At 30.5% G+C, this 72,089-nt stretch overlaps 6 protein-coding genes across 7 annotated transcripts in view; 5 read left to right on the forward strand and 1 right to left on the reverse strand.

The window, feature by feature from the left end:
• The first annotated feature begins 6,415 nt into the window (after positions 1 to 6,415).
• On the forward strand, positions 6,416 to 8,592 carry LOC133285911 (probable WRKY transcription factor 70). The gene is made up of 3 exons (XM_061483229.1): positions 6,416 to 6,901; positions 7,370 to 7,474; positions 7,938 to 8,592. The coding sequence occupies exons 1-3, from the start codon at positions 6,549 to 6,551 to the stop codon at positions 8,152 to 8,154; spliced, it is 675 nt and encodes a 224-aa protein (XP_061339213.1). The 5' UTR covers positions 6,416 to 6,548; the 3' UTR covers positions 8,155 to 8,592.
• Positions 8,593 to 18,708: 10,116 nt separating this feature from the next.
• On the forward strand, positions 18,709 to 22,552 carry LOC133285903 (probable WRKY transcription factor 70). 2 transcript variants are annotated; one of them, XR_009748062.1, is made up of 4 exons: positions 18,709 to 19,237; positions 19,717 to 19,818; positions 20,537 to 21,512; positions 22,156 to 22,552. XR_009748062.1 is itself a non-coding variant. In XM_061483222.1 (3 exons), exons 1-3 carry the CDS (start codon positions 18,885 to 18,887, stop codon positions 21,021 to 21,023), a joined length of 942 nt encoding a protein of 313 aa, XP_061339206.1. In that variant the 5' UTR covers positions 18,709 to 18,884; the 3' UTR covers positions 21,024 to 22,034. The 2 variants fall into 2 exon arrangements, 1 of the variants encoding a protein (XP_061339206.1); XM_061483222.1 differs by lacking the exon at positions 22,156 to 22,552 and having other exon boundaries at positions 20,537 to 22,034.
• Positions 22,553 to 30,465: 7,913 nt separating this feature from the next.
• Positions 30,466 to 32,458, forward strand: LOC133285912 (probable WRKY transcription factor 70). Its single transcript, XM_061483230.1, has 3 exons — positions 30,466 to 30,983; positions 31,241 to 31,342; positions 31,830 to 32,458. The coding sequence occupies exons 1-3, from the start codon at positions 30,631 to 30,633 to the stop codon at positions 32,212 to 32,214; spliced, it is 840 nt and encodes a 279-aa protein (XP_061339214.1). The 5' UTR covers positions 30,466 to 30,630; the 3' UTR covers positions 32,215 to 32,458.
• Positions 32,459 to 46,705: 14,247 nt separating this feature from the next.
• LOC133285907 (WRKY DNA-binding transcription factor 70-like) lies at positions 46,706 to 49,079 on the forward strand. Its single transcript, XM_061483226.1, has 3 exons — positions 46,706 to 47,173; positions 47,639 to 47,740; positions 48,211 to 49,079. Exons 1-3 carry the CDS (start codon positions 46,821 to 46,823, stop codon positions 48,707 to 48,709), a joined length of 954 nt encoding a protein of 317 aa, XP_061339210.1. The 5' UTR covers positions 46,706 to 46,820; the 3' UTR covers positions 48,710 to 49,079.
• A 5,761-nt stretch (positions 49,080 to 54,840) lies between these two features.
• LOC133285873 (probable WRKY transcription factor 70) lies at positions 54,841 to 63,773 on the forward strand (the record flags this gene model as incomplete). The annotated part of the gene is made up of 3 exons (XM_061483173.1): positions 54,841 to 54,974; positions 55,489 to 55,590; positions 63,050 to 63,773. Coding segments are annotated over 3 exons (372 nt in total), but the record flags the coding sequence as incomplete, so codon positions are not given.
• A 6,957-nt stretch (positions 63,774 to 70,730) lies between these two features.
• Positions 70,731 to 72,089, reverse strand: part of LOC133285895 (WRKY transcription factor 55) — a 3,956-nt gene continuing 2,597 nt past the window's right edge. The window contains exons 2-3 of the mRNA XM_061483209.1: positions 72,034 to 72,089; positions 70,731 to 71,349 (exon numbers count right to left, since the gene is read on the reverse strand). The exon at positions 72,034 to 72,089 is cut by the window's right edge and continues 82 nt beyond it. Of these exons, the coding sequence (XP_061339193.1) occupies positions 70,887 to 71,349; positions 72,034 to 72,089 (519 nt within the window). The 3' untranslated portion in view covers positions 70,731 to 70,886. The remainder of the gene's footprint in view (positions 71,350 to 72,033) is intronic.

Here is a 72,089-nt window from a genome sequence, read left to right on the forward strand (position 1 = left end):
CTTGGCCTTCTTCACCTTTGTTTAACCTCCCTTGTAGCCTTTCTTCCCTTTTTTCTCCACTAAAACACCTTGGGTGAGTGGGAATCATCTTTGTGAGTGAAAGGTGAGCACCTTTTCTGAGTTGTGGTGGCTGTGGGAGCTGAGTTGTTTTCTGGTTTGGTGGCATTCTTGTTGAGGAGTGTTGTTCTTAGCTTGTGAGGCTCCAAGGAGCAACCTTTGTGAAGAAATGACCCTCCTTTGTGTGTATTTTCGTGTTCTGTGAGAGACAGAACCTTGGAGTTGTTGTGTGAGCTCCAAGAGCACCCTTTTTCTGAGTTTGAGCTTTGGTAAGCCTTATCACCTTTGATCATGAGTTTAATGCTTAAAAATGAAAGCTTGATGCATGTTAAGGCTTAAAGATGATAACTTGTGGTTGGGTAGTGTTGAACACACCTAGAAATGCATGTTTAGGTGCTTTAAATCGTTAAAAACCCAACCTTGGAAGGATATCTTCATGAAATGCATTTTCTGCATTCTGTCGTGAAATATCTGGATATGTGCCCGATGAATATCCGGATATGTGATATCCGGATATGGGTTTTGAGTATCCGGATAATAGATATCCGGATATGGGATTCTGGATATCCGGATATTGCATATCCGGATACGTCCAGTGAGATATCCAGATATTGCATATCCGGATATGGTCCCGAGGAATATCCGGATATTCTGGGATTTCGTAGAACAGTAGCTGTGTTGTGTGTACAGTTGACTATTGGGGGTTTGTGGACCCTAGATTGATGAAGTTGAACTTCTGTTTTAATTAAACTAAGTCAGAATCGAGTGATTAAGGACTTATGGCTTGGTATGGAGCCTTAAGACGTTAAACGTAAGGAAATGCGTTGTCTTTAAGTTTTATGCTTGTGTTGCTTTTTATTGATAAAGTATTGGTCCATAACAGATTGTGAATCTGCTGTGTTTGGACTTTGAGCTGTGGACTCTTGGCTTTTGGAGTTAGCTTGCAAGGTAAGCTTTCGTGTCCTCGGTTTAGCCATGTTGTGGTTCCAACATGTCCCATGGGGGTATGGTTTATGCATGTTGTGTACATGCTTTTGGATATTTGATATGTTGATTGAACTTTACATGTAATGGCTTTTAATATGCATGTGTTGTTTCATCTTGACGGGAAGCCTGAGTATGTAGCGCCATACAAGACGGTGTACCGGGGTGAATGCAAGTGGTACTTGCACGGTGTGTAGGTGATAGACGTATACCTGCACTGTCTCTGGCCAGTAGATTAGTATTGACACACATGACATGATTATCTGCTGCATTGCATTGTTTTAGAAATGATAAATGATAAACTGTTTTTGAACTTATATTGCACATGTAAGTGAGCTTGGGGTGGAAGATCCTTGAGGACTCACTGACTTACTGAGATTTCTAGATTAGAGATCTTACCCCAAGTTTGGGAAATGCTTATTTCAGGATCAGGTAGTATGGGTACTGATGCCTCAGGCGGCAGGAGGCCGGAGCTTAGCTGATTATGTTTTACTGCTTATGTTAGCATGACTGGATTTGGATGCTGTTTATGTTTTCCGCTATTTATGATATGTTGTTGTTGAGACTGATGTTGGGCATGTTGCCTTATTTGAGTGAGCATGAGGATTGTCCATGACACTTTCTGTTAGTACTTGTAGTTTGGAGTTGTATAAACTGTTAGATGGTCCGGTCTACGTTGTTGTAGTTCCGTGACTAGAGCCACACTTATATTATCTATGTTATGAGGTATTTCAGTTAGCTGTTTTATTGCAATTACATACAGACGATGTTTTATTAATTGATTATTAAGCAAGTTGGTAATGTTAATGGCATCATAATTGAAAAGAAAAAGTAATTCCGCATTTTAATTAAGCGCATCTTAATACGATATTATGATAACATTACCGGATATATACGGGGTGTTACAAACATAATCGATCTAACGGTGAGATTGATTGGTAGTCACTTGGTAGTAACACAACTTGATTGTCACAATATATTTCCCGGTATATATATATATATATATTAATTTATTATGTTTTGAACCTAATGATAATATTTAATATCTTTGGATGTAATAGTAAAATTTGTATATTCTTAGTTTGTAATACTTACTCTAATATTTTTGTTTATTGAGTTGCATGTTTTTGCTTAAACTATTTAAGTACAAAATTTGTTTGGGGATGTTATTATTTGAATTTATAACAAACAAAGACCGGCGTGAGGGCTACATGAACAATAAGAGCTTGTTTGTATGGACTTATGAAAAAAGTCATTTTTATGACTTCCTTATTTTAAAAGCACTTTTTATAAAAGTTATCGCTACCTAGATTTAAAAAAAAAAAATTGATTTTAAAAAAATATATTTAACTTTTGACTTCTGCTTGCTTTTTTGAGAAGCTAAAATTTTTAGTTTCTGAAAAAAGTAAATTTTTGACTTTTTTTACGATTTTTGCTTTTTTTGAAAGCAGACATCTAAATAAACTTTTTTCGAGAAGTGCTTTTTTTCTTAAAAAAAAGTAACTTTTGAAGAAAAAAAAGCCCATGTAAATATTGACATGCGAGAAGGTACTCGTTATCAATATCCTATAATAAGCAGTATACACTACGGACAGCCGCCGAAGTTTCAATATATCTTGACATTCTGACTTCACAGATTACTAAGTTCGGGAATTTTTATTCTGGACCAACCTTATGACCCAAAGATATGGGCTGACTCTTAGAGGGCTCATTAAGGGGTCACTTCCCTTCCATGCATCCTTAAAGTGAGGCTACATGACTCTCAACGTAGAGAATCTCCTACTCTCCAATACAGCTCACTATTGTGCACATTAGTTATGCATTACCTCACCACATGCAACATAGAGGTCTTTGACTAAAACAATTATGACTCATATTCTCTCTTGTCATTAGAGAATATTTTTCACCTATATATACCTCCACAGTGATATATTTCATTCGTCAAGAGATAAAGACCTAGCTCTTCAATACTAGCTGTTCAACAAGTATTTTATTTATAAGATAAATATTTATTACAAGTTCAAATCAACTAATTTCATTTTGAAAATTCTTTAATCAAAATATTACAAAAAAAGGATTTTATTATTTTTTAATGTAAAATAAATTATTATAAACATATCTACATAATCTTATAAAGTATAATATAGAGGCACATTTTTAAATTTAATAACAACTTTTTTTTTTTGTGAAGGAATTTAATAACAACTTAACTTCATTTTATCTTGTTTGTTTGTAACCATATTTTTTTACATATTTTAATATTATATACACAAATTAATGGAAAATAATATTATAATTTTTACGTATATATTTTACAAAATTATTTTATAATTGGATATTAATATATTTTTGATACTTTTCTTTAAAGTTCAAAACAAAATTATTTATGTATAAAGTAAATAGTTAATATTATCATTAATTACTTCTCACTCAAGATAATTTTATAATTTATTTGAGGCATAATTAATAATTAATATTGTTATTAGATATTAAGCAAAGAAACACTTAAAATTTATTAATTATATACCTCAATCTTATTTTATTTGACTTAACCAATATTTAAATACATTTTTTAAGTATGAGAAAGAAAAATAACTACGGCTTTAAATGTATTTTGACATAATAAGTATATACTTTTTTATAAATTTCAAAATATTACTCTTTATTTTCTATTTTACAAAATGGTTTTTTGACTCGATCCTAATAATGTTATGACAAATTTTTTATTTAAGTCATAAATAAAAACATATATTAACTAATTGATAACAAAATATATAAATTATATTTACTATTAATTTGTCAATTATTAAGTCAATTATAAAAATATTTTCAATGAAAAGTAATTAATGACGGTATTAGTTATTTTGACATATTTGTTATTGTTAGTTTTTATAATTGATTTAATAATTGAGAAATTAATAGTATTATTAAATATTTTTAATGCATTTTTTCATATAGATATTGAATTTACGTCTCAAAAAAAAATATGGTTATAAATTTAGACAAAGTCATATATATTTTTTTCCACAATCCATTTGTCTCATTCATGTTTCTAGTCAAAATTATTTGAACAACTACTTATTTTTTAATGAACAACTGTTTTCAAACTGTGACGATTGAGCAAATTCAAACATATATGTTTATTAGTTTAATTATTTTCTGACACACAAAACTTAATTAGATGTTTTCATCAAAAAAAAATTTGGTGAGCGGTCTTTTCATTATTATTATTAGAAGACTTATCATTTAATCTAATAAAATAATTCAGGATGTATTAGTAAAATAAAATTCAAATAAAAATATGCCTCTCTTTTTTTTGGTAAAAAGAGAGGGTCATAGACCCAAAACAAAAATATACCTCTTTATATAAGAAGTAAGCTCTCTATTTAGAATATTATTTAAATACATTTATAAAATTATTAACGTATTTTATGCTATTATTATTAACATAAAATAAATAAAAAATATATTATAAAGGGAATATATAAAATAATAAAATTGTACCATTTTATTTATAATTTGCAGAAATAATACTAAAAGATAATGTAATTTATAAATAATTAACAAAATAATACTTAAAGGATATTTTATTGTATATATATTTTTATTTATTCTATTTAATATTAATATATGAAAAGTATATATTTTTAATTTATTAAAAATTAGTACACTGACTGTTTAAGAAAATTTAAAAACAAATAAGTTTTTAAAAAATTAAAATATTATAAAGATAAAATTTTAAGAATGGTATAATGAAAAATCATAAAAAATAAAAAATTTAATTTAAAAATAAACTATAGATAAATGAGCATTTTTTATAGTAAAAATCAAACCGGACACTAGTAAATTATTATACCTAATCCATTTTGTACCTATAACTAAGGGAAATCATACTCTCGTAGAATAGGAGAATAAAAAGTTTTTCTACACAAATTTATTTTTCGTGCCAATTAATTTTTCTTTTTTTATAATATAAAATATGGGACTCACATTTAATTTGTCTCTATTTTTGTTCTCTCATGTTTTCATGAAACATAAGAAAACATCAACCCAAAAAGAGTAATATTACTTTCATGTAACATGAGAGATTACAGAGAGAATTTAAGTAGGACCCGCTATTTAAAAGCAAAAAAGAAAAGAAAAAAAAAGAGGCACAATTTTCGAAATGAGAGAAAAGGAAATAACTACCTCATGTATGTAAAATGAGAATAGCATTTCCCATAAAAAAAATTAAAATTAGTTGTTTTAAGTTCGACAAATTCGATTTTTTTTCAAAAATAAAGTACTGAACGTCATAATCAAACGTCATCCTTCACTCTGGAAGGCAACTGAAGCAATTATCTGCTATAAATGTATTCAATTTGAATGTATTAAATTATAAATTAACGATATGAAAAAATATTAATAAACATATTTCGTGAATAAAAAAAATATATCATATAACATAGTAAATATTAACGATATTAAAAAATATTTTTTGCACACTACTTTTTTTTATGTTACATGTTTTAACGTAATATAAGGGCCTGTTTGGTGTGACGTGTAAGACATGATAGTATAAGTTTATACTATACATTATGACATTTTTAGTTGTTTGGTGTGACCACCGTATAGTATAAGCTTATACAGCATAATCCCTTAATACATCAAAATGATGTATAACTTAATCCGGCCTAAGGGTGAGGGATAAGACCTGATAAAAGATTGATGTATTAACATCGTTAACCAATGTAATTCTCAAAAATTAATATATTATTTTAATATTAATCTATTAAAATAAAAATTTATTTTTCAATATATTAATTTTTAAAATATTGAATATTTTTATTTTTATAAAAAATAATTTATATTTTGGACACACTGATCAATAAATTTTTATAAAAATTAATATCATATGACATTTTTTGAAGAATTATATAAATTCTTTATTAAAGTATATTTTTATTAAAAATATTTATTTTTATCATATATAGTATTATACAGTGCATTACCAAATACTAGATGATATTATCTTATACAATATATTATTTTATACAATACCGTGCCAAACACTTGATAGTATTAAAATTCAATCAGGTCTTATACAATCAGGTCTTATACTATCTGGCTTTATCCTATAGTATACATCAAACATTTTGTATAAAAATATCTGGAGAAGTTCATATTTTTAATATAAAGAAGTCATCTCATTTTATATTCTTAAATATGAAACATATCAATGATAAAAAAAAAGATATAGTTAAAATAAAAATTAATAAAAACTCATTTAGCAAATATCTCACATATAATAATGCAAAGTTAGAGCTTATCGGTTTCTCTTTTATCTGTTGAAGCATTTTGTTTGTAAGGAATATTCTCTGGTTTCGCATCTCACAACAATATCTCTTTTCTACTCTTTCACCCACTTGCTACTTTTTCATTGGCAAATCTGAAGCAAAGGGACAGAGAAAATAAAATTTTCAAGAAAAAACCAAACAGATTCTGAGTGAAGAAGACAGTTACAGAAAATGAATATCCTTTGTCCTGAAAGTGTCTCAGCCAAGGAGAAAAGAGTGATCATGAAAGAGCTTCTTCAGGGTCAGAAATCTGCTACACAGCTCAAGGTTTTGCTTGAGAAACCCTTTAGGAATGATGGGTCTCTCTCCTCTGAAGAACTCGTGGCCACTGTACTGAGATCTTTCACAGAGGCTCTTTCCATAATAACTTCTTCCTCAGAACCCGGTGGTGATGGTGAGGTAGCTCATCAGAATCTGCTGAATTCCGGCGAAAATGGGTCTCCATTAACGTCTGCAGATTCCGGTGAGAGTAGGAAGAGATCCTCGCCGGCCAGAAAGGTTGGGAGAGGTTGCTACCAAAGAAGGTTATCTTTTATTTATTGTCTTTCTGATGAGTCTATTATTTTACTTCAGTTACATATTTTTAGTTCACTTCCTCACCAAAATAAAGCCTTGTTTTGTCGGCGATTAGGGTTAGTGAGATGATTTTGATAAATTGGGATATGTACGGAAGTACGGACATATAGTAGCATTGTTATAGTGGGTGAAAATCACTTTTTTTTTTATGAAAAAAAAAAAAGTTTAAGCTTTGAGATTAACTTGGACTAGCTTGATGATATATATATATATATATATATCAAGAATTAATGGAGTGAATCGTATATGTTGAATTTGATTAGTTTAAGAGATTATCAAGTGTTGAGATCCAACTGTGGTTTTTTTTTTCATGCTTGCTGTGAAATATTTGACAGATTCTAAATGTTATTGTATGTAGTATAGTAAATGAAACGATGACATGCATGCGACATATTGAATTGTTGTTGTGCGCGCAGGAAGGGTGCACAGACAAGAATCACACTCTCCCACATCACCGATGATAATCATTCATCATGGAGGAAGTACGGACAAAAGGATATCCAGAATTCTAAGTTCCCTAGGTATGGTAATCATTATTTCTATTTTTATTTATCTTTTAATTTTCATTAGAAAGATATTCTGACATGGTATATACCTACATATGATTTATACATAATATTTCTCTATCTCCGAATAAAAAATGCTGATCGACAGAGTGATCTGCTGTAGATAGAAATTTCATATTAGAAAAAATGACTGTAATAAGGTTAGAAGTGAAGAGTCTCTCACTCATATCAAAAGTAGGTATTGAACTCAAACAGATGCAATTAGAGGGCTAATATAGCAGCAACCAACTTAGAAACTTGCTGAAAGGTGAAATACTGTTTAGAACTTAATTTTGACACTTGAAAAGGACATTCTAATTATTTAGTATTGATCAGTACTGTTTAGTGGGTACTATGAGAGTGTGAGTTCTGTAATTTTTTGTGATTTTTGTTTTAAAAGATTAGCCATGTAACTCACATTGTTATTAATAATTTGCAGGAGTTACTTCAGGTGCAGTCGCAGGTACGATCAAGGTTGCAAAGCAACCAAACAGGTGCAGCTGACACAAGAGAATCCTGATATGTACCAAACTATGTACATTGGCATTCACACATGTAAAGCCATTCCCAAGGCTACACATTTGGTCACAGATTCAAGTACTTGGGAATCCTCTCTTCTGAATTCTGATCCTGACTCAAAGATACCAAATGAATAGGATCACCATATTAGCTCACCAAGCCTGACTATAAAACAAAAATATCCCAAAAACACAATTCGAGTGATGTTACGGATCGCAAGTTGGATCCTAGCCTGTTGTCGGATTTGAAGGATTTTGAACCCTCCATGCCTGTCATTATGCCTTTAAAAATGGAATCTGTTAATGCAGATTCATGTATAGTTTCTCAACATTTGGACATAGATTTCGAGGTGGAGTCTGTTCTACTTGCCACTAACTTCCACTTTGATGAGAGTCAGTTGCTCTGATGCTTCCATTAGATTCCTAAGATTAATTGTTTAGATTAGGATTTTGATCATCTCATTTTTCTTAATAACATGATTGTACTGTGTTTTGAGAGAGAAAAATGTTAGAATTTTTTATAATTATTGTGAGCTTCAATCAATTGTAGTTTTTCTTGTTTTCATCAAAACAGGCTAAGCCATGATTCATATGAGATGCAGTATAAAACTTATTTAATTAAGTGATCTTTTGATTTGAGCTTGGATGTCTGTAATACATTTGTGTTAGGTAATAGTGTAAACCTAACCCACACGCCTATGTTCGAAAGGGAACTAGGGTTAATAAGTTTGGCTAGGTCCCTCTGCATTTATAGTATGTTGGAAAAATAGTCGTTCACAACTTGTCCCAACAACAATTGTGATCAGGGAGAGTGTGGTGTGAACTGTAGAGGAAGATCCTAATCCTTCAACTTTTGCAAGAATATCGGAGCAACCATGACATGACAACCTCGATATCAAGAATCATGTCTTCAACAAGTAAGCCTAAACCTTTTGGTATTCTAATTTCATATAATCCCTATTATGTGATTTTTTATAAAAAAAAGAATTACAGTTCCTATGTGTAGGGACTAAAGTTATCCGTGCAAGGTTTCGTCCTGCATGCACAAAAGTGTTTATTTTTTCTCTCTCACAACTATAACACTTCATGTTTTTATGAAAAATGAAAGGATACAAATCCTATAAATTTAGATATTGGCTTTTCGTTTTTCTCAGTTTCCTCTTCTATGAGAGAGTGTCACTCTGACCATTCTCAGTTGGCTGAATAATTAATCAATCTGGTGGGAAATATCAAATATGTGTGTATGTGCTCCGAAAAAAAGTGTGAAAAATAACACAGACTAAGCCAGCTTTTTATGGGTATTGTCTGTTGTGCATGCATAGCTCTATATACCCTTTATGAGTATATAGAGCCAACCACGTCCTTAAAATTTGATGGAAAGGAGTGTGAGAGTGGAGTAAGAGTGTCTAGCCAAAAAATTGAGTACAAGGATATATCCGTATTAGAGAGGGTAATTGTCTATAATTGATGGGTGGAAGATATATAATAGGTACATGCGTTCTAGCAAATGAACAAAAGAGGTCATTTTCGTTTACCAAAAAAGAAAAAAAGAAAAAAAAGAGAGGTCATTTTCAGAATCACCTTGGAAGTAAAGAGTTAAAAAACTAAATAAATCTTTGCGATATAACCCTTAATAACTTTGATAAAGTTAAGATTTAGATTTGTAATAATACATACTTGTCAGTTGTCACTATATACTAGATCTGTCAATCCTAAAATTTTAAATGGCTATTAAAACTGGAATCGGCTTGTTTTTCCACTTGATAGCAACAACTTATTTGTGTTTTATTCAATCCAATAGTGCATAAAATTAAATATCACTATAATCTTGGCAATCTTTAACATACTCTATTTTTTTTGCCTCCTTATCTTCTTCAGAAGGAATGTTTACCGCCTTGTCATATGCCTCTTGACTCCTTCTCTTTAGCATCATGTTTTCCTTGGATGCAATTGTTCTGTATAAAAAAATAAGATACAAAGCATGTATTTGAAGTAATAAAAAAAATAAAAAATAGAATCTCAATTTTTTTTGTACAAAAATAATTAGAATATGTAACAACAACACAATAAAACAATACCTGGTAGGCAAGGCAGTAACCTCCGCAAGTATGATTTACATCACGTTGTTTAAATCAGAACCTGTAAATAATCTCAAATTCATCGACCCGGGGCTGAAAGGTATTGCCCCTACTCACATGTCCACTACCCTGCTGTGGTGCTATACAAGGGACATTTGAGAATCTTTATTTCCCCCCCTCATTATTTGTGTTTATATGAGTGTGTGTGTAACCCTGTGTTTTATATGTCCTAACCAAAGCATGTATTGAAGTCATAAATATCAATATTCCCTATCAAATTCTAAGGAGTAAGGATCTGAAAATTTATTATTTTGTTTTAAGGATTATATTTATCTTATGTTATAAGAAAATGGTTATTTCATGTTATAGAAATAAAATTATAAGTGGGACCTACATGTAAGAGGAGAGAGAAAAAGTAGATATGGGACCCACATCTACTTTGTGTGTGTAGGAAACTTGTTTATCTTATGCAACATAAGATAAATATAACCCTTGTTTTAAATAGTATATATTTTGGGTTCGCTTTTTCTGCAGTTAGTGCAGATAAGTTACCTGTAGTAAGCCCAATATAACGTCGTTCTGGGGTGAAAATCATGGTGTTCTTGTAATTTTAATTTATTTCAGGGTTATTATAGTCTTTATAATTATAATTTTCTAATCTTTCAATCCTAAAACGACGTCGTTTTGGAAGTAAATGCAGATAACTTATCTGCATTAACTGCAGAAATATTTTTTTGATATATTTTATGGGAAAAATATTTCTCCAGTGAGATAAAATTATCTCTAGTGAGCTCAAAATGACGTGATTTTAGAATTATAAGATTAAAAAATTATAATGTTAAGACTAATATAATCCTGCAATATATTAGAATTACAAAGACACCTTGATTTTCGCTCCAAAATGACGTAGTTTTGGACTCACCGAAGATAACTTATCTTCGTTACGGAAGAAATTCTTTACCCATATTTTATCCTATTAAACATCGAAGATATCATGTGCGACATATAAAAAAGTTTTGTATTCTTGACATAAGTAAATGTGTCAAATCTTTGAAGTTTTTATGGCGAAATCTAATACTTCACACAAATTAATAAAATTTTAGATCCTTACCTCTTAGAATTTGATATGGAGTAATTGATATTTATGGCTTCAGCAAAATCTTAAAATTAAAATACTCACCATATATTTCCTTTGGTCTTGAGTATAAATACACCGATTTATATGCATTTGCATTCATAAGGATACGCATAAGCATTTGTATATCTAAACAAAAATAATGAATGGGGTGACATAGAGTTTCTCATGTATGTTCCTTGTGTAAGCATCAACGAGAGGAGGTGTAACGGGACTGAGTTTGGCCGATACTTACCTACCCACAAGTTAAACGAATTTGAGAATGCATAAAGTCTCTTTGGTTTAAACAACCTGTTGAGAATTATGCATTTTTTATAATTTGATAATCTATACGAATTGATATCTACAAATAAACATATACAATTATTCATATAAATACCAATAAAAGAAATTTATCAAAATAATCAGATTGCATATGTTAAATAATGAAATTGTTTTAATTAAAAACAAACAAATGAAGTTTACTTAAATAAACAACAATTTATACCTTTTTTTGTTAAAAAGTGAATTCTATACATAAATTCATAAGAATTAATCAAAATGCACAAATTTCATTTCTTTTCAAAAAACTAATAAGTCCAAACTGATTTATCAAACTACATAGAAATATGAATCCACGTTCCAAATACAAGTTCAAATTAATTATAAAATTCTAAATGTGTGATTAAATGTAGTGTTCAAACTATGAAACCAGAGATAAAAATAATTTAGTTTAGGATATAATGATAAATTTCCTAATTAACTATGGAAATCCCAATAAGTTTACAGGTGAAATGTATTTATAAAAGTATATAAATTATTTTGTTATGTTTAGATTTTCAAAACTAGGACAAAAGAACGATCAATTCAATTATTATTTGGTTTATGTTTTTTTTTTTTTTTTTAATTTGATTTGATTTCAAACACCGATACAAATAACAGTCACAAGTTATAAAATTGTGAATGGATCCTCTCATATTTTTTTTCCAATATAATTATATTATATGAAAAATCTTAATAATTCATTCATCAACCAAGGATAAATAACTGAAGTTATAATTTGTACATTCTTAATTTACAAATTTCATTAAAATTATATTTGTGAATGAATGACTAAAATCTTTAAAAAAAAAAATTACTAACCATCATAGTGATTTGAAGAAACCCAAACCTAATCTCGATACAAACATCTTTAACAACCTAAAAATCATTGATTTTCTTGGGAAAAAAAGAACTTAACAAAAGAAATATACATCAAACAAAAGCACTCCGTTGAAGGCAAGATCAAATTCTAACAAAGAAAGTTTCAAGTCGTTGCTATAGTAAGCCCAACGAGAATACATAGAATGGACCTACGATAAATATAAAGGAGAAGATCAAAATTTCAAGCCTGAAGTTAATCCAAGTACTCAAAGTGTATTGCCTCTTTTTTTCTGTGCGTCTCAGGTTTGATCTTTCATCTCTTTTATATTGATCGTGAAATTAACATTTTTTTTATTGTTCTCATTATTTTTTTAAAAAGTTATAGCTCATTTTTGGAGAAATATATTTCCTTTTTTATTTAATAGAGAAAAGGAAAGATTGAAAATATTTCTTTTTAAAGTTTTATGATTTGTTCCTTTTCAAGAGTATACACAATTTTTTGAAAGAATGAAAAAGCCTTTTAATTTTTTCTAAAAAGTCGTAAATACACTTTTTAACAGTATATACACAATTTAATGGGAAAAAGCTATTACATTTATTTTGACACATTAAGTGAATTTTTTAAGAACATGGAAAAAATTTATGATTGTTAAAATATACACTTTACAAAAGTATTTTATAATTTAACCTTAATTGTATTTTTCTAAATTTTTAAATAAAATTGTTTACTTGTAACATGAATAATTCATTATTTATTTCTCACTCAACGTGATTTTATAATTGATATGGTATATAATTAATAATTATTATTGCTATTATATAATATATAAATTCACATATTTAAAATTTAATAAGTATATCATTCAATTTTATTTTATTAGACTAAGACAATATTTAAATACATTTCTTAATTGCATCATATGAAAAGGAAAAGTCATTTAAGGCCATTATAATTTTGACATGTTGAGTAAATTTCGTCATAAATTTGAAAATATTTTTACTCTTTTACTTTTATATTTAATAAATATCTTCTTAACTCAATCTTAACAATATTGTCATAATTTTATAAAAAAAAATTAAGGAAAACAATTTATGCTTATTATTAATAGTTGATTGTTTTATAGATTTTTCATCGAGAGTAATTTTTCAATTGATTTGAATTAATAGTATTATTAAATATAATCTTTCATAAGGATATTAAAGATAGGTTTCAAACAGTTACTATTATTTTTTTAATCATCCATTTAACTCATTAATATTTCCATGCAACATTATTTGAACAGCCTTTTTCAAAGTCCAATGGTTCAGCAAATTCAAACATTTATAATTGGGTTCATTTTTTCTGCACTTACTGCAGATAAGTTATCTGCAGTAAGTTAATACGACGTCATTTTGGGGCAGAAATTATGGTGTTTTTGTAATTTTAATTTATTTCAGGGTTATAATAGTCTTTATATTTATAATTTTTTTGAGATTTCAATACCAAAACGACGTCGTTTTGAGAATAAATGCAGATAACTTATCTGCATTAACTGCAGAAATATTTTTCCCTTTATAATTCTTAGTTTATGGGTTCGTTTTTTCTGCAGTTACTGCAGATAAGTTATCTGCAGTAAGTCCAATACGACGTCGTTTTGGGCGAAAATCATGGTGTTTTGTAATTTTAATTTATTCAGGGTTATAATAGTCTTTATATTTATACTTATTTAAGATTTCAATACCAAAACGACGTCATTTTGAGAATAAATGCAGATAACTTATTTGCATTAACTGCAGAAACATTTTTCCCTTAGTTTATTTAATTTCTATTTCTCAATTCTCACTCCCTTTTATTAGTGTTATTGGAAGGCTCATTATTTATTCAATAGAATAATTCAGAATGTATTAAAAAAATTAATATTTATATATATAATAAGTAAAATCTCTATTTACTATATTACTTTGATTATTTTTTGGTATCCTATATTACTTTGATTATATTTGTAAAAGTTTTTGCGCATTTTATGCTAATATTATTTATACAAATAAAGTACGAATATATTAAATGGAAGATATAAAAAAAAATATAAAATTATAAACAGTAAAAAAAAATCTTTTCTTTATAACTTACTGGATTGAGATTAAAAGATTATGAAATTTATAAATAAGTAAAAGAGTAATACTTAAAGGTTATTTTACTAGAAACATTTTTATATTTTCCTATTTAAGATTAACATGTATAATAAATTAAATATTTTTATTTATTGAAACTCAAAGCACTTTGTCTGTTTAAAAAATTCCAATAATTAAATAATTAAAAAAAAAAGATTAACAATTTTTTTTTATATATAAATGCGCATTATTTAGACAAAGCATATGTATTTAACTACATATAACAAATCTTATTATGTGTATGTATTATAAAAATGTAATATAATAATAAAATCTTAACTATTCAAGCATATAATCACAGAACTGCACGAAATGTAATGAATAAATTTCTAATAAACTATTAACTAACGTGATATCGAAAAAGTATATTGAAAATTAAATATAAAGAATTTTTCGATTTCACATCTGCATTTTATGTATAATTGATATTCCGAGATCAGAATTAAGCTTCTGGATGTCCTGCCGAAGCTATATATCTTCATGGATTTGTTGGTTTCGCCATTTCCATAAAAACCAGAATCAGAATTATATAACAACATTTTGCATAACCCGCTAGAAAAAGAAACCTTTTCAAGGCAACTTACCATGTGATGATTGATTTTCCTCTGATTTGCCAAACCAAGAGCCAACAACACCCTTAACCTTGTCAACTACACCTTTTCCTGGACTCTTCATACACTTTCTCTGACTTCTCATCAACAATATCTAATTTTTTATGCTCTTTTTTCTCTCGCTCTTCTTCTTTCCGTTTATGTAAAGCTTATGACATTACCTCAGAAAGTGCCTTGTCTTCTTCGCCAGGCCTTAGCTTCTCAGCCAAATAGTCCTTCATATAAACCCCTTTGTCCTCTTATTTAACTCCTCTTCTCATACAGTACGGAGGTACAAAATAATCAAAAAACTGAATCAAACCGTGAATCGAATCGAACTGTACTTAAAATAATCAATTTTTAAAGAACCAGTTCATGAACCGAACCAATTTTTAAAGAATCAACTCATGAACCGAACAAGTTTTTAAAATCAGTTCAATTACCTAACTGTTTGTGAAACGTTTTTATTATTTTATTTCTTTAATTTTTTTTATTTTCAGAATAAAATTGACCCAAACCGTTTTCGAACCAAACTGTGTCCAAACCAAACCAAATCAATTTTGAACCGAATCGAACCAAACCGAATGAACTATTTAAATCAATTTAGTTTGATTTTTTAAAAAATTCGATTCAATTCAAAACATGCACACTTACCAAAAAGTGCCTTGCAAAAGTTTGGCTGTTTGCGAAATCTTTGAGTGGTTTATCCATCCCTAGCCAGTTATCAATCCAGAGTCTCTGATGCTTAGTTGGGAGTTTTATGTATCTTAATTATATGAAAAAGCTTATTCAAGTTTAATTTTGGTGACTATTAGAAAAGTCAATTTCTATCGCTAAATGTTTGCATCCATACACAACCGTTGGTTATTTATAAGACATACTGGATCAACAAAAAATAAAATAAAATATTATATTATACAAATAAACCATTTTTTTAGTGCAATTGTATATTTATAATTTGTTGATTTTATATGCCCTTAATAATAAAGATAATAATTTTGTTATTTGTTGTTAAAGAAATATAAAAATCATTAAAAGACCTTCACTGATATTAAACATTTTAGTTGAATTAGTTCTTTATATGATATTAGAACGACCATAAAGTTACAAATTCAATCTTCACTGCCCTTATTCTATTAATAAATAATTAAAAATTGTGGAGTTTCTTTGACCAAAGTTCTTACATGATAGAACATGTTAGAAAAATATAAAAATCATTAAATAGGCCTTCATTTAATAATTTAAACCTTTAGGTGAAATAATTGCTTTGCATTTATTCTCTAAATTTTTACACCATTGTTATACCAGTAAAAAAAATGTAACTTAATCATCAATTAATAGCGTATATCAAATAATTATCAAGAGATTATTAACTACTTGAAAATAACATGATACATGTTATTACTCAATAATTAACGATGATGTGAAAATTGTACTGTGCAAGACTCTTTTTTCTATAAAAGAAGCTACAATAAAATTTTACCTTCATCTCTAAAGTTGGACATAAAACTTGTGCACCCAAACTTAGGAGGAAACGGGACAAGCAGGAAGATAAACAAAGAGCAGAAGTATAAAATGAGAAGAAAATTCAAACTAGCTACTAGAAGATGGGAAATAATAGCAAGACATTTTTTTTTTCAACATATTTTCATTATTAGATAAATAATTAGAAACTATGTGTTATCAGTAAGGGTTTGGAGGAGAAAGGAATGAACCAAAAAAATATGCTTGTTTTTTGTGATAATTCCAAGTATGTCCTTCTTACACGCTGTGTGATTGTTTATATTATTGCGAAGAGTATGCAGTCATTAAAGAGAGATAAATTGGTTTAATTACGGGAGATACTTGTCTATGTAACTGTTTTTTTGGTAAGCAATTGTCTATGTAACTTAGGTAGAAAGGCATAAATTTGGATCGGATTATTTCCATGCTTTAAAGTTTTTTTTTTATTCTAGTTAATTAAATTTCGTGATATATGATGTCCTGGTGAATGATTTGACCACACACAGAATTCCTCTCTTCGTGGAGAAGATTTTTTATGAGCCGGAACCACGGTGGTCCCTCTCCAAAAAAAAAAAAAAAAGAGGTACGAAGGGCAAAAAAATTAAAAAGAAAATGGTAGAAATGGAAGAAATTTTTTCAATTATAGAAAGGGACCATTGAATAAATGACGGGCCTGGAGCATATTATATTTTTCCCTCTTCGTGGCACTGTGTTTGTCTTTTGTTTATATATATATATATATAAGAAAATTATTTGTCCTTTTAAATGACACAATTTATATCCTTTCACTCTCACAAAGAGGTAAGATCCACACTTTTATATTTTTTTGTCCATTCTCTCTCCTCCTTTATCTATCTCTTTTTCTCACTTAAAATGATACAATTTTATATATATATATATATATATATATATATATATATATATATATATATATATATATATATACACTCCATGCAATATGCATTTTATTTAAGTCTTATTAAATAATCAAAGCTCACTTCCCATTTAATCACTCAAAAATAAAAAAATTATTAAAAAAATATATCAAAGAATTTATTACTTAATATATAACAAATTCATAGTTCTCGTTGAAACCAATTAATCATAACAAGACAAAAACTAAAATACAATTTTATAATATTTTCATCAAAAGTTGAACTCAAATTATTGGTGGATCTCTCAATTATTATTAGATTTGTGAATCATTAAATACAAGTAAATTAATAATCAAAATTTGATGTAAAACTTATATGGGTAGATTCTGGGAAAGTGAACGTCATCCTTAGCGTTATAATCAAACGTCATCCATGGCTCTGGAAGGCAAACTGAACTACTAAAGCAATTATCTGCTTCTTCAACAGATGTATTCAATTTGAATGTATTAAATTATAAATTAACGATACGAAAAAATATTAACAAACATATTACGTGAATAAAAAGTAAATATTATATAGCATAGTAAATATTAACGGTATGAAAAAAATATTTTTTGCACTATTATTATTGTTAAATTTATATAAAAATATCAGAGAAGTTCATATTTTAAATATAAAGAAGACGTCTCATTTTATATTCTTAAATACGTATCATATCGTTTACCAAAAAAAATATATGTATCATATCAATGATAAAAATATATAGTTAAAATAAAAATTAGTGTCTCTTTTATGTGTAAATTTTTTGTGTCTATAGAATATTCTCTCTTCTTTTAAGCGTAAAGTCTATTTTGGGTCCTTAACAGAAAACATGAATCCAACTTTCGTCTCGTATAAAAAAAAAGTCAATTTTTAATCTCTTTATAATTTCAGTTTTTTGAAAATGTAATTTAAAATTTTGATGAATATCCAATTTAATCCTTAAAAAAGATTAATATGAGTATTTTTTTTTGTAAGGGATAAAAGTAAGACCATATTTTTTTTGTTGAAGATACAAAATGGGCTTTACTCTTTTTTTAATTAAATCAACCCTAATTATTTTTTTTAAAGTGAGTTGACTATCTGATATATCCACAAACTTCAATTATTTCTATAAGATTAATCTGAAGGGCATGTGGGATAGAAATAAAGATATATAAATTCAAAACAAAGATAACATAAAAAAATGGAACCGGCTGCCTTGAGCTACCAGTTCTATAGAATAATCTATGGTTTCACATCTCACATCAATAGCTCCTTTCTTCTCTTTCATTCACTTGCTACTTTTTTCTTGGCAAATCTGAACCAAAGGGACAGAGAATTGTTTTTTTCCAAAAAAAACCAAACAGATCCTGAGAGAAGACAGTTAGAGAAAATGAATATCCTTTGCCCTGAAAGTGTTTCAGCCAAGTGGAAAAGAGTGATCATCAGAGAGCTTCTTCAGGGGCAGAAATCTGCTACACAGCTCAAGGTTCTACTTGAGAAACCCTTTGAGGATGATGGGTCTTTCTCCTCTGAAGAACTCGTGACCAACATACTGAGATCTTTCACAGAGGCTCTTTCTATCATAACTTCTTCCTCAGAACCCGGTTGTGGTGGCGAGGTAGCTCATCAGAATCTGCTGAATTCCGGCGAAAATGGGACTCCATTTACGTCTGGAGATTCCGGTGAGAGTAGGAAGAGATCCTCGCCGGCAAGAAAGGTTGGGAGAGGTTGCTACCAAAGAAGGTTATCTTTTATCTATTCTCTTTATGATGAATCTTCTGTTTTACTTCATTGACATATTTTTTAGTTCACTTCCTTACCCAATAAAGCCTTGTTTTGTTGACGATTAGGGTTAGTGGGATGATTTGATGAATTGGGATATGTACGGATGTACGGACAAATATAGAGTAGCTTTGTTATAATGGTTGAAAATCACTTTTTTTATGGAAAAAAGAAAAAAAAAAAGTTGAAGCTTTGAGATTAACTTGGACTATAGCTTGATGATATTGATATATATATATATATCAAGAATTAATGGAGTGAATCGTATAAGTTGAATTTGATTAGTTTAAGAGATTATCAAGTGTTGAGATCCATCTGTGGGTTTTTTTTTTTCATGCTTGCTGTGAAATATTTGACAGATTCGAAATGTTATTGTATGTAGTATAGTAAATGAAACGATGACATGCATGCGACATATTGAATTGTTGTTGTGCGCGCAGGAAGGGTGCACAGACAAGAACCACACTCTCCAACACCACCGATGATAATCATTCATGGAGGAAGTACGGACAAAAGGAAATCCAGAATTCTAAATTCCCTAGGTATGGTAATTATTAAAACGCCCTTACCTAACAGCTTAAGCTTTTGGATTTAATTGGTTCTTTATATAGTATTAAAGCTTTAATGACCACAAAGTCACGAGTTCGATAAAAGCACATCATTGCCCCTTACTTTCTATTGGAATTAAATAAAAGCATAGAAAGGTAAACCAAAAATTGGACCTATACAATATCCATATTTCAAGCCCAAAAGGCTCTTACATAAGGGTGTGTTAGAGATTTACGTTTTTGAGTTGAATTGATTTTTTACGGTAATCATTATTTATATTTTTATTTATCTTTTAATTTTCTTTAGAAAGATATTCTGAGATGGTATATACCTATACATGATTTACACACAATATTTTTGTATCTCCGAAGAAAAAATGCTGATCGACAGAGTGATCTGCTGTAAATAGAAATTTCATATTAGAAAAATGACTGTAATAAGGTTAGAAGTGAAGAGTCTCTCACTCATATCAAAAGTAGATACTGAACTCAAACAGATGCTGTTAGAGGGCTCATATAGCAGCAACCAACTTAAAAACTTGCTGAAAGTTGAGAATACCATTTAGAACTTAACGAAGACACGTGAAAAAGACATTCTAATTTATTAGTATTGATCAGTACTGTGTAATAAGAGTGTAAGTTCTGTAACTTTTTGCGATTTTTGTTTTAAAAGACTAGTCATGTAACTCACATTGTTATTAATAATTTGCAGGAGTTACTTCAGGTGCAGTAGCAAGTATGATCAAGGTTGTAAAGCAACCAAACAGGTGCAGCTGACACAAGAGAATCCTGATATGTACAAAATTATGTACATTGGCATTCACACATGTAAAGCCACCCCCAAGGCTACACATTTGGTCACAGATTCTAGTACTTGGGAATCTTTTATTCTGAATTCTGATCCTGACTCAAACATACCAAATGAACAGGATCACCATATTAGCTCCCCAAGCCTAACTAAAAAACAAGAATATCCCAAAGAAAACAATTCGAGTGATGTTACGGATCACGAGTTGGATCCTAGCCTGTTGTCCGATTTGAAGGATTCAGAACCCTCCAAGCCTGTCATTATGCCTTTGAAAATGGAATCTGTTAATGCAGATTCATGTATAGTTTTTCAACATTTGGACATAGATTTCGAGGTGGAGTCCGTTCATCTTGCCACTGACTTCCACTTTGATGAGAATCAGTTGCTTTGATGCTTCCGTTAGATTCCTAAGATTAATTGTTTAGATTAGGATTTTGATCATCTCATTTTTCTTAATAACATGATTGTGATGTGTTTTGAGAGAAAAAAAAATGTTAGTTTTTTTTTTTTTATTGTGATTGTGGGATTGAATCAATCGTAGTTTTTCTTATTTTAATAAAATTAAGCTAATTTATGATCTATATGAGCTACAGTATAAAGCCTATTTAATCAGGTGTTCTTTTGATTTGGATTTGGATATTTCTAATTCACCATAGGCCCATGATGGGAATGGGATTAGGGTTAACGGTTTGACTAGATCTCCTCTGTATTAATAGTATCTTGGGAAAACAGTTGCTCACAACTTACCCGATGAACATTTGTAATAAGGGGTGTGGTGTGAATGGTAGAGGAAGATTCTTTTTCTTTAATCTTTGCAGGAATATCAAAGAGCAAGCATGACAATATTTGAGATTTCAAGAATCATGTCTTCGACAAGCAAGTAAGCCTAAATTTTTTGGTATTCTAATTTCATATAATCTCTATTATGCGATTTTTTATAAAATAAAAATAAAAAATTTACAGTTTCTCTGCGTAGGGACTAAACTTACCCGTGCAAGGTTTCGTCCTTGATGCACGAAAGTATTGTTTTCTCTCTCTTACAACTATAACACTTTCATGTTTTTATGAAAAATGAAGGATACAAATACTATAAATTTAGATATTGGGTTTTCGTTTTTCTCAGTTTCCTCTTCTGTGAAAGTGTGTCACTTTGACCATTCTCAGTTGCGTTAATAATTAATCAATCTGATGGGATATATGTCTGTATGTGCTTTGAAAAAAATTGTGAATAAATAACACGGTCTAAGCCAGCTTTTATGGGTATTGTCTGTTGTGTATGCATAGCTTGCCTTTTATTTTATTTACTTTGAAGTCATGCGTGAGTATATAGAATCAATAACGTCCTTAAAATTTGATGGAAAGGAGTGTGAGAGTGGATGTAGGAGTGTATTGCCAAAAAATTGAGTACAAGGATATATATATATATATTTATATATCCGTATTAGAGATGAAAGTATGTGTTCGGTTGGCGTATGGTGGGATGAAAGTATGTGTTCGGTTATTTTCGATATTATTTTTCATAGGAGTTTAAAGTTTAATCATGTCTTCGCTCCGGATAGAATTACTTCCCGTGGGATACAATAGTGGTTTATCCACACACACAAAAAATTGTTGCACTGTTGGAAAGGAGAACCCCAACAGTCGTGCTCACAAGTTGGCTGGGAGGATAGGGGGTTCGACAAGCAGATATTCCAGGAAGTCCAGGGGTTCTCACGTGGTATATGGCTATTTTGGGATTCTCAAACCTTTGGATGTCAAGCTTCGGAGAGGGGACAACCACCGAAGTGGCCACCAAAGTGGGAAGTGTGTCCTTGATTACATTTGTTTATGCCAACCAACGGGATTTCCATGAAAGCTTTCCCATGGGAAGAATTACGCAGTATTAGCCATGGGATTAACAAACCATTTGTAATATTTGACATGGCTTTTATTATTTAGTATTCCATAACTTTTACTCCTTTTTACTCAATTTATAATATTTGACATAAAATTTATAATTAAAAATAAAAATAGATTGTCACTTTTTTATAACATAAAAGTATCAAATGAACCCCAAGAATCAAACGTTAAAGTTTCGCTATATAACAGACATGACAACCGGAAACCACTATCATCGTCGTAATCAACCGGAAATCTTCTCCCTTTGCCTCTGTTCCTTTGCATTCGTCTCTTTCTTTCTTCTCTGTTTCTCTCTTTCTACCTAACCCATCAAGCATCCATTGCTACCTTATCTTCTATATATTACAAAAGAGAGCAACAACCAAGAAATGTAAAAAGTATGGGTTTAATGTGTCACAAAAGTGTGTAGGATTCGTGTGAAGAGAAAATACAGAAAAAGAAAATATGTTCCACATATTTTTATATGGGTGTAGCAGATAAAAATTATCTCCTAGAACATCAGAAATATCAAACCCCAAAAAAATTGACCTCTTTGTGTTTTCACTTTCTGGCTTAGTAATTTATTCCAGCAGCCCATCTGATCCGATCAGGTGAAAACTCATTTATGACCCTCACTTCTATTTTCTGTTGATAACTGACCAGTTACCATTCTCCGTTATTGTTAATAACCTTTGGTTCTGTTTCTTGCATAGCTTTCCGCTGTACATGTTAATAATGTTCCTTTTGTTGAGCAAAAACTTGTAAATCTAGCTGCTTCATTATATATTGTCTTGCACTTTTATCTATCTATTTATCTCCTAGTCCTAGTGTTTGTCAGTAGACTTGAGATTAAAAGTTACATATAATAGAAGTTACGAAATTTTATTTTCTTTATAGCTTACTTGATTTAAATTAAAAGATTAGGAAATTTATAAGGGAAATATGTCTATCCTGTAATAGGAGAGAGTTTTTTATCTCAAGCATAGACAAAAAAAATCGTGAGACCCATTAGAGTTAAAAAAAAAGGATGAAATAGCTTTTGATGGGTCTGTCGTCTGTCTGAGAAAAATATTCTCTCCATCAACATGGGAGTTATTTTTTCTAATTTTATAAATAAGTAAAAGAGTAATACTTAAAGGATATTTTATTAGAAACATTTTTATTTTTTCCTATTTAAGATTAACATATATAATAAGTTATATAATTTTTTTTATTGAAAATTAATGCACTTTGATTGTTTAAAATTTTTCAAAAATTAAATAACTTTTTAAAAATAAAATGATTAACAAACTTTTTTATATATAAATGCGCATTATTTAGACAAAGCATCTGTATTTAACTACAAATAAAAAATCTTATTATGTATATGTATTATAAAAATGTAATATAATAATAAAATCTTAACTATTCAAGCATATAATCACAGAAGTGCACGAAATGAAATGAATATATTTCTAATAAACTATTAACTATCGTGTTATTGAAAAAGTATATTAAATATAAAGAATTTTTCGATTTAGCATTTGCATTTTATGTATACTTGATATTCCAAAACAAACAAGTGTCGGCGATGGCTTTTTAGTTTTATCTATCTTAATTATATGAACAAGCTAATTCAAAAAAGTCTAAATCTATCGCTAAATATTTGCATCCATACGCAACCGTTGGTTATTTATAAGACATACTGGATTAACAAAATAAACTAAAATAAATTAGATTATACATATAAACCATGTTTTTAGTGCAATTGTGTATTCATAATTCGTTGATTTTTAATTTCCCTTAAGAATAAAGATAATAATTTTGCTATTTGTTGTTAGAAAAATATAAAAAATCATTAAAAAACTTTCACTTAAGATTAGGGGTGTGCAAAAAAACTGGTTCACTTGCCCTGCCCTTGATCCGACCTTGACCCGACCTATAAATACCCATATTTTTTGAACTGGTTTAAATACTGACCCACTTTTATTTGGGTCAGTTTTAGACCTGACTCGTTTTAATATTGACCCACTGACCCAAAACTTGACCCATACCCATTATGTGAAAAAAGAAAATCACAATTACATTAAAAGAAAAATTTTAACGTAAAACAATTACGTCAAAATTTTTTATGCAAAATATTTTCATAAAAAATTTCGCAAAAATTTTTGACGAAAAATATTTTCATCAAAATTTGTGACTAAAAACATATCAGTAAAAAAATTTGACGGAATATTTTTTTTGTCAAATTTTTTTACGGAATCTAAATTTCGTCAAAATATTTCACAAAAATATATATTCATAAAAACTTTCGACGAAACACATTTTCATCGAAATTCTTTGACGGAAAAAAATTTCATCAAAATTCTTTATAGATTTCAAATTTCGGCGAAAGTTTTCGACGGAAACATTTTCGTTAAATTTTTGACAAAAAAAAATTTCGTCGAAATTTTTAGCGAAACACATTTCTATCAAAAATTTTCGACTAAATATTTTCGTCAAGTTTTTTGATAAAGAATATATCCATCAAAATTTTTAACGGAACACATTTCTGTAAAAAAAATTCGTAAAATTTTTTGACAAAAATATTTCGATAAGAAATTTTGACAAAAAAAATATTTTGTCTAAATTCTTTAGAAAATCTAAATTTCATCGAAAGTTTCAAATGAAACATTTTCCTCAAAACAATTTCCATTGAAAATTTCGACGAAACACATTTCCATCAAAAAATTTCGACGGCAAAAAATTTCATTAAAATTCTTTACAGATTTCAAATTTTGGCGAAAGTTTTCGACGAAAATATTTTCTTCATCAAAAAATTTCGACGGCAAAAAATTTCATCAAAATTCTTTACAGATTTCAAATTTTGGCGAAAGTTTTTGACGGAAACATTTTCGTCCTCAAAAAATTTTGACGGCAAAAAATATCAACGGCAAAAAATTTCATTAAAATTCTTTACAGATTTCAAATTTTGGCGAAAGTTTTCGACGGAAACATTTTCGTCATCAAAAAATTTTGACGGCAAAAAAATTCATCAAAATTCTTTACAGATTTCAAATTTCGGCGAAAGTTTTCGACGAAAAAATTTTCGTTAAATTTTTTGACACAAAAATTTTCGTCAAAATTTTTAGCGAAACACATTTCCGTCGAAAATTTTCAACTAAATATTTTCGTCAAGTTTTTTGATAAAAAATTTCCATCAAAATTTTCAACGAAACACATTTCTATAAAAAATTTCCGTAAAGTTTTTTGACAAAAAAACATTTTGACGAAAAAAATATTCTGTCAAAATTCTTTAGAGAATCTAAATTTGGTCGAAAGTTTCAAATGAAACATTTCCCTCGAAATAATTTCCGTCAAAATTTTCGTCAGAACACATTCTCATCGAAATTTTGAACGAAAAACATTCCGTCAAATTTTTTGACAAAATTCTTTTTTCGTTTAAAATATTTGATGGAAGAAATCATTTTCGTCAAAACTGTTGATGGAAACTAAATTTCAATAGAAAATTTTTTTTTTTTTGTAAAAATTTCGACGAAAAAATAATTTTCTGACGAAATTTTCGTCTTTTGCAACGTAAAAATTTCGACAAAACTTTGTGAGAAAACCAAGTCAAAAACAGGTCAGGTCAGATTTGACCCAGTTCAGAAACCAAGTCAGACCCACTCCAGAAACCAAGTCAGGTCAGATCCAAAATGGTTCTGAACTAGTTCAATAAAATCCAATCCAAGTTAGACCTGACTTGGATCAAATTAAAGCGGGTCGGGTCAAACTACCTGACCTATAAAAATCAAGTTGGGTCGAGTCGGACAAAAACCTGACCCATGCACAGCCCTACTTAAGATATTAAAGTTTTGGGTGAATTGAATCTTTACACGCTATTAGAGTCTCTGTACTTATAGGATTACGAGTTCTATCCTCATCATCTCCATTCTTTAAATAAATAATCAAATATTATGGAGTTTCTTTGCATTGAAGCTCTTATACGAAGTAATGTGTTAAAAAAATATAAAAATCATTAAAAAATGCTTTCATTTAATAATTTAAACCTCTAGGTGAAATATTTGCTTTGCATTTATTCTCTAAATTTTTACAACATTGTTATACCAGTAAAAATGTAACTTAATTATTAATTAATAACGTGTATAGAATAATTATGAAGAGATTGTTAACTATTTAAAAATAGCATGATACATGTTATTAATCAATAATTAACAATGATGTGAAAATTTTAGTGTGCAAGACTCTTTTTTCTATAAAAGAAGCAACAATAAAATTTTGGAAAAAGTTCAAATTTCCACGTGCTTTTCTTTTAATCATTTATTTTCATGTGTTTTTTTTTTTTTCATTTAAGTCTTTTCTTAGGGTGTGTTTGGTACAAGTTTTATTTTGGGTTTGATGGGAAAGTGTGGGTGGGTATTGAAAAATATCATGTTTGGTTCAAGGTTTTGGAAAAAAATACTAGGCAAATAGGAAGGCTAGGAAACGACTTTGGTGTTAATTTTTGTGTGAAATTCACTCTTACAAAATATCACTTGAGATACGGTATTTTGAGATAACCGGGGAAGTGGAAAAATAGGTGCGGAGTTGTTCCCAAACTTAGATTTTGCAAATTTATATAAATTTTCCCGGTAATATTTTGGTCAACAAAACATCTTTTTTTTAAACTTTTCCATTAAACTGACTTTTCTATCATTTTCCCAGTAATTACATTTTCCTGGTAAAAAAATTTCTCCTTTACCAAACGCCTCCTAAAAGTATTAGAATTTTTAATTAATACGATTCTGAAAAAAAAAATATATCTTTTTAAAGGATATACACTTAGGGGGTGTTTGGTTGAGGAGAAATTTTTTGAATACTAGGGAAATATAATTACTAGGGAAATGGTTGGAAAATGAGTTTGGTAGGAAAATGTAAAAAAAGTTGTTTGGTTGACCGAAATATTACCAGGGAAATCTATTTAAATTTGCAAAATCTAAGTTCGAGAGAAACTTCGCACCAGTTTTTCACTTCCTCAGTTATCTCAAAATACAACATCTCAAGTGGTATTCTGTAACAGTGAATTTCATCCAAAAATCAACACAAAAGTCATTTCCCCATCTATCCCATTTGCCTAGTATTTTTTTGAAAAAACCTGAACCAAACGTGGTATTCTCCAATATCCACTTACACTTTCCCATAAATCCTAAAATAATCCTTCAACCAAACACTACCTTGCGTCATTTTAGAAGAGAGGTAGACAGAAAGAAATGTGGGACCTACACTTTTATTTTATTTTTTATTTTTATTTTTATTTTTATTTTTCAATAGGACACACATTTTTATGTCTATCTCTCTCCTAAAATCACCTATAAATGTATGTTTTTAAAGTACATATACTTTTCCAACTATTCTATTTTTCTTACAAAAGTACGCTTGAGCTACTTGTACCTCAAGCTCGTATGCTTGCTTTACTTGCATTTATGAATAGACTGAAAAGTCAAGACCTCTGCCATCACACACTCATGATGAAAAACTTGCACGTACCAATCACATTAAAAGTTTGATGTACCCCACCCTAGTGGTGAGCTGGTTTTACTGATCAAGTCAAGGAAGAGAGTAGTAAGTGACAGTTTTAAAGACTCAAAGATCTTCAACCCCTCTTAAAAAAAGGAGCAAGGCCGGGAGGAAATAATGAAAATGATCTACCAATAAAAGCCTTACAAGGGCTTCCCCTGCACAACAAAGCCTCAAAGGCACGTTTCACTCAAGAATTATATATTTAACTTCTTCTGAACACCTTCACTCAATAAAACAGATCAAGCCATGAATTATGTTCTCTCAAAGGGTTCCAAGAGCCCCATGCTCTTTTCTTCATAACTTAATAAACATTAGGTTAGAACTCTTGTTTAAGACTAATCATCATATATACTCTTTGGAGAGCTTGGAGAAGAAGATGACATAAGGTAATTGAAATGTGTTTTTGTAAAAATAGTAAAATAGTCGTATTAGTTAGAAATACTAATGCTGTTAAAGAGAGACTTTAATGGAAAAAAACACAGAAAGTAAATGAAAGAAAAAAAAAAACACAGAAGAATAAGTGATTAAGAGACAAACCACGGGTATTTGAACTATTCCCTAAAAATTTTCCTTCATCTCTAAATTTGGACATAATACTTGTGGACCCAAACTTAGGTGGAAACGGGATAAGCAGGCAGATAAACAAAGCGAGAAAGGATAAAAGTGAGAAGAAAATTCAAACTAGCTAGCTACAAGAAGAAAATAATAGCAAGACATTTTTTTTTTCAACATATTTTTCAAGAAGAAAGGAAGTAACCAAAATGTGCTTGTTTGTTGTTATAATTCCAAGAATGTCCTTCGTACATAGGGGTGTTCGCGGTCCGGATTGGATCGATTCTGGAACCAAAAATCATCCGATCCAATCTCTTCAGTTTGATCATATCATCATTCATTCGGTTTGGATTTTTTTTCAAATCCGATCCGATCCAATCCAATTTTTTTCGATTTGGATTGAATCGATTTTTGATTTTTTAAAATCCTAAAATTTATTTCATGATTATTGTGCAAATAACATTTTTTGTATATATTGTATATATTGGCTTTGTAAATTATTATTTTTTTGAAATACAAAAGCATTAGTAAACTATAATATAATTTTTTTTTTTGGCAATGAGATATGAAGCTCTACAAAAATAAAATTTAGTTGATGAGATATGACTAAATTTTTTCTTGGGTTTAGTTGATGGGTTAATAGGTCTTGAGTTTAGAAATTTTTAGGCTATAATTAGAGAAAGACCCAAGTAAGTAGAGGAGAATTAATATATTGGATCGGTTTGGATTGGATCGGTTTTCATCAACCCATCCAAAAATCGATCCAATCCAATTAAAATTTGTGGTTTTTTTTTTATTTTCAATTATTAGATTTTCGGTTTATTCGGTTATCTGTTTTTCGGTTCAATTATCGTGGTTTGAATTGGTTTGGATCGGTTGATGAACATCTCTATTCGTACACGCTGTGTGATTGTTTATAATTACATTATTGCGAAGCCGAAGAGTATGCAGTCATTCAAGAGAGATAAATTGGTTTAACTACGGGAGATAATTGTGTATGTCACTTAGGTACCATAGAAAGGGATAAATTTGGATCCGTTTACTTCCACCATCCATGCATTAAAGTTCTTTTTTTCTTCTAGTTAATTGAATTTCGTGATACATGATTTCCTGGTGAATGATTTTACCACACACAGAATTCATCTCTTCTTGCCAGTGTTTTTGTTCTGTTTATATATATACTCCATGTAATATAAATTTTACATAAGTCTTATTAAATAATCAAAGTTCACTTCTATTTAATCACTCAAAAATGAAAAAATTATTAAAAAAATATATCAAAGAATTTATTACTTAATAATAAAATTCACAGTTCTCGTTGAAACCAATTAACCATAACAAAAAAAAAATACAATTTTATAAAGGCAAACTAAAGCAATTGTCTGCTTCTTCAACAAATGTATTCAATTTGAATGTATTAAATTATAAATTAATGATATGAAAAAAATATTAATAAACATATTACATAAAAAATATCCGGATAGATTATTCTAATTACTTTTTTTATGTCTATTTTATTTATTACTCTCTAACACAGTTAGATCAGAATTTTAATGTTGAGATTTTGAACTAACAACGATAGTAAAGATAGGCGAGGTATGTATAAAAAAATATATGTAGAATAGTTTATCCCTATTATATAACATAGTAAATATTAATGATATGAATTATATAAATTATCAAATATATATATATATATGTGTGTATTTTCCAAAAAATTAAAAAATGTATCATATCAATGACAAAAATATAGTTAAAATAAAAATTAATAAAAATTCATTAAGCTAATTATATCTCACATTTAATAATGCAAAGTAAAAGCTTATCTCTTAGGTTAGGTGTCTCTTTTATCTGTAGAAATTTTTTATTTCTATAGAATAATCTCTGGTTTCACATCTCACATCTATAGCTCCTTTCTTCTCTTCCATCTACTCGCTACTTTTTTCTTGGCAAATCTGAACCAAAGGGACAGAGAAAACAAATTTTCCAAGAAAAACCAAACAGATTCTGAGAGAAGACAGTTACAGAAAATGAATATCCTTTGCCCTGAAAGTGTCTCAGCCAAGGAGAAAAGAGTGATAATGAGAGAGCTTCTTCAGGGTCAGAAATCTGCTACACAGCTCAAGGTTCTGCTTGAGAAACCCTTTGAGGAAGATGGGTCTTTCTCCTCTGAAGAACTCGTGACCAATGTACTGAGATCTTTCACAGAAGCTCTTTCCATCATAACTTCTTCCTCAGAACCCGGTGGTGGTGGCGAGGTAGCTCATCAGAATTTGCTGAATTCCGGCGAAGACGGGTCTCCGTTAACGTCCGGAGATTCCGTTGAAAGTAGGAAGAGATCCTCGCCGGCCAGAAAGGGTGGAAGAGGTTTCTACCAAAGAAGGTTATCTTTTATCTATTCTGTTTTACTTCAGTGACATGTTTTTTGGTTCACTTCCTTACCCAATAAAGCCTTGTTTTGTTGACGATTAGGGTTAGTGGGATGATTTGATGAATTGGGATATGTACGGAAGTACGGACAAATATAGAGTAGCTTTGTTATAATGGTTGAAAATCACTTTTTTTATTGGAAAATAAAAGAAAAAAAAGTTGAAGATTTGAGATTAAGTTGGACTAGCTTGACGAATTGTTATTGAGCAGGAAGGGTGCACAGACAAGAACCACACTCTCCCACATCACCGATGATAATCATTCATGGAGGAAGTACGGACAAAAGGAAATCCATAATTCTAAATTCCCTAGGTATGTTAATCATTATTTCTATTTCTATTTCTATTTTTTTTATCTTTTAATTTTCATTAGAAAGATTTTCTGAGATGATATATACCTATACATATGATTTATACATAATATTTTTCTATCTCCGAATTAAGAAAAATGCTGATCGACAGAGTGATGTGCTGTAAATAGAAATTTCATATTAGAAAAAACGACTGTAATAAGGTTAGAAGTGAAGAGTCTCTCACTCATATCAAAAGTAGATATTGAACTCAAACAGATGCTATAAGAGGGCTCATATAGCAGCAACCAACTTAAAAACTTGCTGAAAGTTGAGAATACCATTTACATTTAGAACTTAACGAAGACACGTGGAAAAAGACATTCTAATTAATTTATTAGTATTGATCAGTACTGTGTAATAAGAGTACTGTGTGAGTTCTGTAACTTTTTGCGATTTTTGTTTTAAAAGATTAGTCAATTAACTCACATTGTTATTAATAAATTGCAGGAGTTACTTCAGGTGCAGTCGCAAGTATGATCAAGGTTGCAAAGCAACCAAACAGGTGCAGCTGACACAAGAGAATCCTGATATGTACCATATTATGTACATTGGCATTCACACATGTAAAGCCACCCCCAATGCTACACATTTGGTCACAGATTCTAGTACTTGGGAATCATTTATTCTGAATTCTGATCCTGACTCAAAGATACCAAATGAACAGGATCACCATATTAGCTCCCCAAGCCTAACTATAAAACAAGAATGTCCCAAAGAAAACAATTCGAGTTATGTTACGGATCGCAAGTTGGATCCTAGCCTGTTGTCCGATTTGAAGGATTCTGAACCCTCCAAGCCTGTCATATATGCCTTTGTAAATGGAATCTGTTAATGCAGACTCTTGTATAGTTTCTCAACATTTGGACATAGATTTCAAGGTTGAGTCTGTTCATCTTGGCACTGACTACCACTTTGATGAGAGTCAATTGCTTTGATGCTTCCATTAGATTCCTAAGATAAATTGTTTAGATTAGGATTTCGATCATCTCGTTTTTCTTTATTAACATGATTGTACTGTGTTTTGAGAGAAAAATATGTTTTTAGATTTTTTTGTAATTATTGTGGGATTCAATTAATTGTAGTTTTTCTTAATTTAATAAAAAAACAAGTTAAGTCATGATCAATGTGAGGTGCAATATAAAATTCATTTAATTAAGTGATTCTTTGATTTGAACTTGAATATTTGTAACACTAACTAGTGTGAGTAATAGTCTAAAGTAGCGCATAGGCTCATGATAAAAAAGAGATTAGGATTAATAAATTTGGTTATGTCTTTTTTGCATTCATAATATGTTAAGAAAACAGTCACTCACAATTTACCCTATCAACAATTGTGATTGGGGGGGGGGGGGGGGTTGGGGTGGGAACTGCAAAAGAAAATCTAGTCTTTCAACCTTTGCAGGAATATCAGAGCAAACATGACAACCTCTGAAATATCAAAAATCATGTCTTCACCAAGTAAGTCTAAATTTTTTGTTGTTCTAATTTCTTATAATCCTTATGATGTGATTTTTTATAAAAAATAAAAAATTACAGTTTGTCTTTGTAGGGACTAAAGTTACCCGTTTAAGGTTTCGTATACACAAAAGTATTTATTTTTTCTCTCTTACAACTATAACATTTTCATGTTTTTATGAAAAATGAAAGGTTCCAAATCCTATAAATTTAGATATTGCGTTTTTTCTCAGTTTCCTCTTCTATGAGAGAGTGTCATTTTGACTAGGGGTGAAAGTGGGCTGGGCTGGGCCAAGCTTTGCCCCGAAAAGCCCAAGCCTACGTCAAAAAATTTCAATTTGGCCTGGCTCAAGCCTAATATGAGTCTAACTGTTAGCCTGGTTTGGCCCGTTTATAAAAAAACAAACGGCCTGGCTTGACCCGTTAGCTTGTTAATTTTTAACTTCCAAGCAGAACCATGAATCAACTTTACAAAGTACTCAAATTCAGTCGCTACACCAAAAATCATAATTTCAACGTCCAAACAGAATCATGAATCATAACAAAACTCATACAATATGCACTTAAGTCATTTTCGAAAGCAAAATGCTCAAACTAAATAACATATATTTCATCAGATCCAATAAACAAATCTATACTATGTAAATCAAAATAACTACATGAATCCAACAAACAAATCATGATGCTTGTAGTAAGTATAACTCTTCCAAAATTCTTTTAATATATTCATATATACAATCTAACATGTTGAGATGTTGGTTTCTCCTATATAAGATATAAAATAAGATTTCTATTAAAATATAATCGAATATAATTAAGTTATAAATAATTGCAATTGATTAAATTTATATCTTTTGTTTTTTCTTCAAGACATACTTACTCTATTATATTTTATTTAAAATAAATAGTACAATATAGGCTGGCCTGTGGGCTTATAGGCCCGACCTTTTGAAAGTGGGCCTACGGCCTTTTTATTAAACAGGCTTTTTTAAGGTCCAAGCCCGCCCTATTATACAAAATATACTAGGTCAGATCTGGCCTGATGTAGGCCGAGCCGTAGGCCCCTGTAGGCCGGCCCGGCCCAGTTTCATCCCTAATTTTGACCATCACTACAAGAAAAAGGGTATTTCACGACGGTTAGAATATGTTTTTGCGACGGTTAAAATCGTCGTCAAAATCGTAGTGCAACAGTTGTGTGACCATCGTGAAAATAAGCGTCGGCAGGGAATCCACGACGGTTCATATCAAATGCTGGAATAACCGTAGAGAAGTATACAACGACGATTGCGAAGGCGGGTACCACCGCCACATACCACTAATCAAGTTACTTTTAAAGATGTATTTCTTGCAAACCGCCTCTAATATTAAATTATTATTTAAAAATAATAATTTTTATATATTAAAATTTTGAAAATTCAAATTATTTTAATTTTAATAATCGTGATTTATTATTAATTTATTTTAATATTTATTATTTTATGTTAATATTATTTCAAAAAATTAAATTATTTTAATTTGAATAATAGTGATTTATTATTATTTTATTAATATATTTATTATTTTATTTAAATATTATTTCATAAAATTTAAATAAATTTTTATATATTAAAATTTCGAATATTCAATTATTTTTATTTGAATAATAGTTAATTATTATAATTTTATTAATATATTTATTATTTTTTAATATTATTTCCAAAATTGTAGTAATTTTAAAAAAATTTAAAAAATTAAAAATTAAATATTTCGAAAATATTAATTATTTTAATTTAAATAATATTGATTTATTATTGTTTTATTAATTTTTTTCTGGTAAATATTATTTTATTAATTTTATTGTTAAAATTAATTTTTTGATGAAAATTTGATTTTCAACACACACAATATTAATATCATACTGAATTTATTCAAATATATTTTAGTGATATTGTTAGCAATTAAACAACAATTTATGTCATCCAAATATAATTATTTAAAATTATTAACAAAACATGATCATTTAAAAAAATGTCAAAATATAAGCAAAAAGTAAAGATTACAAAATATCATCCCAAAGTATTGTAACCTAACCCAAAAGTAAAGATCACAAAAAAAGTCTTACACAATGTCATCCAAAAAAAACTGTAATCTAAACTAAAAGTAAAGATCACAGTATGTCATACCAAAGTATTGTAATCTAAACTGATAGTAAATATCACAAATTAAAAGGGTCCAACAAAACATAATCCCAAAGTCTAGAAAATATCTATAATTCAAATGTCATCCATGAAAATGTCATCTTCAAGTGGAGTTGCTAATCCTTCATTTTGTCCTTCTTGTGTGGATGGTCTGTTATTATTTGGATCATAGTTGGCTAATGAAGACCTTCTATTACCGATGGGGGATTCCAAATTTGGAGTCTACAAATGACAAATAAAGACAACATTTTAGGGACAAAAAATAAGACATTACACAATAGAATTATTGGTTTCACAATAGAATGAGATATCACTTTTTATTGTAAATTGCATGCAAACCCATTACATTAAGGCTTTACACTAAGAAGATCCATTTAAAAATAAAACTATTCTGTTGTCACATTAGTAACATGCAGGACCCAAAATATACCTCAACATTCTACAAGATTCACCAAATATAAATCTTAAACGAGGGTCCTGCATGACCATAGTGGTCCACACAAAAGGTCACAATGCTCAACTGAACTAATTTACATAGTTGTTGTGTGGTTTGTTAAAACAGAAATATAATAGAGTTATTTCATAGTCAATACAAACCACCAAAGCGATAGGTAATTTCATTCACCAGCCTTTACCTAATTATATATCCTTGTCAATCAAATTCAATAACTGTATGAATTGGCCAAAGCAAGTTCATTCAGTAATGTCTTCAAAATAAAACAAATCAAAATTTATTTTCAAAAATGTAACAACATGGATAGTTAAGGTGTAACTGTTCAGCAATTAACATAGGAATTCATATCTCAGTCTCACAAATTTAGTAGGCACCAAGGAATTACTATATTGGTTATAATGGTTCATTGATAAGTAACTAACTTTAACAAGACAAAAATCTACTTATGCGAATGACATATAATTATAAAATAACTTTTTAATAGAAATGAAAATGTGACTGTAACGCCCAGCCGCTTCAAGAATCAATGACTATCCCCACATACTAACACGAGACTTTTCAGTGTGCTTTTTCCTCACTCGCACACTTCCTGGAAAAACTTCCCAGGAGGTCACCTATCCCAGAATTGCTCCAAGTCAAGTACGCTTAACTATGAAGTTCTTCCGTTATGGGCTATCGAAAAGTAGATGTATATTATTAGTATAGGTAATACTAATTAATTCTTATAAGCTATTCTCAACTGTACCATCCCATACCAGCACAATCTCTGGAATCCCTCTCTTTCGGGTGTTGATTCGATTCATTCATGTACCCCCGTCGCTGGAAGCCTACCAGGAGCCGCTCCTTGTCCATGCTCTTTTGCACCGGCGATCACCCCCCGCCCTCGTCAACGCCCAGGATGTTACAGTGACCAAGATTGAACAAAACTAATATGGATGTATTTAGGTGTATATCAACATCATGAAAATCGAGGATTTTATGCAGCAATTAGCAAATAGGAATATTTTAGCAAGTATGTTTAAAACAGAAGTCACAACAGCCAAATCAGATTAGACAGTGATACAACAAAATTTTGTGATACCAAAGATACTAGTCAAACAATCAAATTAGGCTTTACTACAACTACAAGTCAAATATAAGATAGTTAGTTGTGTAACTTAATATAACTATCATTGGGTTATAAAATGTTAAGTACCTGATGAGGTTCATTAGGTGCAAGATTAGACGATATTTGGCCTCCAAGGCTTCAAACCAAGTATGCGACTGTTTCCTTGAGTAATTGAATTTCAGATTTCATCTCCTTAATTTCATTTGGTGAGGCTGTTGAGCTAGAACCAGCAGAAGTGGAACCAAGAAATTGGGAAGGACAGACACCAAATCCCATTCCCCGTACACGTCCTGGATGCTCTTTCCCAAAAACATGGACATAAGCTTCTTCCTCAGCCCTTCCATCATTTTGAGCAGTTAATAATTGTTCCTACAAATATTTGTGTAACACCCCGTATATATCCGGTAATGTTATCATACTATCGTATTAAGCTGCGTTTAATTGAAAATGCGGAATATCTTTTTCTTTTCAATTATGATGTCATTATCATTACCAACTTGCTTATTAATCAATTAATAAAACATCGCATGTATGTAATTGCAATAAAACAGCTAACTGAAATACCTCATAACATAGATAATATAAGTGTGTCTCTAGAAATCACGGGACTACCACAAGTAGGCCGGACCAACTAGCAGGTTATACAACTCCAATCCAAAAGTACTAACATAAAGTGTCATGGACAATCCCCATGCTCACTCAAATAAGGCAACAAGCCCAACATCAGTCTCAACAACAACATAATCATAAATAGCAAAAAACATAAACAGCATCCAAATCCAGTCATGGCAGCAATACAGCATAAATATCATAATCAGCTAAGCTCTGGCCTCCTGCCGCCAAAGGCATCAGTCACCATACTACCTGAACCTGAAATAAGCATTCCCCAAACGTGGGGTGAGATCTCTAAACAAGAAATCTCAGTAAGACAAGGGGTCCTCAAGGATCTTCCACCCCAAGCTCACTTACATGTGCAATATAAGTTTAAAAGCAGTTCAACAATACCATTTCTAAAACAGTGCAATGCAGCAGATAATCATGTCATGTGTGTCAATTCTATTCTACTGGCCAGAGAAATGCAGGAAAAAGTATGCGTCTATTACCCACAATTAGTGCAAGACGCCACTTGCATTCACCCCGGATCACTATATCGTATGACGCCACATACTCAGGCTTACCGTCAAGATGAAACAACACATGCATATTAAAAGTCATTACACATAAAGCTCAACAACATTTCAAATATTCAAAGCATGTAACACAACATGCATATAACCACACCCCCATGGGACATGGTGGAACCACAACATGGCTAAACCGAGGACACGAAAGCTTACCTTGCAAGCTAACACCCAAAGCCAAGAGTCCACAACTCAAAGTCCAAACACAGCAGATTCACAATTTGTTATGGACCAACAATATATTAATAACATGCACCACAAGCATACAATATTAAGACAAAGCCTTTCCATTACGTTTTACGTCTTTAAGGCTTCTCACCAAGCCATAAGCCTTTAATCACATGATTCTGACTAAGTTCATTAAATAGAGAAGTTCAACTTCATCAATCTAGGGTCCTCAAACCCCCAATAGCCTACTGTACACACAGCACAGCTACTGTTCTACGAAATCCCTGAATATTCGGATATTCCTCGGGTGCATATCCGGATATCAATATCTGGATATCCAGATCTCTATATCCGGATATTCCACGGGCAGATATCCGGATATTTCACGACAAAATGCAGAAACTGCATTTCGTGAAGATATTCTTCCAAGGTTGGGTTTTTACCGATTTTAAACACTTAAACATGTATTTCTAGGTGTGTTTGACATTACCCAACATTAAGTTATCATCTTTTAACCTTTACATGCATCAAGGTTCCATTTTTAAGCATCAAAACACAAGTTCAAGGGTTCAACCACTCACCCAAGCTTCAAACAGAAAAGAGGGATGCTCTTGGAGCTCACTACCAACACCAAAGGTTCTGACTTGGTTCCCAAAATGAAAATGGAGACAAAGGTAGGTTCTTGCACCCAAAGATCACTCCTTGGAGCACTAAGTGCCAAGCCAAAAGCTCCACCAACCCCAACAACCCAAAACAACAGTTCCACACACTAAGGTCAGCACCCTCAACTCAGAAAAATGCCATCAACACACTCCCAAAGATCACTCTCACTCACCACAAGTGTTTAGGAGAAGTTTCCATGAAAGAATAAGCCTCAAAGCTTAAGCAATGACGGAAGGAAGGCAATGGAGGCAAGTGGGAATGCTGGTCAGCCACCCTCTCACGTAGGGAATTCTGTTTTCTAGGGCATTGTGCCCTTAAAGATAGTATTTATAGTCACTAACTCAATAAACACACAGTATTAACTTTAATTGCTACACTTAGCATTTTAATCCCAAACTTAGGATTCTGAAACTACACAATTTTCTAAGATTTATCATATTTTTATTATATTTTTCTGAGCACCTTTCCGGTACGCGTTTTTCATAGCCAGTATCAGATTCTGGCACCAGTTCTCATTATTTGGACTTGAAACTCGTTTTACAAGTCCTATAAATCATTCTAGTAATTATCATGCACTTATTATAATTTTCCGGGATACTTTTTCGGTACGCATTTATAACGACTAGCAGAAACGGTATTTGCACTTTTCTTCCGAAAAGCGACTTTCAGCATTATCACTTACTATAATTATTAAAGCCTCATAATAATTATTATGGTCAATTATGGAATTATTTCCTAATTTCACATAATTAATTAATTAACTTCCTTAATTAACGGTGCAGGTTCTTACAATTTGCATAGCTCATTCAATTATATACTAACATATCATGAATAATAATCCAAGGAAAAAGGTGTTTAGACTTACATTTTTGTGTCTAGCCTCTTCATTGACAAATCTACCATCCTTCTTTAAATGTGATTCAGCATACATTTGTGCTCTAGTTATAGGGTGACCCAACTCAATTTCCTAAAAATGATTACAAGAAAAGTAGCAAAAATCATATGAAGACAAAAAAAATGATGACATATTGCACATGAATTATAATAAATTAGAACTGTACCATTTTGTTTCTTCTTCTCGCAATTGATTTTGATCCTAAAGTATGTGGGATTGATAGTTTACCCCTATTTGCAATATTCTTTTCAGCAATTTTCTGCATTATGCTCAAAATAAATAAATTAGTAATAAGTTTCAAATTTTCATTTTCATTATCACGTGAAGTTACCTTAATTTGTTTCGTCATCCATTTTGTATTGCAAAAAAGAAGCCCATGTTCTCTTGGAATACCATTTGGGCAACGCTCAACACCTTGTTCAAAGGTCAAGCCACTCCTTTGAAACATGCCCCCACAACCTTGCTCGGTTGTCTTTCCATTTTTTTTCCAATATCCATCATGATCCACTTTTCATGCTCATTAGTGCTGACATCAAACTTACGCTAAAAAAATAATACATAAACAGTCAAAAAATAAACAACAAAGTTTGAGGCAATTAGGAGTTAGAAAACAAGATTAATAAACAATCAAAATGTATATACGTTGTCACCCTTATAAAAAATTACATAGCAGAGTTAAATAGTTGTGACTCTAGTACGAAAAATAAAGTTTGGCACGTTACTTCTGAGTTGAAATTCCCTTACCCAAGCCCCAATGCCACTAAGCAATCATTCTGATGATGATAAATTTAAGGGCCCAAATTGTCCAACTAAGTATAATTTAGATAAGCACCAAAAATAGGTATTAATCATAAAATCATCCCAACCCCAACCTCTGAACCCGAAATTTATGACAAAACAAAAATAGAAATGAAAACAGAAATAGGTATTAATCATAAAATCATCCCTGCCTCCACCACAGTTACTTCCTCTCCCACAAAATGAAAACAGAAATGAAAAACAAAATAACCTCAACCTCTGAACGAGATTAAAACAGAACAAGAACCATGTTTTTGCAGATTAAAAACATGTTAAAAATAAAAAATAAAAACTTTTTCCTCTCTTTAATTAACCACAACAACATAATGTGCATACAGAGTTCACGCACACAGAACAAGAACAGAACAAAACCAATTTCATCAACTTTAAAAAGGTTCAATTTTTATATAAAAAAAAAAAAAAACTGTACCCTTGCCTGCTAAGAAAGGTAGACACGCTGACGATTCTTGTAAGAAGCTTGCTCCAGTTGAAGGCCCCAGCCACCTGTTATGAGATTAGCAGTGGATTAGATTGTAGATAATAGATGAAAAAAACTACAAACCCTAGAGAGAGAAAGAGAGTCAGAGAGAAACTAACAAGAAAGAAAGAGAGCGAAACGAGGTTTGTGCATTGCAGCGTCTTCGCAAATAGAGACCAGGAAGGAAAGACGCTTAGAGAGACGTTTGTGCATGTATTTTGTTAAAACAAAGAGCAACGGAGGTTTTGGTGAAAAAGATAACTAAAGGGAGTGGTTAAGTGACCAGGTTTGGTGAAAAAAAGTAACTGAAGGGAGCGGGTAAGTGAAAAGGCATAGAGGGAATTGGGAGCGGGTAAAGTAAAATAAAATTCGTTGTTTTAATTTTTACTCATTTAGATGATTTTTTTATAAACTTTTGAGTGCATTTTAATTATAATGATTGAGTTCGCTTTTTCTGCGATTACTGCAGATAAGTTATCTGCAGTAAATCAATACGACGTCGTTTTGGGATGAAAATCATCGTGTTTTTGTAGTTTTAATTTATTTTAGGGTTATAATAGTCTTTATATTTATAATTTTTTAAGATTTCAATACCAAAACGACGTCGTTTTGGGAATAAATGCAGATAACTTCTCTGTAATAAATGCGGAAATATTTTTCCCATAATGATTCTATAAAAATGCGCTTGTATCCTTTTTAATCTATTTATTACAAAAAAATAATTTTTATTTTTTAAAAGAAAGAATTTTAAAGTTTTTCTAAGTAGAATAATTCATTTGTGTTTTATATTTAGGTTTGGTGTTTGTCATTTTAAATGGCATAAGTTATGTCATTTTAGGAGAGAGATAGACACAAAAAACTATGAAAATCATGGGAGAGAGAAAGTGAGTGATTTTTTTTAATTTAAAATTTAAATAAATAAAAAATCTGTGTCTGTCTCTCTCTTAAAATGACATAACTTTATGTCATTTAAGATGACAAACACTTTTTCCTTTATATTTATATATGAAATACCAATTATTTAAATATTTTAATTAAACATTAACACATATAGTACTTTTTTCCTATTGTTTTTTATTTACTAGATAAAATCTTTTATTCATTAAATTATTTATTCATTAACGTACTAATCACCCATCACAATTTGTGTACCAATTGGATGTTAATTTTTGATTGTACCACTCACCAATCACTTCGGAAGACCATAACTTTTGATTCGGATATCCAAATCAGGTGATTATTTTATTCTATTTCACATGACTTTTCAAAATCTACGCAATGACACCTCATTTGGCATATTTTAACTCTCACAAAAATTGTTTGAATTTGTAACAGTGATATTCAAACAATCAATGTATCAATCACTAATCACAATTAATATACCAATCACCAATTACAATTAATGCACCAATGAAAATTAATTGTGATTGGTACATTAATTGTGATCAAAATTAATTATGCTCAAAATTAATACCGATTTGTGATTGGTACATTAATTATGATTGGTGATTGTTACATTGATTATGATTGGTATATTAATTAAATAGCTCTTTTCCTTCGTTTTCTTTTCTTAATTGTGATTGGTACATTAATTTTGATCGGGCAATGAGATTGTTCCACATAGCACATGAAGTTCTTTATCTTTGGTAGCGAACTTAGTCTAGTCAGCTTTTCTTGCGAAAATTTGCCACATGTCATGACATCATTGGCTACGAAGTTCGCTACCTGTCATAGCGAACTTGGACACGTGGCAGTCAGCTTTCCTTTTGAAAGTGTGCCACATGTCAAGAACTCATTGGCTACCAAGTTCGCTACCAATCGCAACGAACATCAACGCGTGGCAGTCTGGTAAATTTCACTGTTCGTGTGGTAGTTTGATATATAAATGCCAAAAACATGGCACATTGGTCAATGTTCCATGATTTAAGTTTTCATCGTTCCTATTGACAGCCAATATATTAGGGTAAGTATAGCACTTATGTAACCATCATTTAATTATTAGCTGAAAAGCTTGATTTAAATGTATACAAAAGTTTGTAATATATATTATTATTAATAATAGACTATCACAAAGAATTTAATGGCATAGTGGTCGTTGTCATTTAAATCCTCTAATGTATACTGTGTTCAAATCCCGTTAACGACAATTATGTATAAATTTTTTACACAATTTGTCAGTACCCGTGATCTTAGGTGTAAGAACCTGCACCGCTAATTAAGGTAATTAATTAGATATTTATGAGATTAATGAGATAATTCCATAATTGACCCTAATAATTATGATAAGGCTTGTATAATTATAGAAAGTGAGTAATAATGTTGAAAGTCGCTTTTCTGACGAAAAGTGCAGATACCGGTTCTGCTGCTCGGTATAAATGCGTACCGATGAAGTATCCCGAAAAATTGTAATAAGTGCATGAATATTCCTAGAATAATACGTAGGACTGTGATTTCTAGTTTCAAGTTAAAATAATGAGAACTGGTGCCAGAACTGATACTGGCTATGGAAAAGCGCGTACCGGAAAGGTGCTGCGAAAATTAATATAAAAATATGATAAATCTTGTAAAATTGAGTAGGTTCAGAATCCTAAATTTGGGATTAAAATGCTAAGCGTAGCTATTAATGCTAATACTGTGTGGTTAGTGTTAAGTGAACTATATATAGTCACTTGCACACAACCCTAGGCTGATACTCAGCCATTCTATGCGTGGGTTGTGTGTGTGTAGCTGCTGCCTCCTTCCCTTTTCACTGTTCCATTGAGTTTTCTTCACAAAATCCTTCAGGGCACCATTTTTATGAGAGCTAATACACCTTGAACCTTGTAAACACTGAGTAGTTGGCTTTGAGGGTGAGTAGATAACCTTACTCTGAGTTTTTGGTCACTGGTTGGTGGGGTATAAGGGATGTTTTTTGAGTTTTGGTGTGAGAGGTTATCTTCTTGGCATTTTGAGCTTCATGGTGCCATTTGGATGGTGAAAGGTCCAAGCTTTTGGTTTAAATTCGTGGCCTTGTGAAGTCAGAACCTTGGTGTTGTGTTGAAGGCTTCCTTTCTGTTTCATTTTCGGAGTTTGGAGCTCTTGAGGTGAGCCATGATCACCTCTTTGTCATTTTGGAGTTTTAAGCTTGTTTAATCGGTTAATAAGTGAAACTTTAACCGTTTGAGTAAAAGAAGGTGTTTCTGAGTTCATAACATGTTGGTGTTCATCTTTTTAGGGAGTCATTGGACTCCCAATCGCGTTTGGACACTTAAAAATGGGATTATGCAGATCATTGTTCGTATTTCTGCATTCTGGTGAAGAATTATTCAAATACTTTTCGAGTGGTATTCGAATACTTGTTCACTGGTAGTCGAATACTCCTTGCAGGAGTATTGAGATATTTTTCTGGGAAGAAAAGTATTCGGATACCTTTGAAGAAGTATTCGAATACTGGAAAGTATTCGAATACAGTAAGGTTTGGTATTCGGATACTGTGGTATTCGGATACTAGTGGGTAAAGTATTCGGATACTTGGTAGTATTCGAATACTTAAATGAAAGTAATCGAATACTTTCTGGAGAGCTGGAGTATTCGAATACTACTCGTAGAGTATTCGATACTTCTTGCAGAAACAACACGTAATGAGTTAAAATGAGTAAGAAAGACTTAATCTCTTAATGGAATCTGAGCTATGATTATTGATGATTAATTATGGTATGGGCAGATTGTGATTGTGCTGTTTGTGGGCCTTGAGCTTGTGTGGACTCTTGGCATTGGATAGTTAGCTTGCAAGGTAAGCTTTCGTGTCCTCGGTTTAGCCATTGTGTGGTTCCACCATACCCCATGGGGGAATGGGTTATATGCATGATGTGTTACATGCTTTGATATTTGAAATGCTGTTGAGCTTTATGTGTAATGACTTATAATATGCATGTGTTGTTTCACTTTGACGGTAAGCCTGAGTATGTAGCGTCATACAAGATGGTGAGACTGTGGTGGATGCAAGTAGCGTCTAGCACTATTTGTTGGTAATAGACGTATATAAATCCTGCATTTCTCTGGCCAGTAGAATAGTATTGACACACATGACATGATTATCTGCTGCATTGCACTGTTTTAGAAATGATATTGATGAACTGCTTTTGGAACTTATATTGCACATGTAAATGAGCTTGGGGTGGAAGATCCTTGAGGACCACTTGTCTTACTGAGATTTCTTGTTTAGAGATCTCACCCCACGTTTGGGGACGCTTATTTCAGGTTCAGGTAATTCGGGGGCTGATGCCTCTAGCGGCAGGAGACCAGAGCTTAGCTGATTATGATATTATATGCTGACTTGTATGGATCCTGGATTTGGATGTTGTTTATGTTTTCTGCCTTTATATTATTATGTTGTTGTTATTGAGACTTATGTTGGGCTTGTTGCCTTATTTGGGTGAGCATGGGGTTTGTCCATGCCACTTTGATGTTAGTACTTTTGAGTTGAGTTGTATAAACTATCAGGGTTGTCCGATTTACGTGTTGTAGTTCCGTGACTAGAGACTTATACCTGTTATTTTAATTAATGAGGTATTTCAGTCAGCGGTCTTTTGCAATTTACATACAGGCAATGTTTTATTAAATGATTAAGTAAGCAAGTTGGTAATGATAATGACGTCATAATTGAAAAGAAAAAGATATTCCGCATTTTTAATTAAGCGCAGCTTAATACGATGATGTGATAACATTACTGGATATATACAGAGTGTTACCTCCAAACCCAGAAAAATACCCTAAACTTTAGCCATAACAGAATTACCACGACCAAGGTTTTTAGAAAAACCAATCAATTTCCAATAGCATCTCTGACAACACCACCACAACTAACCCAGTTGCTGCCATTAGAACAAGATCCATCCACATTTACTTTCACCCTATCATCCAGTGGAAAGTTCCACTTATCAGTCTTTCTTCCTTCTGTTGAGTCTGCAGACCTGCTAAACATAGAAGGTTTTTAGCCTCTAAAGTTTAGAGTTGAGCCCCTTGGCATTCCTGATAAGAGTTTCTTGATTAAATCCAGAATTGGAGAAAACAAGATTATTTCTATCATTCTAAATCATCCAGCAAGCGATCCCAAATAGAATATTTCAACCCGTGTCCCTTCTGTTCACCCATTTCCTACCAGATTAAGGTTCACCTAATCATTTAAATCATAATTGCAGAAAATATCCCACTCCTGAGGCTTGACTAACTCTCTCCAAATTTGTTGAGTCCAATGACAATCTCTCACCATGTGTAAGTTGGTTTCACTCCCAGGGACAATCTCTAACATAATATAATGATAGACATAAGGGTATATGTTATTATTATTATTATTATTTTTTTTTTGAGTTATTACAATTATTGTTTATTCTTTTAAAAGACATAGAATTATATTATTTTAATTAAAATTACAGTATTTTATGGTGACAAAAGAGTTACACAATAGAAATTATGGTGAGAGAAAGTAAGAAATTTTTTTATTTAAATATTAAATAAAAGATAGTTATTTTTTTTTTGGTATGCTTTTTTAACTAAAATGACTGTTATTTAAAAAAGACAAATATTTTTTCTAAAATAAAAATTAATAATAACTCATTAACCTAATTATATCTCCCATTTAATAACGCAAAGTAAAAGCTTATCTCTTAAGTGTCTCTTTTATGCGTAGAAATCTTTTGTTTTTATATAATAACACAAAAAATATTTGTTCTTTTAAATGATATAATTTGTGTCATTTCAGTCTCATAAAGAGATGTGAGACTCACACTTTTATTTATTTATTTTGTCCACTTTCTCTTATATGATTTATCTTTTTCTCTCGCTTAAAATTTAAAATGAGACAACTTTACGTGTCTTAAGATGATACAACTTTATTTACTTGTAAAATGATACAAACTTTTCCGGTAGAATAATCTATGGTTTCACATCTCACATCAATAGCTCCTTTCTTCTCTTTCACCCACTAGCTACTTTTTTCTTGGCAAATTTGAACCAAAGGGACAGAGAAAATAATTTTTCCAAGAAAAGCCAAACAGATCCTGAGAGAAGATAGTTAGAGAAAATGAATATCCTTTGCCCTGAAAGTGTTTCAGCCAAGTGGAAAAAAGTGATAATCAGAAAGCTTCTTCAGGGTCAGAAGGCTGCAACACAGCTCAAGGTTCTGCTTGAAAAGCCATTTGAGGATGATGAGTCTCTCTCCTCTAAAGAACTCGTGGCCAGTGTACTGAGATCTTTCACCGAGGCTCTTTCTGTCATAACTTCTTCCTCAGAACCCGGTGGTGATGGTGAGGTAGCTCATCAGAATCTGCTGAATTCCGGCGAGGATGGGTCTCCATTAGCGTCTGGAGATTCCGGTGAGAGTAGGAAGAGATCCTCGCCGGCCAGAAAGGGTGGGAGAGGTTGCTACCAAAGAAGGTTATCTTTTATCGATTCTCTTTCTGATCATGAATCTACAGTTTTACTTCAGTGACATATTTTTTAATTCACTTCCTTACCCAATAAAGCCTTGTTTTGTCGGCGATTCGGGTTAGTGGGATGATTTGACGAATTGGGATATGTACGGAAGTACGGACATATTTAGAGTAGCATTGTTAATAATGGGTGAAACTGTGAAAGACCCCTTTTTTATGAAATTTTTTTGAAACTTTGAGAATAAGTTGGACTTTATGATATATATATAAAGAATTAATGGAGTTAATCGTATATGTTGAATTTAATTTGTTTAAGAGATTTTCAAGTATTCAGATCCAATTGTGGGTTGCTTTTATTTTTAGTTACACGCTTGCTTTGAAATATTTGGCAGATTCAGAATGTCATTGTATGTTGTATTGTACATGAAATGATGACATGCATGGGACATATTGAATCGTTGTTGCGCAGGAAGGGTGCACAGACAAGAACCACACTCTCCCACACCACCAATGATAATTATGCATGGAGGAAGTACGGACAAAAGGGAATCCAGAATTCCAAATTCCCCAGGTAATCATTGTTTATATTAATCTTTTCTTCTAATTTTAATATTCATTAGGAAGATATTCTGAGATGGTATACCTATACATGATTTTATACATAATAGTTGCATTACAAGTAACTTTCCTTTTCTTTTTCTGGTTATTAATTTTTCTATCAGCACTTAGAAATATCATATTTGAAAAATGACTTTAATAAGGTTAGAAGTGAAGAGTCTCTGTCTCATATCAAAAGTAGATATTAAACAAAAACAGATGCAGTTAAGAGGGGAAATATAGCAGCAACCAACTTAGAAACTTGCTGAAAGTTGAGAAAACTGTTTAGAACTTAATGAGGACACTTGAAGAGGACATTCTAATTTATTAGTATTGATCAGTACTGTGTACTGGGTACTATGAGAGTGTGAGTTTTGTAATATTTTGTGATTTTTGCTTTAAAAGATTTGTCATGTAACTCACATTGTTATTAATAATTTGCAGGAGTTACTTCAGGTGCAGTCACAAGCTTGATCAAGGTTGCAAAGCAACCAAACAGGTGCAGCTGACACAAGAGAATCCTGATATGTACCAAATTATGTACATTGGCATTCACACATGTAAAGCCACCCCCAATGCTACACATTTGGTAACATATTCTAGTACTGGGGAATCATTTATTCTGAATTCTGATCCTGACTCAAAGATACCAAATGAACAGGATCACCATATTAGCTCCCCAAGCCTAACTATAAAACAAGTATATCTCAAAGAAGACAATTCGAGTGATGTTACAGATCACATGTTGGATCGTAGCCTGTTGTCGGATTTGAAGGATTTTGAAGCCTACAAGCCTGTCATTATGCCTTTAAAAGTGGAATCTGTTAATACAGATTCATGTACAGTTTCTCAACATTTGGACATAGATCTCCAGGTGGAGTCTGTTCATTTTGGCACTGACTTCCACTTTGATGAGAGTCAGTTGCTTTCCTGCTTTGATTAGATTCCTAAGATTAATTGTTTAGATTAGGATTTTGATCATCTCATTTTTCTTAATAACATGATTGTATTGTGTTTTGAGAGAGAGAAAAAAAAAACACAGTTTGTGTGTGTAGGGACTAAAGTTACCCGTGCAAGGGTTCGTCCTTCATGCACAAAAGTACTTATTTTTCTCTCTTACAACTATAACACTTTCATGTTTTTATGAAAAATGAAAGGATACAAATCCGATAAATTTAGATACTGGATTTTCGTTTTTCACAGTTTCCTCCTCTATGAGAGTGTGTCACTTTGATCTTTCTCAGTTGCATAAATAATTAATCAATCTCATGGAATGTATGTCTGTATGTGCTTTGTAAAAAAATTATGAACAAAGCCAGCTTTTTATGCGTATTGTCTATTTTGTATGCATAGCTTGCCTTTTATTTTATATCCTTTCAAATCATGCATGAGTATATAGAGCCAACAACGTCCTTAAAATTTGATTGAGTACAAGTGGAGTACGAGTGTCTAGCCAAAAAATTGAGTACAAGGATATATAAGTATTAGAGAGGGTAATTGTCTAATTGATGGGTGGAAGATATATAATCAGTACTTGCGTTCTAGCAAATGATCAAAAGAGGTCATTTTCAGAATCAACTTGGAATTAAAGAGTTGAAAAAGTAAATAAATCTTTGCGATATAACCCTAAATAAATTTGGGGGTTTGATTTTCTCATGTTAAATGAGAATTCAATTCTCATGTTGTAGAGATAAAAAACATGTGGGACCCATGTGTTAGAAAAAATTATATGTAGGACCCATGTCAGCACGGAAATCGAAGGGTGTGTAGGAAAATTTGAATTCTCATGTTAAATGAGAATTATAAAACCCATAAATTTGATTAAGTTTAAGATTTAGATTTGTAATAATACATATATACTTGTCAGTTGTCACTACTATATCTGTCAATTCTTTCAAATTTTCAATGGCTATTAAATCTGGCATGGGTTGTTTTTCCTCTTGATAGCAACAACTTAATTATTTTTGTTTTATTCAACCCAATAGTGCATAAAAGTAAATATCATTACCAACTTGGCCATCTTGAACATATATTCTAAAGCAATTAGGTTTGGTTTAGTAATAAGAGATTTGGATAAGTTGTAATAAGTTGTATGTTCAATTTCTACTTGTATATATATATAAAAAAAAATCTTTAACATTTTCTATATTTTTGCTTCCTTATCTTCCTCAGATTGTCATATGCCTCTAACTCTTTCACTTCAACAGTCATGTTTTCCTTGGATGCAATAGTTATGTATAAAAAAATTAAGTTACAAAGCATGCATTTGAAGTAATAAAATCAAGACTCAATCTTTAACCTAAATTAAAGAAAGTTCTTTCTTACCAAGAAGCTTCAACCCAAGTGGGTATATGCCATCCAAGCTTCAAACCACCAAAAAGAGGGACTTTTTAAGCTTCTTCACCCTTCTTCTCAACTGGTTCACAAGGTGCACGAATTTGATTCTTCAAAGTTTTATTCTTTTTCCATACAAGAAGTTTTTAGGTGAATGATGGTGTTTAGGCTTTAGTTTCAAGGTTAAGTTTGGTGAAAAAGATAGAGAAAGGTGATGACTTTGCTTGCTCCATGAGAGGAAAATGAAACCCTAGGAGACGAGAGGAAGGTGCTGCCTTAGGGTTTACAAAATGAAGAAACGAAATAGAGGGGAAAGGGTGGGTTGTTTGGTATAGGTTTTCATTTGAGTTTGATGGGGAAATGTGGGTGGGTATTGAAAAAGACCATGTTTGATTCAAGTTTTGGAAAAAAAAAGACTAGCTAAATAGGAAGCCTAGGCAATTAGATTTGTGTTCTTTTTTTGCTCAAACTATCTATTTCACAAATACCACTTTGGGTGTGGTATTTTAGGATAGGTGGGGAAGTGATATTTAAGGAAATCAAGTTATTGATGTGGGACTCTCAATTTTAGGTAGTGATTTGTTTAAAAAATATTGATAATGGGGTGTTTTGGTCAATTCAACCAATTTTTCCATCACTATTTTACATTCAACTAAATATAGATTTTGTAAATTTACATAAATTTCTTCGGTAATATTTCGGTGAACCAAACATCTTTTTTTAAACTTTTCCATCAAACTCACTTTCCTACTATTTTCCCAGTAAAAAAAATATTTTCTCTACCAAACGCCCCCTAAGTGAGTCAACTAAATCTAGTGGGTAATTACACTTCAAACTCACTCACTTAATTCTCCATCACTCTTAACATAAGCATTCTTATAGTCATTGTAACTTTATAAAATTTATGAAATAATAATCACTAATTAATCTTTTCTAGTTTCCGGTTACTTTTGCCTACGACAATTTTCACCGTGAAGTACATAGTGTCCACACTTTTCACAGAAAGTGATTTAATTTAAATAATTCGAGTTTCCTTCTAATTAACCTTTTTAATTATTATAATTTCCAAAAATCGCAATTTATTTTAAGTTTCCGGGTAATTTGCCTACACAGTTTGACCCCAAAAGGACAATGTTCAGAATTTTTTCAAAACGGTGATTTAATATCAAACAATTAAATATTTCATCTAATAATCCTCGTTTAATTATCATTGATTTCTAAAATCCCAATTTAATGGTTTGGATTCTTACAATACGCTATGTTGCTTTAGTTGTTTGTACTTTGATGTTACGGAATAAAGTCAATTTGAGTAAAACTTACATTCCAAGTCTTCTGTATAATATACATATGTAACTAGAGTTTAAAATACCGAGGTAACATTCCTCGGTTAACAATTGAAGGATGTTACACAGATTATCCAGCTACCCATAACTAATCACCATCTCACTCAACCAATGAAGGAATAATTAAAATAGACAAGGTTTCGGCTAAGCCTCAACAATATAATTCGCCAAAATGCATCCTTCATAGAGCGGTAGGCTATGAAGGTAATCTAAACGAGTCAATTAGAAAACATATCAATTAAGCCGCCACACAAAAGCAGGCAACTGAGTCCACAAGGAGATAATGCCACATACTATTAATAGAGAGGAAAATACCTATATATATTCATTTTTTCGAGTACACTCATATACTGACTTGAGTGTGAGAGTGCCTTGTAGGCAAACAACCATCGTGTTCCTATCAAATCAATAATTTGCGGCATCTTGACTTCATCCCAAAAAACCATTCCACACAAAAGTCAGCGATCTCATAAATAGCAAATTCAAGCACAAAAATACATCAATTTAGGTATACTCAATCGTGTGTGATTAGACTCAATACCTTATGGTTTGATCTAAAATTAATTTGATAGCTATAGATTGTGATTATTTTTAGTATATACTTAAATTAATTCTTAAAAGATATTATATGAATATGAATTATATTAATTTTTAAAATAAAGATTATCACTTAAATTTTTAAAGTATATATTTCTCCAGTTATATTAATTTTTGAATTGATTGTATTCAAAAATAATTGTTAAATGCCTTTTGCAACGAATGCCTTCAATACTTTTAATACTTTAGTTGAAATGGTCAATTTTGTGTTATGTTTAGGTTTACCGTTAATTATTTCCAAAAAAAGGTTTACCGTTAATTATAAATGCGAATTACATTTATACTAACCGATGACAAAGAAGTTTGATGTTATATAATTAAAGTAAGAGAAGGATACTTTCAAAAAAAAAAAAAAAGGCAAGAGAAGGATAGTGGATTATACTAATTATTTGTGTAATATGGTACAAAATACTTTCTAACAAAAGTTTATACGAATGACAAGGCTGATGAATTCTAATAGGAAAAAATAATTTTACATAATAGAAACAAATTCATTGTGTAGTTGAAAATCAAAATAAAGTGCCTTCCCTTTTCTTGTGTATTGTTTCGCGAATAACTTTTTGTATTATTTGGTACGACCTAATGAATTATTTAAATTTAATACTTATGATTACAAGTATTTTATTTATGGGAAAAATATTTCTGCAGTTAATGCAGATAAGTTATCTGCATTTATTCCCAAAACGACGTCGTTTTGGTATCCAAATCTTAAAAAATTATAAGTATAAAGACTATTATAACCCTAAAATAAATTCAAATTACAAAAACACCATGATTTCCGCCCCAAAACGACGTCGTATTGGGCATACTGCAGATTCTGCAGAAAAAGCGAACCCTTTATTTATAAGATAAATATTTATTACAAGTTTTAATTACTAATTTCATTTTAAAAATTCCTTTAATGGAAATATTACAAAAATTTTGATAGGATATTTTTAAATCTAATGTAAATTAATATAAATATTTTTATAATCTTATAAAGTATAATAAAGAGGCACATATTTAAAATTTAATATAACCTTAACTTCATTTTATTTTATTTGTTTGTAACAATATTTTAATACTATATACATAATTTAACGAAAAATACTATTTTATTTATTTTGACATATTCATTGATTTTTCTAAGAACATTAAACATTTTATAGTTTTTTATGTATATTATTCACAAAATAATTTTATAATTTAACTAAGAAAATCTATTTAACCACTAACACGTGAATCAATTGTAAGGGGTTGTCTCAATTTTACCAAAACTCTTGAGTTTGAGTCTCTATGAACGTAGCTGTGTAGAAATTTGGTAAAGAAAATTATATCGCTCATATGATTTTATCAGGTTCGAATCAGATATTCGAGACCGATAAATCGATTCTCCAATAAATATAACGAACTCCATAAAAAATATTTGTAATATTTCCTTGTACACAATTGAAAAAATAGTTGGGAAAGTCACTAAAATTGATTTAATAGTAAGTGATTTACATAATTTACCTGAAATAATAGGTTCGAACCTCAGTCTAACCATTATATAAAAAAATAAAAAATAATTGGGAAACAAAAGTCTCAAAGTTCATTACACAAAGGCGGATTAATTGTGTATTGTTGAAAACTATAGGGATATGTCATTAGCAAAAGAAACAAAGTAAAAATAGTTGTTTTCGGTTTCGACAAATTTATTATTATTATTAAAAAAAAAAGAGAGTAATGAACGTCATCCTTAGCGTCATAATCAAACGTCATCCTTGGCTTTCGAAGGCAAAATGAAGCAATTATCGCGATCTGCTTCTTCAATAAATGTATTCAATTTGAATGTATTAAATTATACAATGTTAAAATATCATTAATGTTGTAAAATATTAATTTATAGATAAGATGAATTTTGAATTATGTAAGTTTTGACACTAATGGTGTTATTTTTTTCCATTTATGATTTCGCAACCATCACACTAACAGAGAATTGCTTCCTTGGTTGTAATACATATTGATGTTGTCTGTATTTATAATTCTACTTTGTCTTCTCTATTCTTCTTTGTCTTTTCTCTTATTTCTCTTGCTCACTTTGTCTTATAACACATCTTTCTCTCATCTTTTTCCCTTTATTTCATAAAAAATAATATATTAATAAAAATATTAAGTGAATAAAAAATTATATTATTTAAGGTAATAAAAATTAAAATATTTTTTGCACACTACTTTTTTTACATGTTTTAACGTAATAAAAGTGAGATGTAAGTATCATTATCTTTCAATTTATATAAAAATATTTTAGAATATTTTATATATATTTTTTAAATATAAAAGTCTCATTTTATAATGTTAAATATGTATCGTATTAATGACAAAATAAAAAATATAACTAATAATAACTCATTAAACTAATATCTCACATTTAATAATATAAAGCTTATCTCTTATTCTACTAAGACATAATAATTTTTTCTCCTACATATATATATATATAAATATAAAAATTTTATATGAAATCAAATGAAAAAATATATAAAAAATAAAATATAAATTCCACATATTTTTTATAATACACATTAACCCTCCCTTTTGTAGTTAGAAACTTTTTTCTTTATATAGATTATTCTCAGGTTTCACATCTCACATCAATAGCTCCTATTCTCACATTTCACCCACTTGCTACTTTTTCCTTGGCAACAAATCTGAAGCAAAGGGGAAAGGGCAATAAAAGTCAAACAGATTCTGAGAAAATGAATATCATTTGCCCTGAAAGTGTGTCAGCCAAGGGGAAAAGATTACAGAGGCTTTTTCCATCATAACTTCTTCCTCATAACCCGGTGGCGGCGGCGAGGTAGCTCATCAGAATCTGCTGAATTCCGGCGAAAATGGGTCTCCGTTAACATCCGGTGAGAGTAGGAAGAGATCCTCGCCGGCCAGAAAGGGTGGGAGAGGTTGCTACCAAAGAAGGTTATCTTTTATCGATTCTCTTTATGATCATGAATCTACAGTTTTGCTTCAGTGACATATTTTTTAGTTCACTTCCTCAGCCAAAAAAAGTCTTGTTTTGTCGGCGATTCGGGTTAGTGGGATGATTTGATGAATTGGGATATGTACGGAAGTACGGACATATTTAGAGTAGCTTTGTTATAATGGTTGAAGTGAAACTCTGAAAGACCCCTTTTTATGGAACAAGTTGAAGCTTTGAGATTAAGTTGGACTTTATGACATATATATATATATATATATATATATATATATATATATATATGTATCAAGAATTAATGGAGTTAATAGTAGATGTTGACTTTGATTAGTTTAAGAGATTTTCAAGTGTTCAGATTCAATTGTGGGTTCCTTTGTTTTTTTGCTTTTATTCACAAGGCTTGCTGTGAAATATTTGACATATTTAGAATGTTATTGTATGTTGTATTGTACATGAAATGATGACATGCATGGGACATATTGAATCGTTGTTGCGCAGGAAGGGTGCAGAGACATGGATCACATTTTCCTGCACCACAGATGATAATCATGCATGGAGGAAGTACGGACAAAAGGAAATCCAGAATTCAAAATTCCCTAGGTAATCATTATTTTTATTTTTATTTATATTTTCTTTAAATTTTATTTTTCATTAGAAAGATATTCTGAGATGGTATATACCTATACATGATTTGTACATAATAGTTGCATTACAAGTAACTATTTTTCTCTTTCCGGTTATTTCCCTATATCCGAAGAAAAAAATGCTGATCGACGGACAGAGTGATCTGTACATAGAAATTTCATTTTTAAAAAAATGACTTTAATAAGGCTAAAAGTGAAGAGTCTATAACTCATATCAAAAGTTGTTAGAGAAATATAATATTATTAATATAGTCTCACCCAAAGTCTTAAAGATTTAGGTTAAATGATTCTTTAGATAGTATCAGAGTAGGAGTGACTTAGTGGTCACGAATTTGATCCTCAATGTTCAGTGGTTTTGTTTTTATTACTGGTTTTGAACATTCCTGAATTAGTGGGACATCGATATATGATATCAGTTGTTGAAGATAGTTGACCACATTTGCCCCATTCTTCTCTTGGTTATCGAGAATGAAGGAAAAACTAATATTATCTTACTTGGTCCATATATCTCATCATATATTATAATAAGAAATAAAGTACATGAATCATGGAAGTCCTCTAAACAGTGAGAGTATTATCTTCCATGTATCACAATATATTCTATTCATCAAGCTCATAATGTATCTTAATGAACAAATCCAATTTTTATTCTAAGTCCAAACTTTATTGATATTTCTCGAAATAAATCAATATGCATATAAATTGAATAAGAAAACATCACAAATAGAGTTTCATTAAACATAATATCATTCTTACAATTAAAATTACATATGGGAACCAAGTCCTATTTCTACATGATCCTTAAATTTCAATATTGGCATGCCTTTAGTTAAAGGATCTCCAATCATCAATTTAGTGCTTATGTGCACCATTGATTTATCCTTAACGCACTCTTTTACGACTAGATATTTAGTGTCGATATGCTTGCTTCAACTACTACTTTTGTTGTTCTTAGCCATAATTAAAACAGCAACTGAATTGTCACAATATATCCTCAATGGCCTAGAAATAGAAACCACAACTCTAAACCCAGAAATGAAACTCCTCATTCATATATCTTGTGAAGTAGCCTCAAAACAAGACACAAACTCAGCCTTCATCATGGAAGTAGTAGTCAAGGTCTGCTTCACACTTCTTTATGACACATCTTCACTAGCTAGCATAAAAACATATCCTAAAGTTGACTTTTGTGAATCAATGCAGTTAGCGTAGTTTGAATCAGAGTAGCCTGTCACTTCCAAATTATCAGTTCATTTGTACATAAGCATGTAGTCTTTAGTCCCTTAAAGGATTCTTAACACTTTCTTTGCAGCTTTCTAGTGGTCTAAACTCAGATTACTTCAATATCTCCTTAACACTCCAACAACAAACTTCTACAAACCTAAGTATACATAAGGCCTCCAATAGCTAAAGCATAAGGAATATTAATCAGTTATTCCCGCTTAAGATCATTTTCTTGGGCACGGATTCAAATCAAGCCTATCACCCTTCACATTGGGAGCTACACTTGGTAAACAATCTTTCTTGCAAAATTTCTCCATAACTTTGCTGATATAGGTTTCTTGAGACAAACCTAGAATACCTAGAAATCTGTCTCTATGTATCTCGATGCTAATAACATAAGTAGACCACCATCAACTCGTCAAATAACGAGCCAGCCACCCCGCCCCTCTTTTGAAAATGGGCTAAAATATTCGGCCCACCGGCACGAACATGTTTTACATTGACCCGCCCCGCTCTTCCCTGCCATCAACCAGCCAAAAAATGAGCTGGGAGGGTCGGCCCGCCGAGCTGAGCCCGTTTTGCCGGCTCTAAACATAAGGCATCACCCATATCCTTCGTGTCAAATTTTTCAGAGAGGAATTATTTCACCTCATATAACAAACCCTTGTCATTGACTTCAAGTAAAATGTCATCCGCATATAAAAATTTGTTGCCACTGACCTTCTGGTATATACATTGACCCATGATGTTCTCAAAGAAACCAAAAGAAGAGATAACATCATGAAATTTTAAATACCATTGAAAGAAGGCTTGTTTCAATCTATATATAGATTTCTTAAGCTTGCACGTCAATTCCTCACCATCATTAGAGGAGAATCCTTCTATTTGTTTCATGTAAATCTCTTCCTCTAGATATCTATTGAGAAAAGTCATTTTCACATCCATTTGTTACAAATCTAAGTCAAAATATGCAACTGATGCTAGGATGATACAAAGAGAATCTTTCTTTGATACAGGAGAAAATATCTCCTTGTAATCAATTCCTTCTTTTTGATTGAATCATTTGAATATGAGTCTTGCTTTATATCTCTCAATGTAGCCTAATGAGTCTTTCTTAGTTTTGAAGACCCATTTATATCGAATGACTTTTGCACCATCAGGCAACAAATGCAATCTCAGATTCTATTAGATGTCACAGAGTCGGTCTCATCTTTCATAGCATCATACCATAAGTTTAATTCCTTAGAACTTATGACTTGTGAAAATGTTTCATGATCATTTTTGGCTCCAACATTATAGTCAAATTCTTGTAGATACACAATGTAATCACTAAGTATCGTGTCTTCCTCATTTTAGAAGACCTGTTTAATGTTGCATTATCTTCTTGAGGATTTTGTTGTTCAAATTGTTGATCGATAATTTCTTGTTTCTCATCAGCAACTTGATCCACTAGACCAATATCGATGACATATGGTTGTGGATTCTCAATGACTAGTTGTATAACATTTGATTGAATTGAATGAGTGTTAACAACAACCAATCTCATACTTGAAGTGGATGGTTAAGCATTGAAATGATCTTTCTCAGAAACAAAGTCTACAAATTGATCGTTCCCACTAATCAAGTCAATTTCAAGAAATTTGGCATTTCTTAATTCCAGAATCCCAGTGATGTAAGATGGACTATAAATACTGTATACCATAGACCTTCTAGCATATCAAACGGACATCCCCAAATTCGTGTATGTCGCAAACTCAGTTTCCAACCTTTAAATAACTTAAATGGATATTTGGAATAGCCTTAGTTGGAACTCGATTTAATATATACACTACCGTTTTCAACGCTTCAACCCATAAGGACTTACATTGCTTAGAGATACAAAGCATACTTCGCACCATATCTAATAGTGTTCGGTTTCTTTTTTCTGCTCTATCGCTCTAATCTGGAGAAACAAGCATGGTGTATTGGCCAACTAACTACCATAATATTCTCCACTTCTATTTGATCTCACGATCTTAATTTTCTTATCACATTGTTTCTCTACTTCTAATTTAAATACATTAAAGGCATCTAACGCTTCATACTTATTATTAAGCATGTAGAGATACATGTGTCGTGAATAATCATATATAAAAGAGATGAAGTATTGTTGACCATATACATCCTTGATTGGACAACAAGTATCTGTGTGTATGATTTCTAATAGTTTGATACTCCTTTTGGCACCTCTCTTTGACTTGTTTGTTTGCTTTCCTATAATGCAATTCACACAAGTCTCAAAATTAGTAAAATCTAAAGTACTAAGTATTCCATTATCTATTAATCTCTTAATTCTCTGCATGAAGATATATCCTAATCTTCGATGCCATAACATAGAGGAATCTTCATTCATAACACATTGTTTCATGTAACATGCATAGTGTCATAACTAGTTTCATTTCACAAATCAATATAGAAAGACCGTAAGACAATATATCATTTGCAACAGCCTTAAATTTATAAAACAAACTGAAGGATGTCTCATAAAATGAAAAGGAATAACCAAATGGTATAAGTATTAAAACTAAAATTAAGTTCTTAGAAAAGATAGGAACATAAAAAGTCTTTTCCAAATTTAAAATAAAACCGCTACTTAAAACTAAGTTACAAGTCTCAATGGCCTTCACAAGTGAACTCATCTTTCTGCTTGAATAAAGTTCACTTCGCATTGGCTTCCATAAGTTTTTCATACTTTGCAAAGTATTAAAAACGACTGTAGAATCAAAATCCATCCACCATATATGTTATGAGTAACATTAATCGTATTAGATTGATAACAAATTAAAGAGTTGGCCATACATTGCGTTTTAAACCATTGCTGGAATTCATAACAATCTTTCCTAATGTGCTCTTTCTTTTCGTTGGAAAAGTGGCCTCAAAACTCAAATGGGGGAGAGGTGAATTGAGTTTTAAAAACTTTTTGCAAAATACCTCACTTTCTTTTTGAAAACAATTTCTTGAAATACTTTGATTTAGAATAAGCAAAAGGTAATGAATAATATTGAGACAAAGAAATTATGATCAACAAATTTGAAGTTAAATATACTCAATTATACTTAGAATGCTTAAGTAAAGGAAATAAAGTTATAGAAAGTGAAAACTCAATTTATCCTATTCTTTCACAACCACTGTGACCTACATCCAGCCTTCCAGCCTTGAATCACCACAACGGTTATTCCACTATTGATCAAGCTTTAGGGGTGCTTGAATAAACCACTACAATCACATCAATATTATGGTTTTTGGAAATCTTACACTTCCACCTAATTTCTTTGGCAATGGGCTACCTTTCCAATACTAATTCACTACCCTTAACCAACAATCACTTAAGAAAGAAATGTGTTTTAGGCAAGCTAAGCACTCTTAAAGAGAAAATTATACAAATTGAAGTCTAGTAGCTTTATAACTTAAAGAATAAGAATGAGCTTAAGTATGTGATAATCAAGGATGTAATCAATGAGCAAAAATATGTTAGGAGAAGTAATAATGGTTCAATAAATGTTATAATTAAGTTTTAGAGTTAATAGAACTATTATGATGAGTATTTTTAGTTTTCATATAAAATACAGTCGTTGGTAACCTTTCTTAAAAGTACTTTCTCAAGTAAACTTTGAAGCTTACTCTAGTAATTGTACTGTTTTACCCGAATAAATTATTTACTAGGTGAATGTCTTGACTTACTCGAGTAAACCCGAATTGATGACACACAAAAATGCAGGATTCAGCCTCTTTCAATTCCAAATCATTTTTAACATTGTAGACATATGTAATTGGACTAAGGGAAGGTGTTTGAGGGTTCAAAACTTTTGAAAATCGTCCCCGTCCAATTTTGAGGGATCAAACCATGAAAAAATACTTTTTTCTTTATATAGTTCCTAATATCCATTTCTTTTTGTCTAAAGATGATTCTGACCGTGTGAACACATATAATTGGACTAGTAGATGTGTTTTTGTGGTCAAACCATGTTAAAAACCTTCTAGTGCATTTTTGACCTATCAAACCAAGGTTTTCAACCACTTTTGATTATGTAATGAAGAGAATGACTTTAGCTTACACAATTTTATCTACTATACACCCTTACTTACATGTTCTAAGTTCTAAAAGTAAATTCTAATATATTATTGGGCTTAGCTCCATGCTTTGAGGCTTGATTCATGATTTTGGTACTTGAGCACTTAAAATTGCATTGCTTTGACATGCACTTAGATTCTTTTTGAATGTTGTTGTTGTAGTTCTTGAAACACCTTCAATCTTTTTTTATCATCAAAACTATGTTGACGTGACACCATCAAAGAGGAACCTTGAGTGCATAGAATTCACATCATTACCTTGATTTCACACTTTTTATAAAAGAAACACCTGGATTCTTTCTTAATTCCAGTTTGGGTGGTATTTTACCACTTTATTTCTTCTTGCCTTTCTTATTACCTTCATTGTTAGTTATTAGCAGGGAATTGTCTCCTTGTTCCATTTGCAACCTTCCATCTTCTTGAACATATATGGTCGTGAGTTTATTAATAGACCATTTGTCCTTATGTGTATTATAAGAGATTTTGAAGGGACTACACTACGTTGAGAGAGTATTCACAATAAAATGAATAAAAAAAGAGTCAAACATATTCACCTCAAAAATTTTTAGCAGAGCCTCAATATTTCTCATTTGTATGATGTGATCGTGCACACCTATCAGAGATGTAGGTTTCATGGAAGAAAAGTTCGTTATTAGGGTACTTCTCAATGCTTTCCTTGAAGTCTCAAATAGTTCATCAATGGAATTCAGAAGTACTTTGACTTCATTATATTTTACCATTGGATCTCTATTACCAATTGATAATTTAGTCTTAATTAACATCACACACAGGAGATTAGATCTCTCTCATTTCTCATATAAATCTACTTCATGTGGCTCACAGTTTTTAGTAATCACTGATGGTTTAGGTTTTCTAATTGCATAATTGATTTCCATATACCTTAAGTGCAAAAGAACTCTTTCAAAATTGGGTAATTGTCCCCTTTTAATTCTAGAACATCAATGGAATTCACAAGTTGTATTATTGCAAAAATTAAACATACATGCTTATTGTTTAAAAAAGAAGAAGACCAATAAATCATGTTTTACCAATGCAAAGCATGCTAAAAATTTATGAATCTATAATTTGCATGTGGGCTAAAGCTCTAATTATATTAGATCCATGTATAATTTTATGATAAAACTATCAAATTGTATGTGGGTAAATTAAAAGCATAACTTAAAATTTTATCCTAATTTTCAATCACAAAAAAATATAACAAAACCTCTTGTGGCATAAAATTTATTATATTACATATAACTAATTACAATTCATGTCATCTACTTATCATGATATAGAGGACTTAATATATAATTTAAAGGGAAAAGTTCACCAGTGCCCCTGTGGTTTACTTCCGAATTATTTATGTCCTTGTGGTTTTTTTTTTTTTTATCACATATGTCCCCGTGCTTTGTAAAAAATAAAAAATCACAGGGGCATATCTGATAGAAAACATACCATTTTGCAAACCATAAGGGTATATGTGATAAAAAAAAAAAATCACAGGGGCATAAGTGATTTTGGAGTAAACCATAGGGGCATTGGTGAATTTTTCCCTAAGTTCAATAATTAAAGACGTTGTAGCTAATCTTTAATTAATTAAATCAAAGACATAATTAATTTCCAACCATAAATTATTGCATTTAACCATACCACTATACATTTAATTTCAAATAGCATTTAATCATAATTCAACATTTAATTCAAAATTATAATAATAAATGTAGAGTAATTGCGATGTTAATGCAACAAATGTACATTAACTGCATGCATTAACTTAAATTGACAAATACAAAATGAATTGAATTAATAGCACACAACATATATATAGACTCTTATATACCATCACAGAGTCAGATACGGTGTGCACTAAACATGAACTATTGTTTTTGAACGTTGCTGAATTAGTGAGATATGGATGATGACAGGTTGCTAGCTGAAGATAGGAGACCATATTTGACCCATTTTTGGGTTGGTTACCGAGAATGAAGAAAAACTAACCGTGGTTACTATGAGAGTGTGAGTTCTGTAACTTTTTTTTATTTTTGTTTTAAAAGATCAATGTTATTAATAATTTGCAGGAGTTACTTCAGGTGCAGTCACATTAAATATGATCAAGGTTGCAAAGAAACCAAACAGGTGCAGCTGACACAACAGAATCCTGATATGTACCAAACTATGTACATTGGCATTCACACATTTGGTCACAGATTCTAGTACTTGGGAATCCTCTCTTCTGAATTCTGATCCTGACTCAAAGATACCAAATGAACAGGATCACCATATTAGCTCACCAAGCCTGACTATAAAACAAAAATATCCCAAAAAACACAATTCGAGTGATGTTACGGATCGCAAGTTGGATCCTAGCCTGTTGTCGGATTTGGAGGATTTTGAACCCTCCAAGCCTGTCATTATGCCTTTAAAAATGGAATATGCAGATTCATGTGCAGTTTCTCAACATTTGGACAAAGATTTCGGGGTGGAGTCTGTCCATTTTGGCACTGACTTCCTCTTTGATGAGAATCAGTTGCTTTCATGCTTTGATTAGATTCCTGAGATTAATTGTTTAGATTAGGATTTTGATCATCTCATTTTTCTTAATAACATGATTGTATTGTGTTTTGAGAGAGAGAGAAAAAAAACACAGTTTGTGTGTGTAGGGACTAAAGTTACCCGTGCAAGGGTTCGTCCTTCATTAACAAAAAACACACTTTCATGTTTTTATGAAAAATGAAAGGATACAAATCCTATAAATTTAGATATTCGGTTTTTGTTTTTCTCAGTTTCCTCTTCTATGAAAGATTGTCACTTTGACCTTTCTAAGTTGCGTAAATTAATTAATTAATCAATCTGATGAGATTTATGTCTGTACCCAGAGGCGAATGGAGGTACAAGATAAGGAGACAAGTCGCGGCTCTTAAAATATGATGTGAAAATATAAAAATATTCTTCTCTTAAAATTTAAGTTTTTTCAATTTATTTTCAGGGTAGGATATTATAACAACTAATTAGGGTTACTATCAATGTTACTACCAATTAATTTTACTGTTAGATCGATTATGTTGATCCAACGGTTATATTTATTTTCATCTTTGTATGGTTATGATTCCTCATATTTAATACTTTATTTTTATTTTTACCTTTGTATGGTTATGATTTCTCATATTTAATTTTTTTTATATTAAATATGGGGATCATAACCATACAAAGATGGAAATAAATATAACTGTTGGATCAACATAATCGATCTAACGGCGAAATTGATTGATAGTAAGCCTAGTTGGTTGTTATAATATTATACCCCTTTAATTTTTCTCTTTCTATTTTATTTTTTCGTGAGTTTTTTTTTTCTCCTCCACCTTCATTATTCAAACCTAATCTAGATCTAAATCTAAACCAGATCCAGTTAGCCGGCCATTGCTCGCAAATCACGTTTCAGATCAAACCTAGATCTATATGTACTTGAACTTATTGAGTGTCCACCCTTCGTTAATTTTGTGGATCGCCACTTTCTGTGCGTGCTTTGAAAAAAATTGTGAATAAATAACAGACTAAGCCAGCTTTTTATGGGTATTGTCTGTTGTGTGTGCATAGCTTGCCTTTTATTTTATATCCTTTGAAATCATGCATGAGTATATAGAGCCAACAACGTCCTTCAAATTTGATGGAAACGAGTGTTCGAGGGGAGTACGAGTGTCTAGCCGAAAAATTGTGTACAAGTGTACAACGATATATCCGTATTGAAGAGGGTAGTTGTCTAATCGATGAGTGGAAGATATATAATAAGTACACGTGTCCTAGCAAATGAACAAAAGATGTCATTTTCAAAAAATTATATAGCTCATTTTTTCGAGAAATATATTTCATTTTTTATTTAATAGAGAAAAGGAAAGATTGGAAATATTTTTTAAATTTTTTTGATTTGTTCCTTTACAAGCATATTTCTTTAAAACTATTAAAACATATATTTAAAATTAATAATTATATCATTCAATTTTATTTTATTTGACTGAGAAACTATTTAAATAAATTTCTTAATTGCATCATATGAAAAGGAAAAGACATTTAAGGCCATTATAATTTTGACATGTTAAGAAAATTTCTTCATAATTTTGAAAATATTTTTTTTTTTTGCAAGTAATGAAAATATTTTTTTACTCTTTACTTTTATATTTTATAAATATCTTGTTGACTCGATCGATCTTGACAATATTGTGATAATGTTATGAAACAAAATTACGGAAAACAATTTAAGCGTATTATTAATGGGAAAGGATATTGTGACAACCAAGTTGTGTTACTACCAAGTGACTACCAATCAATCTCACCGTTAGATCGATTATGTTGATCCAACAGTTATATTTATTTTCATCTTTGTATGGTTATGATTCCTCATATTTAAAGTGAAAGCATTAATATGAGAAATCATAACCATACAAAGGTGAAAATAAATATAAAGTATTAAATTTGGAGAATCATGACCATACAAAGATGGAAATAAATATAACCGTTGGATCAACATAATCGATCTAACGGTAAGATTGATTGGTAGTCACCTTAGTAATAACACAACTTGGTTGTCAGAATATCCTTTCCCATTATTAATAGTTGATGGGTGTTATTGATTACTTTTTCATTGAGAATATTTTTTCAATTAATTTGAATTAATAGTATTATTAAATGTAATATTTCATATGGATATTAAAGGTATGTTTCAAACAGTTAAAATTATTTCTTTAACCATCCATTTAACTCTTTCATAGTTTCATGCAATAGGTTTATCAAAAAAAAAAAAGTTACATGCAATAGTATTTGAACAGCCTTTTTTAAACTCCCATGGTTCAGAAAATTCAAACTTTTATAATTATTAGTTCAATTAATTTCTATTTCTCAAATCTCACTTCCTTTAATTAGTGTTATATGGATGGCTCATTATTTATTCAATAAAATAATTCAGAATTTATTAAAAAAATTAAAATTTATATAGAAATTCACCTCATAATATAATAAGTAAAATCTCTATTTACTATATTACGTTGAATTTATTTATTAAATTTTTTGCGCATTTATGATAATACTATTAGTACAAATAAAGTAAGAATATATTATAAAAGGAAGACATAAAAATAATATAAAATTATAAAACGTAAAAAATATTCTTTTCTTTATAACTTGCTGGATTAAGATTAAAAGATTATGAAATTTATAAATAAGTAAAAGAGTAATACTTAAAGGATATTTTACTAGAAACATTTTTGTTTTCCTATTTAGAAGTATATACTTTTTATTTATAGAAATTTAATGCATTTTGAATGTTTAAAAAAATTAAAAATTAAATAATTTTTTAAAAATAAAAGATAATTATTTAGACAAAGCATTTGCATTAAACTACATATAAAAAAACCTTATTATGTATATAATCAATTAACTAATTAAGCATATAATCACAGAACCGCACGAAATGCAATAAATAAATTTCTAATAAACTATTAACTACCGTGCTATTGAAAAAGTATATTAAATAGAAAGAATAACTAGATTTAACATTTGCATTTTATGCATATAATTGATATTCTAAAACAAACAAATGTGCGGGCAATGGCTTTCTAGTTTTGTCTCTCTTAATTATATGAAAAATTAATTCAAGTTTAATTTTGGTGACTATTAAAAAAGTCAAATTCTATCGATAAATGTTTGCATCCAGACGCAACCGATCGTTACTTATAAGACTTACTGGATTAACCAAAAAAAAAAAAATTATACATATAAATAATGATAATTATGTTTCTTTACATGATATTAGAGTCTCCTCATTGCTTCTATTCTATTAATAAATAATCAAATATTATAAATGAGCGAGTTGGGACATACTTTGGTTTAAATTGATTGGGTTTGTGTAAAATATTTTAAGACTGACATGGTTTATTCGCCTGGTATAGGCTAAATTATAAATTTAATCTTATCTATATTTTAAAATAAAAATGTCAGGTATAGACTTGTTAGGCTGTTTAAGCATATTAGAAATTCAAGAATTAAAATAGTAATTGAAATAATATTATTTTATTATTCAAAATTATTTAAATAATAATTTTATTTAAAATAAATAATATGATATAGGTTAATTTATAGGCTTATAAGCTGAGTATATAAAAGAAAGTCTATGGTCTACTTTCTAAATAGGCTTTTTAAAAAGTTTGAGCTTATTTTATTTTAGGGTTTTATAAGAATTATGTTGTAGGAAAAATGATTGTGTTATGTTATAGAGATTTGTTTTGCGTATCGTAGTTTTTTTTTTTCAAAACATGCGGGTCGACGTCCCACAAAATATTGTGTGTGTAGGAAATTTTTTGTGGTCATGTCAAATGATAGATATAAACCCCTTTATTTTATTATATATAATAGGTCGAGTTTAGCTTGATGTAGGCTGGATCAGCCCCTCATAGACCGTCTGATCCATTTACACTTCTATACAAATCTTATGCATTCTACGTTCTTAAAATTCAATAGACTCTTGCTTGAGATAATGTGTTAGAATAATATAAAAACTATTAAAAAGACTTTTACTTAATAGCTTAAGATTTTAGGTGAAATTGTTGCTTTACATTTATACTCTAAATTTTCACAGCATTTTTATATAAGTTGAAATGTAACTTACTTATTAATTAACAATGTATATCAAATGATTATCAAGAGATTATTAACTATTCAAAAAGTAGCATGGTACATGTTCTTAATCAATAATTAACAATGATGTGAAAATTTGTGTTCAAGACTTTTTTCTATAGAAGATGCTGCGCTCAAGTTTTATCTTCATCTCTAAAAGTTGGACAAAACAGTTGTGTGGACCCAAACTTAGGAGGAAACGGGATAAGCAAGCAGCTAACAAAGTGCAAAAGGATAGAAGCGAGAAGAAAATCCAAACAAGCTACTAGAAGATGGAAAATAGTAGCAACACATTTTCTTTTTTCAAAATATTTTTCATTATTAGATAAATAATTAGAAATTATGAGTTATCGAGAAGGGTTTTGAGGAGAAAGGAAGGAACCAAAGTTTCCTTGGTTTTATGTTATAATTCCAAGAAATGCCCTTCTTATAAGGTGTTTGTCCTTGGCAGATAATTGCCGACATGGCTAGCTATTCACGAACAACAGCCATGCCTTTCTGCCAATCTTTATTCGACACATTTACTGTTATTTACCTATCTGAATTTCCTCCATATATATAAGCTATCTTGCTCCAACATCAACACGAGATACGAGATACGATACGGCACGATACTCCGACTCGTTAATTTTTAAAAATATTAAATTTTGACATATTAGGACATGTTTTAATATTATATAATATTTTTAATTTATGTAGTGTATATTATATTTAGTATTCAATAATTTAACAAAAAAATAAAGCTAAACTTATAATACCTATCAATTTTGCAAAGAAACATAATATATCCTAAATGTTTATATTAAACTTAATAAAATCGTAATCATAATCTAACGAATCTAATAGTAGGAACTCAAAATACAACGCAACGTAATCTTTGAACCTTTTTTGAGTCTTTGCAACGAGCATTGGAGTGTCGGGGAATGTCAGAGTGTCGGTGAGTGTCAGACACGACACGTTAAGATTTTTGAAGTGTCGGTGCTATAGTATATAAGTGCAATAGAAAAAAAAATACTATAAAACAATTAATTAGATTTGAGTAATTAATTTTTTCTTTTAATATTTTAATATTATTTGAAGAAAGTGGCAATTGGTGATTCTTGAGAAATCCCATGTAATAAATGATCTAGCTTTACCCAAACACATAATTAATTGGGGCTAATTAATTAAGGGAAAAGTTAAAAAAAAAAACCTATAATTTTACTTTAAATTACTTGCACTCCTCTCTTTTTTAATCAGTTATTCTCTATGATTTTTTCATCCAAATCTATCCGTTAATACCATTAGAAACTTAATTGATTTGTCTTATTTTATCATTCTTGGAAAAAAAATGAAGATAAAAAAGAAAAAATAATAAGGCCAAATATATTAGAAACTTATAACATTTGCAAAAAAGATTAAAAGTAAAAAAAATGTATATGAAAAAAGATCAAATATGTCTAAATTTGAAACAAAATAGAAGACAAAATATATATATGTCAGAAACTTACAAAACTAATTTCATTTCTCTTATTTATTTTGTCTTTTTTTTTTTCTTTTAATCGTGACATCAAAGATTAAAAGTAAAAAAAAAATAGTCGAAAAAAAAACTAAATATATCCAAATAAAAAAAAATAGATTGAAGATAAAAAAATAAAAGAAAAATAGAAGAAAAAAAAGGAACAAATATGCAACACTGATTTCTTTTTCTTATTTTTTTGGTCTATTTTATTCTTTTTAATTAAAAAAGATTTCATTTTCATTTTTACTTTTAGTCTTTTTTGTCATTGTTGTAAGCTTTCAACATATTTGACCTTATTTTTTTGTTTTTGTTCTTAGTTTATTTTCTTCTTTTTGATTTAGACATATTTTGATTTTCTTCTACTTCTATTTATATTTTTTTACTTTTAATTTATTCTGCAAATGTTGTATATTTTTAACACATTTGGTCTTATTTTTTTCTATTTTATTTTCATCAGTTTATTTCTTCTTCTAAGAATGGTAAAATAGAAAAATTAGTTAATTTTCTATCAATGTTAATGATGGATTTGGATTGAAAAAACTATATGAGATAAGTGAATAAAAAAAAACATAAAAGACTAAGTGATTCAAAGCAAAATCATAAAATGATTTTTGAACTTTTCTCATTAACATGAAGTGCCCTCCAATTCTTGTGTTCTCCACTACTACCAATAAAATCATGCCATGTAGCACAATGTGGTGAAACCTGAAGCAATAGATTCTGACTAGTTGGAACTCGCAATGGTCCTAGACCTGTTGCTTCTGATAACGGATCTTGAACTATGCGACACATGTAAAATAAGACCTGGTTTTTGTAAGAGCATTTCCTATCTCATGATATTTCGGTATTTTTATTTCCGAAGCATAGCATTTCGACAAATAAAATCACAAAATATGACATGTTGGTTGTTGTCCCGGAATTCCTCTCTTCTAGCGTGTTTGTCTTCTGTTCATGTATATACTACATGCAATATAAATTTTAAATGAAGTCTTATTAAGTAATCAAAGCTCACTTCGTATTTAATCATTGATCAAAAATAAAAATTTATTACAAATATATATCAAAGAATTTATTGCTTAATATATAAATTCATTCTCGTTGAAAGTTGAAATCAAGTAATAATAACAAAAAAGAAAAAAAAACAGTGTTATAATATTTTCTTCAAGGTTGAACTCAAATTATTGGTGGATCTCTCAATTATTGTTTAGGCAGCAAAGTTAGGTAAAGTGCTCTCTCTCTCTCTCTCACACACACACACACATATTGCATTATAAAAATTAAATAATATAATCTGGCATTCAACTGTTTCAATACCTAATAAGATTTATTCTGCAAAATTGCAAATATTACATGAGGAAAAAATTGTAAATTCCAACATACTTTCACTCTTTTTAGTATTAGCCAAGAATTAAATGCACATGTATAACAAACAACGCAGGATCTAAACCTGCAGAAGCAGCCTAGTGTCTATATATAGGTATATATAAATAGGGAAGACATTTTGTCATGTTGCATGAGAATTCAATTCTCATGTTGTGACTCTTCGATTTATGTGTAAAATTTTTTTATTTTTTATTTTTTAATATATGTGGGACCACCATTAGTTGTGTCACAATATGAGAATTGAATTCTCATGCAACATGAGAAAATAAAATTCCATATAAATATCATGGTATATATACCTATAAATCAATATGAGAATAAGATTCTTGGAAAGTGAATTCAAGTTAAAATTAATTACTATATTCCTCTCAGTTTTTCTTCTCACCTTGTTCCCATTTATCTTCAGCGGGAGGAAAGAGAGATTCCATACTGTGACCGCTACTAATACCCGAGTTGAACATAGCATCAGCCATATCCACTACCGGATAATCAGCAACATATTTTGAAGTAGAGGGCCCAGCACCACCACCACTGCTGCTGCCGCCGCCGTCTCCGCCACCCTGGAGGTTGAGGTTCGCCGACGACAGCCACGCGGAAACCGAAGTTGATGATGTAGACAACCGTGGGGAAATGGTAGTTTGATTCATGTCGTTTGAGATATCCATTAGTAGTTGTGTTTGTGGAAATGATGATGGTGCTGTAGAGGACATGTAGCAGGTATGTTCTCCTCTGTATGTTACTTCAAATATGTTTGGATTGTCATTAAGTCTTTGTACTTGTTTCTTTGCTGGGCACCCATATAATTTCTGGTGTGTGCATCTGAAGTAGCCCCTGAAAAAAAAAAAGGAACATACTTTTCAAACCAAGATAGGGAATTTAGGTGAATATAATCATTAGTTAATTAAACGTGATGTGTTTGTTCTTTTCTTTTTCTTTTTTTAAAAAGTTGTTGGTTGTAATTAATAAATATGGGGCTATTTTGTCTTTTGCTATCAATTTGCTAATCATGTAGAGATAATGTGAAGAGTCTACCAAAAAAAAAAAGAAGAAGATAATGTGAAGAGACATAAACATAGTCAACTACTTGTCGTGTGTAAACGAGTAAATTTCTTGGGTACTAGCTCGTGCTAGTGAATATTCAGACTTGAGCAAGAAATCTTAGAAGAAAGTTGAAAGGTATTCTGGATGATGTAGATGGAAGACATATGTCTTCTACTATGCTTTGAATTGAATATGTCAAACTCTATATGCATCTACCATATTATATGATCCCCCGTAATCTTTTAACCATTCAAGGGATAATACATATATGTGTCCATTTTAGGTGTTTTAATTGATTCTTGGGAGCTACTTGATGAACTGAGTTGATAAAGTATAATTAAATAAAGAACTAATGTAGGACCGGTCGTACACTGTGTGATTAATGTAGGACCGGATAGTGTAAGAGTTTGTACACAAAAAAGTTTGTAAATATAATCTGCCCCATTAAATAATTAATAAATTAATTAACCACACCTTGGGTATTTTTTGCCAAGTATCTCTTTCTGGCCATATTTTCTCCAAGTGAAGCC

Source organism: Gastrolobium bilobum, unplaced genomic scaffold (genome assembly GCF_033153095.1).
Source record: "Gastrolobium bilobum isolate Gb01-03AN ecotype WA unplaced genomic scaffold, APGP_CSIRO_Gbil_v1 utg1530, whole genome shotgun sequence".
Classification (NCBI taxonomy): domain Eukaryota; kingdom Viridiplantae; phylum Streptophyta; class Magnoliopsida; order Fabales; family Fabaceae; genus Gastrolobium; species Gastrolobium bilobum.

Excerpts from the sequence above, each read along its gene's own strand:
- LOC133285911 (XM_061483229.1), top strand. The coding sequence starts at position 6,549 with ATGAATATCCTTTGTCCTGAAAGTGTCTCAGCCAAGGAGAAAAGAGTG. Across the intron at positions 6,902-7,369 it reads AGAGGTTGCTACCAAAGAAG|GAAGGGTGCACAGACAAGAA; the intron begins GTTATCTTTTAT and ends TTGTGCGCGCAG. Across the intron at positions 7,475-7,937 it reads CAGAATTCTAAGTTCCCTAG|GAGTTACTTCAGGTGCAGTC; the intron begins GTATGGTAATCA and ends AATAATTTGCAG.
- LOC133285903 (XM_061483222.1), top strand. The coding sequence starts at position 18,885 with ATGAATATCCTTTGCCCTGAAAGTGTTTCAGCCAAGTGGAAAAGAGTG. Across the intron at positions 19,238-19,716 it reads AGAGGTTGCTACCAAAGAAG|GAAGGGTGCACAGACAAGAA; the intron begins GTTATCTTTTAT and ends TTGTGCGCGCAG. Across the intron at positions 19,819-20,536 it reads CAGAATTCTAAATTCCCTAG|GAGTTACTTCAGGTGCAGTA; the intron begins GTATGGTAATTA and ends AATAATTTGCAG.
- LOC133285912 (XM_061483230.1), top strand. The coding sequence starts at position 30,631 with ATGAATATCCTTTGCCCTGAAAGTGTCTCAGCCAAGGAGAAAAGAGTG. Across the intron at positions 30,984-31,240 it reads AGAGGTTTCTACCAAAGAAG|GAAGGGTGCACAGACAAGAA; the intron begins GTTATCTTTTAT and ends GTTATTGAGCAG. Across the intron at positions 31,343-31,829 it reads CATAATTCTAAATTCCCTAG|GAGTTACTTCAGGTGCAGTC; the intron begins GTATGTTAATCA and ends AATAAATTGCAG.
- LOC133285907 (XM_061483226.1), top strand. The coding sequence starts at position 46,821 with ATGAATATCCTTTGCCCTGAAAGTGTTTCAGCCAAGTGGAAAAAAGTG. Across the intron at positions 47,174-47,638 it reads AGAGGTTGCTACCAAAGAAG|GAAGGGTGCACAGACAAGAA; the intron begins GTTATCTTTTAT and ends GTTGTTGCGCAG. Across the intron at positions 47,741-48,210 it reads CAGAATTCCAAATTCCCCAG|GAGTTACTTCAGGTGCAGTC; the intron begins GTAATCATTGTT and ends AATAATTTGCAG.